Here is a 72,089-nt window from a genome sequence, read left to right as displayed (position 1 = left end):
AACATCATATGGCGGCTTAAGAGACCACTCCATATATCGTATTTGAGCTGCATTTTCAGTTTCTGTTTCTCAAATCGTTCACGAACTTTATTACGTCACACCAATAAAGTTTAAAATCTGATTACAGGCTTCACATATTTGAAAATATACCTATACAAATATACATATACACGGAATAACACAAACCTTGCACCCACATAAATCTCAGCACACTTTTAGAAAATAGATATAGATAAGATCTGGGACATATCTAGACCCTTCCCAGATCTGTAATGCTATCTGCATCAGAAATATCAAAATCACAAAAACTTTTCCATTAGCTTGCTAATTATATTTGTGCCAAAGATGTGGCTGACAGTTCATCAGAGATATGAGTTATATGACGAAGATAATAGATAGTTTGGGAGAAGGTTGATCAGAGCTATGGTGAAGATGATATTCACAGGTGTGGTTATTCACAATGATATTCATGGAGTAGTCATCGAAGATAAAAGATGGATTGGGAGAAGGTTGTGAGCTCCAGGAGAATCTAAGAATATAATAAGGGTTTTCAGCCTCTGAATGCCAGAGGAAGGAGCTACACGTTGGGAGTTAGGGGCATAATTGTCACTCTTAACTATATGGAATGCATTGTCTGCAACCCCTTTAATAGGATCTAAGTTAAAACATGAAGGGCACAAAGGAGTTATTGACAACATTAAACAAAAATATGACATTGGCTACTATAAGGACTGAATAGCATCTCACAAAATTAGGAATAGCATTTGGCACAAATTTTTTGCTGCAATTTTACTTTCAATATAAGGACTGAATTTAATGCAAGAGATAATACGGCTTAGACTTGGGGATTTCAATTCATTCCATGAGAAAGCCAATGTCTAATGCTAACAGGTGTAATTAAAATTGGACTCCTTACATTTTTTATAAAACTAATTCAAACAGTCAAGTTTTGTAATTCTCAATCCCTCCTATGATGCTAAACACATGGCATATATGGAACTATGGAACTATACCCAACAGAAATTTTCTTAAATTCTGTTCACAGCAAAAATCAACAAATCATAGTAACTAAAATTTCTGTTCATAGCAATCCAAAACAGAAAATATCACAACAAATCCAACAACAAAAAACACAACCAAAATCTGTGAACAGTAAAAATCACATCAACACAAAACTGAGGAAAAATCCAACAACAAAGAACACATCAAAAATCAGTTGACAGCAACAAACCACAGCAAAGATCATCAAATCACAGCAGTTAAAATTTAAGTTCGCAACAACCAGAAACAACAAATCCAACAACAAAAAATACACAGCAAACATCTGTTAACAGCAACAAAATACAGCAAAAATCACATACCTCTGAGATCTGAATATGTTGGAGCAGCCAATAATTGCTAAGCAATGGCCGCAGCACAAACGCCGGATCGGGAACGCTGTGGCACCGGCGAGCAGCAGCAAAAAAGACGGAGATGCTGTGACGCCGGAGATGACAGGGCGAAGAGAGCGAGGAAAACGAAACAGTGGCTTCAGCACCTTCTCGATCAGGGTCTGCGACGACAGACGATGGATGCCGGAGATAAGCGAGACGAGGAACGCCGGAGATGACGGACAGGAGCCCCAACTGGGAGGGAGGAGAAGAGAGATGATAAAGTGATGCCCCGATTGAGATTTTGGGTTAGGGATTTGGGCAGTAGGGCTGGAATTTTTTGATTTGTTAGAAGGTAGAATAGTAACTTTATAAATTAAAAGTTAATCCTCATAGGAAAAATTTTATTTACACCCATCTCTTTCCCTCTCTATAGTCACTTTTTACAATTACATAATTATTTTCTAAGAATATCCTTATACACAGCCATCCCACTTGCATCGCCAACCATCATCGCACTCGACCATCACCACTCATCATTGTCGGCGACTACGACGAACGCAGTCGCCATCTAGGGCTATAAATGAGTTGAACTGCTCGCGAGCGACTCAACGTTTGGCTTGAAAAAAGCTCGTTTGTGTTCGGCTAGATTCATAAACAAGTCAATCTTGAACCTGAATTTAAAGTTCGAAAAGTTAAACGGGCCGACCTTGAACAAACTAATACTTGACTCGTTAGCTCACGATTTGGCTCGTTTGTAAGCTCGCGAGCTAGCTCGACAAATGGGCTAATAAACAAAGCTCGTGAGCTGGTTCGATAGTAGGCTCGTGAGCTGGTTCGATAGTAGGCTCGTGAGCTGACTCGATAATTAGCTCGTGATCATGTTCGTGAATTGACTTGAAAATGAGCTCACAAGCTAGCTCGACTATGAGCTCATGAATAAAAGGAATTGAGTTAATAATTAGAGTTAATTATGTAAATTTAGCAATATGTCAATATATATATAATAAAAAATATAAAAAATAATGTTTTATTCCTTTAAATTAAATGACTGAATAATATCAATTTTATAAAAATTAATCTTATAAAAATATTAACATTATATTAAAAATAATCTTTTGACAGCCACATAAATTTATATATAATAAATTGAATATTAATATGAGCTCGAGTTTAAACTCGTTTATGAGCTCAAGTTTAAACTAATAATAAAATAAAACTCAAATTTAAATAAATTTTCATAGCATAACCATTAACCAAATTATGTAAAAAATACTACAAATATACCCAAATAAATAACAATTAATTCTGAAGTCCAAATAAATAACAAGTAAATCTGAAAGTACTTCGTAACACCAAATTGGACTTCTAACTGTTATAATAGTATAGTTGTTTGCATTGCAGCATTAAAAAATATTACAAGAAAATACACAAGACTTATAACAGGTTCTTAACACTCCCCCCCCCCAAAATAAAATTCTCAATACAAGTAAACTCCATGAATAACACAAGCAAGCTATAGATTTATACACAATCGTTCTGGATCCAAACATATTACAAGAAAATACACAAGACTTATAACAGGTTCTTGAAAAAATCATACAGAGCGCAAAAAAAAAAAGAACCTCATTTAAGCATTGCACCCACAATCCAGAACCAAGGCATTGTACAAAAAACACTCTCAGTGTCGGCACTAGCAACCTATTTATAAAGGCCGGCTATGGAGAGATAAATTGCGTCCAAATCTGAAATAAAATCTACTGAAAATCAAGCATAAATGCTACTTACGATTGAGATAACCAAAATAATTAGATAAGATAATAACAATTTAATAGATTAACCAACAAGATGGGAAGAGACACTAAAATTAGCCCAAACCTATCAAGACAAGACAAAATCAAATTGGAAAATTCCAGATTATAACCACTCATTTTAGCACAGCAAAAAAAAATGAAATCCCTTCAGCTTCAAACAACAGCAGCGGCGACGACGACCTGAGGTGCAACGAGTCGGGAAGAGAGGGGAAGAGAGAGAGAGAGAGAGAGAGAGAGAGAACCAGACCTTGTGGAGCGGCGACGACGACCGGAGGCGGATCTGGAGGCGGCGACGACGACCGGCGGCCGATCTGGAGGCGGCGATGACGACCGGCGGCAGATCTCGAGGCGGCGACAACGACCCGAGACGAAGGCGGAGGCAGAGGGGTCGACGGCGGCGATGACCAGAGACGGAGGCGGAGGGGTCGACGGCGGCGGCGGCGGGAGTTCACAGAGAGAGTGAGAGAGGGGGGGAGAATGTGGGTCAGTTAGGATTTTACATTTTGGAATAACATGACTGCTCAAATACTACTGTTTAAGTTCAGCGGTACCATTACTGTAGTTTTTTTTTTTTTTTTTTCCCAAAATGTGGATATAAAGAGCGAAAAGGTTGGTTGTATATAAAATTTTCCTAATTTTTATAATTATCCTAAGTTCCTATACTAAATTGCATTGTTAGGTACTAAAATACATTAGTTTCTTTTTATTGTTATTAAAATATAATAATAAATTTATTTAATTAAAAACATTATCATCAAATCACCTGAACCTATAAGAAATAAAACAATCAAATGATACAGGTAAATTCTCGTGCACACACTCTAATATTTAATTCAGATAATGAAAATAATAAAAATTATATTGAAATCAGTATTAAAAACTTATATTTGTTGAAATAAGTATTTACTTATTTATAAAAAGATATAGAATAATATAAAATAGTACAATATTAAGATTCTCACCTATATAATTTATCTTAACATTTCTTAATTTTGTTGAGATTAAAATTATTACATTTTTGAATCCGTTAAGATTATGATTCTTATGGAAGATATTTATTACAATATTTTGAAATATTTTTAGAATTATAATTATTTATGAATAATTACTTAACATTTTCTTAAAATATTTAAAGAAATTTTTAAATATTAAATTTATATAGTTTCCATGTTATGCGAATCTTCTAATTATGCGAAATTTACATATTTTAGTCAAAATTTTATTATGGGTTTTTGAATTTTTTTTATCTTTTATCCATGACAACACCTTTAATGATTTATTTTGTTTGGATTGTTGAAATGTTACCTATCTTAAAAATTACGAAATTAATTTTTAAATAATTACGAGGATCTAGTCATTTATCATTAGTCATGAAATGAAAAAAAAAAAAAAAAGCCAACAACAAAAGGAGAAAATGAAGTGTAATAACAACATAAATAAATAATAGAAGGATCATGCTACATGTACACTATTTTTGTACATCTTGGGCTACACAAGGGGTATTATGACCAAAATACCCTGCGCCTCTCCATGAGCCTCACGCGCCTCTATGCGCCTCATGAGGGGTTTTTTGTCATAATACCCCATTTTATAGCCCAAGGTGTACAAAATGGGTGTACCAATAGTATTTTCCATAATGCCCCTTGCCTCTGCATCATTCAATCCATCTCCATTTCGAATCATGCTATTTGTACATCACTTTTATACATTTTAAACTACATAAAGAGATATTATGACCAAAATATCCCTCGTCTCCATGCGCTTCATGAGGAATTTTTTTGTCATTGATACACCTTTATGTAGCTCAAGGAATACATAAAGATATATCAATAATATTTTTTTAAATAATAAGTTATTGCATAGTCACTCATTTCCTCTCTTTATGGCTTTCAATGCCTTGGAACCCGTTATGTTGATAATGATGATTTCATTTACAATGAGTTTTACTAATTACTAGATTAAATCACCGACAAAATTCATGTTTGTGTTTGTCAATTTATGTTATTTTTTTTCATTTTTTGCGTTTAGTTATTTTTCTCTCTCAACATTATTTATAAATCATACGTCATATTTAATAACGAACGAGAGTTATATATTAATACATTTAAAAATATAAAAATTTATACAATATAATAATATATAATTATAATAAATAAATATATTCATTAAATATAATTTAAATTATATAATACGTTATAATTTTTTTTATATAAAATATGTTTATTTATACCTATTTGTTATTGTTGGAACGTGACTCAATAATCAATTGGGTCAAATAATAAACTAAACTTCTTGAGCTTCGTTTTGATATATTACTTGAAATTTTTGGTTAAGTATTGAACTTGTAAGTGTCATATGAAATATCTACTCAAATCTGAAAATTATGTTTTCGTGTAATCTGTCATTGCTCCCATTTTTTGTCTATAACTCATAGTGATTATTTTTTATTCTAAATCTATTTATTGTTTTTGAAACTATAGGGTCCAGGGCTTCGATTTGGTTATATTATTCATAATATTTGACTAAGTTACGAGCCTAAAATAGGTCTCTGAAGTTGCAGTTGAAATCTAAAAATTTTAAGAATTTGTTGCGTTGCTACACTTCCTATGTTAATCTCATGCTTTTTGCCCATGAAAAACCCATATTTCACTAAATGGGTTGTATCTCCCTTGTGTTGCTAAGTTTTGAAATTTTCTTCTATTTTGTGGAGTCTTGTTGGAAGCCTCGATAGGGTTTTGTATCACCTTATATTTCATAAGGAATGACACATTTATTGATTAGGGTCTAGAGTCATGCAAGATTTGGTATTTCTTGTATGTATAAAATTTTGGTTTCTCGCAATTGTTGTTGGAGTAAAAATTTACTATGTGATCATAAGATAATGCACACCTTAACTTATGTAATTGTGCATAATAAGCATGATGTGGGATTTTTTTTAATCATTGAGGATTGACATGAAATTGGGATATGTATGTGTGATGCGTGATTATTATCTTTGCGCACCTATTATCTTACACGGCGATTATATCCGTGGGTGAGAAAATAATATCCTATCAACGCCTAACGCGGGTGAAGTGACCATCAACCTAGAAGGCGAGGCTCAAATTGTTATTGCTTGTTGATACATATTCATGTATGGATATATTGGTTGTGGGAACCTTGTGAATTATATGGAAAATTCCTTACTATTGGTGCATATGCATGAGCATGAAAATGACTACATGATATGTATAATAATCACAGCATGAAAAATTGACGTAAATGGAAAACTTATGAGTTGTGTTATACTAATATCTTCTCATAGAGTTGTTTACTCTATCTTGATTATACATGCCTTTGATTCTATATCTCTATGCTTTATAAATATACTTGTTGAGCCTTGTGGCCCACCTTGTTTACTCTCATGTTATTCCAGGTAAAGATAAAGTAGTGGTTAAGGGTGAGTCTAGTGAAACTAGAGTCCAAGGTTAGAGGTGTACAGAGACCTCCCAAATTAAACGGTTCATATTAGTGTTTGTGAAGAGAGCATGTGTGAGGAAATTTTATGTTGTAAAATTTGTTAGTACCCTTGTATTTCATTTTGTGTAGGCCATGATGCCAAGATGTTGTAAACTTTTATGTTGGCTTCCGCTAAATTTATCTAAAGATTATAATGTGGTGTTGTACGTTATTGTTCTATATCATTCTCGTGATGACCTTCTTTCAAATATCCTATACTAGCGAGACTATCCGGGAGTAGGCCACTACAGATTTCCATTGCCTAACTACCCTACTCCGCCTAATCAATAGTCATCTTTTATTATGGACTCCAAACCTCATCTTTTAAGCATAATCTCCCTACCCTCTAGCCTTGTAATTTTGTAGGTCATCGGTGACAATGTGGCAATGATGTGTTCAAATTGAAATTTCTAGAAATTATAGTTTAACCTCTCTTGTTTTCCTTAATTTCACTTTTGCCCTTGTATTTTAGTCTTCAATCTCTTCAAAAATTACATTTGGCTTCCTTATATTTTCTAAATTTCACTTACCCTTTAAATTCTTTTAGAAAACAATATTAGAACCCAAAATTGTAGGAAATTTTGCGTTATGCCGCAAAGTTCAAGGTTTTTCTTACCAATACCCCTATCTCTTTTTTTTTAAAAAAAAAATTCCAAATAATCTCTAATGGATTTTGTTTTCTTCAAATTTACTACATTACCCTCATTTCGAAAATAATATTCGAAATTGCTTCAAAATTTTGGGTTGTTCTTTCTTGACCAAAAGAGGACGATCAAAGTCAAGATCGCAACGGCAGGGCGTGGGCTCCGATAACGGGTCCGTCAGAGGGGTAGTTGGTACCTTGACTCTAAAGAGAGCTGGTTGATATAGGAGGAGGAGATGTTCTCATGCATGCGTCGTGTGTTTACAGGTAATGGGACTGAGTATTTGGCGTCAGTGAAGGTTCCCAAGTGACAGCATGGTGTGGAATTGACCCTCATTAATGTGGATGGGATCTGCCATTAATAAAGATGGGATCTGGGGCGGGCGTGTGGATGCCCAGTATAGGCTGCAAATGATGCTATTGTAAACTGGTGTTGGGCCAGGACTGGGGCCAAGATTGGCCCCGGACGATCCACAGCCCCCAGGTCGAATGCTCGAGAAGCAACTGTTCGAGCTAGAGAAAGGGAAGTCTGGACTATTTTTGCTGCATACGCCAGTTTTGGAGAGCTGGATGTCTGATACAACCTAATCTTACTCATTTTAATAAACACTATCTTATTTAGGATACTATTGAGGGTCCGTTTGGCTAAACGGTTTGACCGCTTATAAGCTATTAGTATAGCTTTTCAGCTATCAAGTTTCTTTAATTAAGCGTTTGGCAAACTTAAATAGCTTAAACGCTATTTGAATAACTTTTTCAAAAGTTCCTTCCCTTCAACTTTTGCAAATTGCTGTGGGATAAAAAGCTTCATTGACCATGGAAATTACTTATTTATCTTCAACCAAAACATCTATTTCCAACTAATATCCTTCATCTTCAACCCTCTGCAATCAATTTCCCATCGCTATTGTCGCCGGTTGCCATCCGCCTTACCATCGCCCCCACCGTCGCCTCCAGCTCCTTCGTCGTTGTCGCTAAGCTTGGCTGCCGTAAGCCGGCTCCTTCATGGCCATCGCAAACCCAGTTCGCCCGCCTTAGTCCTACTACCACCATCGCCGCTTCTACTTCCAGATCCATCGCCGTAAGCTGCCCAACGCCGTCGCGTCTCTGCAGCCTATTTCACCTCATCTCGTGATCGCCCCCTGTACCATCGTCGACCCCTCCTGTGCCGTCGCCCATCTCCTTCTCCGTTGTCGGCCTTCTTCTTCGTTCTTCACTGTGTATATATGTATACATATATATAACATGTAATACTATATATTTAGTTTGTATATAACATATATAGCACAATATATATGTTATATTATATATAACATATATACTAATTTTGTAACACCCCAAATTTCTTGAGCGTGTTATAATTTAGGATTTTGGGAATATAAAATTTTTCATATCTCAATAACTGTCATACATCACACAATATCCCAAAAACCCTAATTTACACCTCCTCAGCTTAACAAATCCAATATTAAATTGCTAAGACAGGTGTTAAAATTTCAGATGCCGAAGCTAGATCGAACCTGATATGGTTCACAACCATAACTCTTTATTTATCATACATAAAATCGTTCAAGATGTCTACAAAATATATTACATGAACATCATCTCTAGCAAGTGATAACTGAACATCTCAAACATATGCAAAATTACATAGATTCACACATAAATAAAAATATGCTAAACATGCTACAAGCAGTAATTTAAGCTAATTCTTCAGCTACCTCCTTTCCCTTATAGCCGCTCGTCGAACCTGGAACGTTTGAATATTCCAGGGACATAGTCCAATTAGAAGATGAATCTTCTAGTGAGAAACTCCAAAAACAATTTATATCGATGCATGATCAGGTATAAAATGTATGAGAAGACAACGAGAACTACTCTGAAGTGCCTCGTGAACACGTCAGCCTCCTTCAACGAGAGCTTTCTCAATGGCACACGCATAGCGCCTCTCGGGAGGTCCATAACCATGTCACTTCAGCCCAACTTCATAGAACTCATGCAAGCACTACATCCGTTGTGCCTTAGACTCAAAGTCTTCCCCACGAGAGCTTTCTCGATGGCGCACGCATAGCGCCTCTCGGGGGATATCCGACTTTTGCCCTCGGCCAACAACAAATAGGTACAACAGTATGGTCACACGAATTTTATAAATGCAACAGTCAAAAAACCAATAGCATATAATTTTCAGAAAAATACATTTCATATATGTATCATGATTTCACGTAAGAGAATAACAAGCGTTTATGTATAAGAACTTCACGAAACATGTCTCTTGCAATAATAAGTCTCTCATAAGAGAAAAAATAGGATTTGGAGTATAGGAGTCTCACGGAGTCTCACCTTGTTGAGTTATCTCTTCGACGATATAATTTTACAGCAAACGGCCTAGGTTTCTGCAGAAAATATGTGTTTTGGTAAATCTAACTTCAAATATTTTTACATAGAGTTGAAGGGTATTAAAGTAGGGGCATAACTAGAAAATTGCATGTAAAAAGAACCCCTCACGCGCCCCAAGAAGGCTGGCCACGCGCCCCCACGCGCAGCCATTATCCGGCGCGTGTAACTCACGCGCAGGCACCAGATTCCGAACAGCAACGCGTCGTTTTCGTATTTCGGCCATATCTCCCTTGTTTTAACTCCGATTCGACCCTTGTTTGAACCTACGCGACCCTCTCTTCCCCCTCTACAGGATTATCAAAAAAAAGGGACTTACCTCATTTTTTGGCTGACTGATTTTGGCGAACTCCGGCGAAGACTCGCAACTCCGATGAGGCTCGTTCTCCGCCGTTTCTCCGTCGCTTTCTTCCCGCCTTCTTGCCGAACCTCATTCTCTCTCTCTAGAGAAAACTCCTACTCTTAGAGTGCTTCACTCCTCAAATTTGTTTGGAATGGTTTGAGAGCAACTCAAGGTGCCTATTTATAGAATCCTTCAACCAATGGTGTCATGCCACTTGTCACAATCTTAGCCATGAACTCCAAAGACTCAAAGCCATAATTGAGTGGCTTTTGAAATCCAAAACTAGAATTAATCCATCTTTTGAAATCCAAGCTAAAACCCTAAACTTCTTTCAAATAACACTTTGGCCCATATTTCAAGTTTTCAACTTTAACATTTCACCACCTAAGCTCATAATTTCATCATTCTTTCATTTGGATAATTTCTCTAATTAGAATTATACCCTCAAACATCAAATTTATAGAGATACTTAAAATCTCAAAATTATTAACTCAAAATTACTCAATATATACGATTTTTCGAAAGCCCCTTACCATCATTCGGTATTTTTAGGTTATAACTTAGCTTAACCGAAAATCATTTCTAATTTGATTTCTTTCAGTGCAATAAGTCTCACCTCGAGACGCTCGTTAAAATTATACCTTTGTCCTTAGGTATCTAAGCTCTAGGGCACTCCCTGCGACTGATTCGGTCACTTGTTGCCATTTCAAACATATTTTTCGTATTTTAACTCACTTAAAATACGTGGCAATTTCACGAAAATATAGGGTGTTATAAATTTTATACATATAATATATATTAATTTTAATAAAATATATTTTTTAAGAATCTAATATAATATATATTTAGATTTTTATGAATTAAATCTAAATTTATACATAAACTTTAAAAATTATATATTTTTTATTATTTTTATAATTAATTAACTGTAAGTATTTTAGCTAGACATCAATTTATTTTTTTTAAAAAAAATTATATTTTCTAAATTTTATCTACATTATTTAATATCATGTCTATTTTAGTCTTTTTGTCAAATTCTAACAGCTTATCAGCTTTTACATACCAAACATCTAATTTTGCACTAATAACTTAAAAGCATATTTATCTAAATACGTTATCAGGTTAAACACTATCTAATTTAAACGCTATTATACAACTTAAACATTACCTAACTTTTCAGCTGCTAAAATAAAGCCTAGCCAAACTAAGCCTGACTCATAAAAACCCTAAGACCTTTACTCATTTAGTTGAGGTACCATTTATTGTATTGGGAAAGATTCTAGGCTCATAAAATTTTTCGTTGTTGAGTTCTAATAGGCTTTTCATTGATGACTCACACATATCTCAAAAAGAGGGATCCAACATATTATGGGGCAATATTTAATAAGGTCGATCAGTTTTAAGACTTACTAAAAGTGAGTTTTATAGTTGTGACTTATAAATTTAGAAAAAAAAATTGTTATTATTCAACAACCAATCAAAATAACTATTTATATTAATTTTTATAGTGACAACCTTTTTCGATTTTAATTGAAAATAATTTTATAGTGGTAATTTCTTTCGATTTTAGTTAAAGTACATAATAAGTTTAAAATTGAAAGTTGAGGGGGGAGGGGGGTAATAGACTATTGTTTAAGTTAAGGGGAAAAATAGTTAAATGGTAAAAGGTAAGGGGGCTGGGTATGGCTTTAGCCCCTATTTTAATTGAAAACAATTGATGTTTAGCAAGTTAAGAAAATGTTTTTTAAAATAAACAAAAGAAGAAAGAACAACAAAAGGAAGAACAAAACAACGAAGATTAAAAAAGAAAAGAATAAAAAAAGATGTAGGGGCAAAAATGGAAAAAGGAAAAGGTGGGGGGAGATGGGGTGGCGTGCGCAAGTCGGGAGGCATCAGATGCCCCTTGCCTCTGCATCATTCAATCCATCTCCATTTCCATTTACATTCCGTTCCTCCCATTCGGCCCCTTCCCTCCCACGTATATATATATACACATACACACATCACCTTGTAATTGCTCTGTCATAACCCCCAATCTCTCCGCTCTCTCTCTCCAACCTCAGATCTCTCTCTCTCTCTCTCCCCCCCTTTCTCCCTTCAGCTTGCCGTTTCGCCGACCTCCGTAATGGCCGATCAGCTCACTGACGATCAGATCTCCGAATTCAAGGAGGCCTTCAGCCTATTCGACAAGGACGGCGATGGTCAGATTTCTCTCCTTTCCGACCTCTCTCTATATATCTCGTACATGTGCACGTTTATTTGTTTGTAATTCATGAATATGATTTGCGGTTTTCAATTTTTCATCCTTCTTTCGCTTAGATCTGCCTGTTGAATGCTGTTATTTCGCTTCCTTGAACGCTATTTCTTTCACCTTAGGGCTTTCTGATTCTCGTATGTGGCAGTTCCTGCTTCTTGTTCGTTTTCGGATTGTTGCTGTCATCGTCGTCGGGTTTTGTTTGGCCCTTGATCGCTCGTTGTTTTCATCCTGAGTGATTGGTTGATTGTGTGGGACTGCTGCACGATCTGCTTGCCGACAAGTTCGGTTTTTCGTTTTGGTGTTGTGATTTCATTGCATAACGTTATGTTTATCCACAAATCTGTTCTGTTATAGAGCCGATTATCTGTTGATTGTTGTCGTCTCTTTACCCGACGCCGCCCTCTGAGCTTTTTGTCCATGTTTATTTTGCTGTTGAGAAGATGCCGTTTGTGTTTCCTAGTTCGATTGGTACTTGGATATGGGTACAGAGTGATTAATAATGATGATGATGTGGATATGGAACAGCTTTCTGGTCGTGCAAGTTATCTTATCTCTACACAAACGTCAGGCACTAGTTGCATCTGATCGTTTTATGAGAGGCATGGATCTTTCAGCAGTTGTTTTGTTGTCTTGTCTCTTCCAGTAGATCATTTGAAATTTGATTATAAGCTTCTAGCTTCATACCTAGTCTGAATTATCCTTCCTTTTTAGCATATGTTGTATGTTCTTCAAAATTGTGAGTTTGCTTGGTGATTGAAGCTTGGAAACTGACATATACGCGTTTTGTCATATTTTGTGGATTTGCATTGAAGCTGGGGAATTCAACCCAATGATTGATTTGTTGTTTTACGTGATTTTCCCCCCTCATCATTTAGGAACAATCCTTGAGCTTTTTGACAATCGTTAAGCTCAAGCGACCATGTTATTTGGTATTGGAGATCTTGGAACTGCATTTATTTTTTGTTGTAAGCCTGTATCACTTGCATTCCTTCATTTTGTAGTTTTTATGTCAAGTTCCTTTCACCCCCTCCCCTTTCTCTCTCTATATTTGCTCGATTTTCTAGGTCAATGGTTGGTTTGTGTTGCTGTTGCTCCTTGATGGAGTTGCTGACGTTCCCATGATTTTTGGTTCTAATTGTTTTCAAATATTGGTGCAGGTTGTATCACTACCAAGGAGCTGGGCACAGTGATGCGGTCTTTGGGACAGAACCCTACTGAAGCTGAGCTTCAGGACATGATCAATGAGGTTGATGCTGATGGAAATGGAACGATTGATTTCCCTGAGTTCCTCAACCTGATGGCTCGGAAGATGAAGGATACTGACTCTGAGGAGGAGCTCAAGGAAGCTTTCCGGGTTTTTGACAAGGACCAGAACGGCTTCATTTCTGCAGCTGAGCTTCGCCATGTTATGACAAATCTTGGGGAAAAGCTCACAGATGAGGAAGTTGATGAAATGATTCGTGAGGCTGATGTGGATGGAGATGGCCAGATCAACTACGAGGAATTCGTCAAGGTCATGATGGCCAAGTGAGGACCCAATCAACCCAACCCTAAAATTTAAGAAGTAAAAGATCAAAAAAATGGGAAACAGGGCAGATAAGTTAAATGAGATTTCTATTTCTGGTAGGACTTGTTCATTTGGTACTGCTAACTCTCCTTGGGTGCTTGTCTGCTTTTCTGTTTGCATTGTTTTGTAGTGCTGCTGCTCTTAAATATTTCTGCTTTGTTTGTCTGCCTCTTGCTTTTTTGTTTTGGATTGTTAGTGTCCTGTCCTCTTACAATTCGGTTGCATTATTCTCCTTACTTGATGGTATTATGAACTTAGAACAATTGGGATAATTTCTTTTCTCCTAATGGGTGCCTAATTTAGTCACCGATCTAAAATATCTAAAATTATATCAGTCCCGTCCCGTTTTCGTCTGCCTCACTTTACTGCTGTTTGTAACAGAAGTTTAAAGTTTGAAATGGTAATTTAGAATGGTGTCCATATTAGTTGAAATCCACAAGATTGGTCGGTCCGTGCTGTTGGAAAATGAATTTGAAACTTCTTGCAGGGCTCGCCAAGTCTGTTACCCTAGTTCGTCCCGGAGATCTCTCTCTCTCTCTCTCTTTCTCTCTCTGGCTGCTTGCTCCCTCGCTCTACACAAGCGCACACGCATATCCGTTGATAGCATAATTGGCCTGGTCTCATGTGCTGGACGCAGCCATCTAAATCCAATTGGGGGGGGGTTGAATTACCGGCGGCTGGCTCCTGAAAATTGATATTATAGACAAGTGGACGAGTGCTTGTTGGGCCGTGAGAAGTGGGGGGGCATCAGAGCCGCGCAAGGATATTATTACATGGTTATAATGATGTTGTAGCTGATCCAGTTGGTCGCAATATCTAGCGTCCTTGTTACATAATAGGTTGGGCCGTCCGGGCATTACATGTGACCTCTTGGGAGAGCGTCAGGAGTTGGGCAGGAAGAGAGGCTTTGTCGTCATGGGGTAGGGCTGTTGGGTCTCATCGTATTTAGAGTACATGGGGTAACAGTGATTACGACTGAAGGGATAAGGGAAGTAGTGTTCCATCGGTGAAACAATCTAGTGCGGGAGAATCTTTTGTTGGAAAACTTTTTTCTAGGAAAATTTTTCCCCAGATTTTTCATTGTTCTTTTTGCGCGGAAGGGCTATTGTTTCTTATTAAAAAAAAAAACTGAAAAAAATAATGTAACTAGGATAATTAAGAGAGTATGGCTTTGTTTGGGATTGAGGTGAGACAGTTTGATTATATTAAGTAGTTTGATAAATTAGTTAAGTTGAGTTTTAAGTATAATAATAATTATTTAATAAATTACAAGAACTTAACTCAATGCACTTTATGCATAAAAAAAATATTTAAATTGAATTAAAATGTATCAAATGTTTTATGTAATAACGTTTGACAATGAGGTTAACATAATGCAACTTCAAACTCAGGCAAAGGCAAAATGTGGCTGGGGTGGACTTAAATAGGAAAATTGTAGACTGATATATAAAAATATGTGAATACAATAATTTGCTTTTTGAAATTGCAAGTGATTAGTCTCTGTGGGGGAGAAAGAAAACGACAGATGATGACGACGATGTGTGTCCGCGCGCGCACACGCGCATAGGAAGAGAGAGATGGATAGATATGCAGCATCTGGAGGGAAGTGGGTTAGGTTTGAGCGGCTAGGATTCTATCTCATTTGGGCGGGCTGGAGGAGGTATTGGATTCTCTCTCTCTCTCTCTCATTTATATATATATATATATATAAACCTCCAATGTATATAAGTGTTGCTGCAGCCTTTTAAGGGTACCATTACATTCTTTTTTTGGGGGGGAGGGGGGGTATCTGATTCTATGTTTGGTTGGGTGGGGGCTGCATTTGGCATTGCATCTGCTTCCATAGTATGCTTCTCGTGGAAGGGTTTAGGTCTATTATTAAACACAACTATATAATAATGCAGAAAATATAATGCCCAATCCACCTGGAAAGGACACTTCCAAATTGATGCCCCCTATGTCAAAAGATTTTGTATTTCCCCTCTTCCTTGTCTTTTCTCCTTTTTATTTTTTTTATTGGTTTATTTTTCTTGTATCATACCTCACTTCACTTTAATAACCCATCAAAATGTCTTGTGAAAACGATTTATGTTAAAGTAACATTTGTTAAAATAAGTAAGATAAGATTTTATCAAGATAATTTATCTGTAAAATTTAAGATAAATTATTTAAAATGAGAGAAAAAATAAATTTATTTTAAAAGTTTAAAATAAAAAGTTATATGATTTATTTTTAAAAAATTTAACAAATAAAATGAAAAATATTTTTGTCTTGAATATTTTTTATATTTTATTTTTTTATTTATATCTTAGTTAACAAATGCTACTTAAATAAAAAAAATTCATAATAAAATAGACTCTTTTTTTTAATTATTAAAAAGTTTGTCGTGGTTTCGTGAAAGCACCAAATAAAAGAAACCCACCAAATAACTGGATAATGTATGAAATAATTGCAAAGGCGAAAGTCCCTAGAGCATGAGATGAAAGAGCAACGAAGTGCCATCTGTGGAGTGTCCCTACTTGCCGTCTTCTTTACCGGTATGTCTGTGACTGTACTCTATTTTTTCTCTTTCATGTTATTTCAACAAAAGTAAAGGCTCTTAACATTTTTCTTTTGATAAAATATTGTTTTTATTTTTCGATTTTTAGATTCAAAAAAATAGGGAATTTTTGTAAATATAAAAAATATTTTACACCAAAGATTTGGTAAATCATTTTTTTTATAAGTAACACTACACACAATAAATATTATTAATTTTTTTAATTTTAAATGCAAACCAAACACAAAAGGATAATTCTTGGTTTCAAACCCCATATTTTTTATTTTCAATCAATTTTTTCTTAAATGATCCCCTAAGATTTTTCTTTAAATCACCATTCTCCTAACGACGTAATATTAAAAAATTAAATAAAATTTATTAGTTTGAAAAATGTATTAAAAAATATGATTACATAATTAATTTTTAGATTTTTTATATTTTAACTACGTAATAGAAAAAAGTATAAAAAAATATAATATTTTATAATATTACCTGTCACGTTTTAAAATGGTCAAATGCATTACAACTGTTTTGGGTGCAAAGCCTATGTCCGAATATTTTAATTGACACCTCCACCCATTATCATTACATCTTGGCAAGATTGAAATTTTCATTGGAAACAAAAAAATTAAGAGCCATTTTTAGTTATGATTTATGTATTCTCTTTAATATGAATTACATTAGAGTTCATCCTATAGTAAAACTTTATAATAATTTTTCTTTTGTATATCTACTCGTTATTACGTGTGGTCATGCAACGAGTCTAGAAAATAATGACTCTTAATTAATCATTATGTATGTGTTTTCTTAAATTACGTTAAATTTGTGTTTTATATTTTTATTGAGTAATGTTAGAAGTCATCACAGATGACGGTGCTGTCAATCATGTATCATATTTTTATTGAGAGATGTGATAGGCACATTTTCATTAAGAGATGTGATAGGTAAATGAGACAACGACATATAGTCTGACTAACTTCTTCCAATAAGGAGACACCATATGAGTCATGACTCTAGTATTGTTTTTTTATTAAGTTTAGTACTTAAGATTTAAAAGACATTAAAGAAGATACATATAGCATTCTAAAATGGACCTTGTAATGTGATACATGTCTTTAAATTTGGTTTGTCCTTGCTTTGTGCAAATCAAATCTGTGCCTTCTATTTCTATGTTTAGTTCTTCTAGGTATTTAATTAAGCTCCATAACCCAACTTTTAGGATAATGTTTTACCAAAATTTCTTATGATTTAGGTCATTTTTAACCTATAGTTTATGGGGTTTGTGTTCAGTATATTGGGTTTCTATGATTTTTTATTCTTTTTATCAAAACAATTCTTCTATTGCATTAGAAAGATACAATAGATATGGAAACCCAAAATAATAATAGCAAACGACTGTAAGGTGTTTGTAAAAATGCCTAAACCAGTAAGACTAGTGTAGATGGAAGGAAGGAAGGAAACTCATGAAGTAATAATATGTTGTTGTAATTGTCGATTAGTTTATTATAATTTTAGTAAGCTGACTTGCAGTTCTAAATTCAGAAGAAGAGAAAAGATGGGAAAGGAGAAGTCGCGAAGGACTGGCAAGAGAGGAAAGCATCGAAGAGTTCCCAGTAAACATTGTTCCATCCTTTAACTAATTTGTTTTTTTATATATATGTCTCCTTGTGGTGTGATGATGGGTCTCCTGTTTGGGCCTTACCTCAAAACCAATTATATTACATGGTACTGTGTGATCACATTATGTATCAAACTCAGTCCAACAATGTGCCCAATTAGTGTTATTGGGCCATAAATGGGTATGTATTATTGTTGTTTCTTGGCTTTCAGGAGTAGTAAGGGTCGTCGTGATAGTTTTTTTAAATTAAGAACGGTTGTATGTAAATTAAAATGATTATATTTTCTTCTCTAGCGACTGAACTGTCACTATTGCCATCGACCATCATTGTTGTCACCCTTGCTTTCTTCAACATACTTTTTTTTTCCCTTCTTTGTCCTTTTTTTTTTCTTTTGACCCAACTATTTCCACCATGTAATGGCCACCAGCATCGTGATCACCACTTATTGCTTCTATTCTCATCTAGTGTGAGGTACCTCATTCTTCTTTTTGTTTTCTTACATTCTCTTTGTTTTCATGCATTCTCTCTATTTTCAGCCATTGAACCTTACTAGGGTTTGATTGAACCCTTTTTTACCTTGGGTTTGATATAAAGTTTATCTAGTATTAGGTTTGCAATTGAACCCAAATGAATTTTATCTAAGTTAGTGGAAGCAAATATGATATCTTTTTCTCCATTGAAGAACACAAAATTGATGATTTTTTTTTTTTTTCTCTCTGTCCTACTCCCATTTCTTTTTCTTATGTGCAGTTCGCAATAAAACCCAACAATCACAAGGGTTTCAACAACCATAGGTGGTGTCCTACTCCCATTTCTTTTTCTTATGTGCCGTTCGCGATGAAACCCAACAATTGTAAGGGTTTCAACAACCATAAGTGGTGGTCAGGCATGTCTAAATCATTACCATTACCGATGGTCTTTAATTTTTAGGCCAATCTTTGTATTAGGGATGCTTCTATAATTTCACCTCCCTCGTTACATTTGACTAAATGAAGGGATAGCCTTGCTATTTTCAAAACCTCATGCATCTTTACAATTAAAAGTAACTTTAGAGGTGATCTTTGTAAATTACTTAAAGAAAATGTCAAGTTGAGTGGTGAACTCACAATTAAGTGATAAGACATTTCGCATATAATACAATATATCCCGAAATATAGCATTTCCCTTCTTATACAATAAAAATGATTTCTTTTCAAAATATTCCTAATGTAACAATTTTAATCAATTGTACTACAAGGTGTAGCAATTAGAGTGGCATATATCTATTTTGGTATAAATCATACAAAACAAGAAACTCATTAATTATAACAATTAATAATTCACACTAATACTATAATCATTTCAACGACATTTTTCGTGTAATTTGTGAATCCACATTCACTAGGGTGTCATGGGATAAAGCCTAGGCCTACTACTAGTGGCACTTTAATCGTCCTAATATCTATTTCTTTGGGGTGCTAACAAAAATGCCCTATAATGATGCCTCAAAAGCTTTATAGGACATTTGTAATTGCTATATGAATTGAACTATTGGTCGCAAAATTGTCCCCTTATGTTGCATGAAATGACATTAAAAAATATCTCTAAAAATGTTCAAAATTTCATTTTTAAGCTATTGTGCATGTTATACACGTGTAAATAAGAAAATATAAAGATGTGTTTTCTTTATTTTTTAATTTTTAATTTTGAGTTTTGAATTAATTTTTAATTTTATATTTTGATAGTTTATTTTTAAAAAATTAAAAACGCGTTTTCTTTGTCATTTTGAAAAATTATTTCTCAAAACATAAAATTAGAAAATGCGTTCTTTTTAAAATTTTAAAAATAATTTTTTAATGATATTTTATTTAATAAATTTGATTATTCAGTAAATTATAAATATTTAATATTAATATATTATTAAAAATATATATACATTTTAAAGTCAATGAATTTTTTAATATTTTTTCCATTATAATAATAAAATATGAATAAATAAATAAATAAATAAATGTGTTTTGAGTTTGTTTTGGATGAAAACACTCAAAAACAATTTTTTTGTTGTTTTGAGTTTTCTTTACAATTTTATTTTTTCAAAAATACATTTTTAAAAACAATAAAGAAAACGCGTTTTTATTATTTTAGAAAATCAAAAACTAAAAATGACTTGAAAATAATAAAGAGAACGCAACCTAAAATTTTAAATAAAAACACACTTCCAGGAGGTGTCACTTGTTCGTTGTAAGTTAGTTTTCATTTTTTAAAATAAATCTTAATTGATAATTTGCAAGTTGGCAATTGCTTAAATTTTCAAATACAAGTGTTAGTTTTTTGTTTAAATTTTATACATTACAATTGGAAAGTTGAGGTTGCTAGAGACCAAAATGAGTGTTTGGTTAAATAATAAAGAGTAGTGTTGTTTGTACAGAAGGAGTCTTGCAGAAGTTTTATAGAAGAAGATGAAATGACCAGTTTGGCCCTCTAATAAATGACTAGTTTAGCCTTCTAATAAATGACCCAATGAAATCCTAATCTCTTTCCCTCTCCCTCTTATAGACGGTGTCGCCTCTTCGTCTCCCAACAACATCGGCCCACCGCCATCTCTCTTTCTGTGTCATGCTCACGATGGGTTTTTGTTAATGCTAGGAAGATGTATATAATTAAGAGATGAAAATTTAGGAGAAGTATGTGAGTGTTCCAACAACCTTCCAGCATGATGTATATTGAATCTATGACCATTACCTATAGCAACCTATTCAAGATCATTGTAGACAGAAGAGATAGAGAGATTCTTATGATCTAGTGTAATACGATGACCATTGCCTAAATGCATTACATTCTTTAGTTACAATTTGCTATAGTTTGCTAAATATATCTTTCTTTGTTACAGTTTGCTACATGAAAGTTATTGATGTTTACATCCTTCTAGTAAAATCTATGTAACCAGAAATGTAATTTTTAATGAGATCGAGTTCCCTAATTTAGAATTATTTCCCACTTCTTCACCATGACATTCTTCAGTTACTGTTCCTTCTATCACTTGTACCTTTCCTTCAAAGTTTAAAGTTCATTAATTTTCTTCTAATCCTTCTATTTCAGTACCACTTTCTCAGTGGTTATTTCTCCTACCTTGAAAATTCTTTTCTTTGATGAACAGGGAATGAAGGAATTGGGTATTTGGTGTTTGGGTTTGATTTCCCTATTGTGCTTCCAAAAGCAATGATCAGAGGGAGGTAGATCTGAATCGTCAAGCACCAATGGCCTTGCGGTGTCGATCGAAAAAGGGCAGTGGCGACTCTTTTTCACGGGGAGCTTGAAAGCGGTGGCTATGGTGACTCTTTCACAGAGAGATAGAGAGGAAGAGGTCAGTGATGGAGACGACTGTTGCTTCTGCAGTGGCGACTCCTTCACGGGGAGCTTGAAGGCGGTGGCTATGGCAATATCAGGAGACGAACAGTGGCGCTACCTCTCGTTGTCGGTGAAGGGATTGTGGAGGAAGTAGCTTGAATGGTGGCTCGATTGAGAGATGAGGGGTTTGGAAAGAAGAAGGGTTTCCCTCTCTCTGTTTCCCTCTTTTCATTTAATCCAATTTATCATCAATATATCGCGATTCTGTTGCTTCAATTTATATCCGCTATACCTCCAAATTCTTGCAATATATCTCTTTTTTGTACAAACAACACTACTCAATAATAAAATAGATTAAGAGTGACAATATTAACACACCCCAAAATGATGCTAACACTTCAAAATTTTAAAAAACAAAAATTCTCAAATCCAAAATTAGTGGGGATGGTAACTATTGAAGCCAAGAATTTTTGAATTTGGATATTTTTGCACTCCCTACGCCTTTACATATCACATCATTAAATGTTGAGATGCCTAAAACTTGATTGGATCATTTTAAGTGGTTTTTATCAATTTGATTAACTTGTTTTTTTCAACCCAAAATTCTAAGTAATGGTAGCCTATTTACGGAAAAATTCTAACATTCTCTCACTTGGGCAACATTAATTGGGTTTTAATGTTAACGACCCGTTATTGGGTTTATGCTATTAATAATATTTATTTCATTTTGGTATATATATATAATGATATTATTTTGAAATTAAATAAAATGGGTTGAGAATTTAATAAAGTTAGGTTTTGGCTAATGTGAGAAAGCCCATTGCAAATGGTAGTTAGAATTTAAATGAAACTATTTTTAATGGATTGGGCCTAACTATGTGTAGATTGAGTCCATAATTGATTTTAAATGAAATGAGTTGGACCAAATGAAATGGGTTGAGCCTTTAGTGTTGGGCCAAGTTGAAAATAAGTCTTTTGGGTTTTATGAGATGGTGGGCCTAATTAAATGAGTTGGGCTTAAATTATATGTAAATGATGAATGGGTTTGGGCTTGAGCTCATTTACAAAAAGGATAATTTAAATTTAAAAGAAAATGAAATGAGTGGCAAATGTCTAAAATGGGCATGAACTTATTGAGGCTTGTGTGTTTGTGTAAAGGGCAAAATGGTCATTTTGACAAGGTGTTGACTTCCCTTTTCTCCTTCATCTTCTTGCCCAATGGTTTCTTGTTTCTTCATTTCTTCTCCAAGAGCTTTTTCTCCATTGATTTGAAGCATCAAAGGTTGGATCTTTGATTTTTGAAGGAAAAACTCATTCTCTTTGATTTTTCATTAATATTAAGGCAAGTTCTCTTGCATTTCCTTTTGTTATGCAAAATTTTATTTCTTCTTAAATTTATGTGTAGATCTACTTGATCTCTCTTCAATTTTGAGCATATCTTGCTTACTTCCATGGTTATAAACTATCTTTTGATAAAAATAAAGTTTTCTTTTTGGTTGTAAATTTTTTGTAAAAATCCTATAAAATCGATGGTCTTGTTAATGTGATCATTTGGGGCATAATTTACTCCAAAATCCTTCAAGGAATGGCATATTTTTGGTTAGATTAAAGCAAAACTATTAATTGTTGACCTTCGTAGCCTAAGAGTCGACTTTCATGTTTCCAAAAGTTGACCTTCCAATTTTTAAAGGTCGACCTTCCATTTGTTTTTTTTTTAGACTGTGTAGCTTATATTGTTTTGAGCATAATTTTTTGTGTAGATATCAAAATTGAGATATGTTTTTTGCATTGTAATCTATACTCAATGAGGTTCAATTTGATATAAGATTTGAACTATTTGGACAATTCTTGAGTTTGTAAGAACCCTTTGAAATACATGCTTAAATTGAAAATTTCTGTTTTCAAGGGTCAACTTTCACTGCTTTAAAAGTTGACTTTCCTATTTTCAAGAGTCGACTTTTGCCTATCCAAGAGTTGACTTTTACCACTTCAAAAGTCGACTTTTAGCTCTTCAAGAGTCAACTTTCCATCTTTCAAAAGTTGACTTTTAGTGTCCATGATGGGAGTTTTTGATCCAAATTTGTGGGAAAGTCATTTAAAAATAAATTCTATTGTAATAAGGGTGGTAATTCATATATTCATTACAACATGCATTTGTTGATTGCATAATCCAAAAATATGGGTGAAATAAGAAATGGTCCATAGTTATGAAATGGGCACGATTTACGATGTTGCATGATGATATAAATTGTGTATTGAAAATTCCTAAGTGTTGCATAATAATTATTTATGCACCTATTATTTTGCGCGGCGATTATGTCTGCGAGTGAGAAAATGATATCCTATGAGCACCCGACGCGAGTTAAGGTGGCCATAAGCTCAGTAGGCAAAGCTCAACTTTTATTTGATTGATGATTTATTTTCATGATGTATATTTACATGCATGATTATGGTGGCCTTTGGGAGACATATGGAACATGTGGAAATTTTTATTATTAATGCATATGCATGAGTATGGGGAATAAATACTTGGCATGTATGATCATCATGGCATGGGATGGTTATGAATGGAAATTATACATTGTGTATTATTTATTCATTTACATAGAGTTATCATTACTTTATCTTGGTTATCTATGCCTTTGATTCTATATTTGCACCTTTTATATATATATTTGTTGAGCCTTATAGTTACTATTCTCATGTCATTCTAGGTAAAGAAAATACAATTGATGAGGGTGAGCCCAACGGGGCTAGAGCCTAAGTTTAGATGTGTATAGAGACACCCTCAACTAAGAGATCCATGTTGGGAGTTTGATGAGGGCACTTGGGAAGAGATTTTATTTTAATGATTGCATAGTGCATTTGTTAAGTTTACATTCTGCATAGGCCATGGTGCCAAGATGTTGTAAAACTTATATATATATATATTGTGACTTCAGTTGAAAATGTCTAAATTTGGAATTATGATGTTAAGTTATATTGTTCTATATCATTTTTGTGATGACTTTCTTTCAGATATCCTATGCTAGCGGGTATATCCGGGAGTGGGCCACTACAAATATTATATTAAAAAACTTTATTTAATAAAACGACTCCCAATTTGAATAAACTTTAATGACAATATATTTAAAACATCTCAATCTAGAACCTCTTTTAAAAAAATAGTTAACATTGAATCATGACAATCATCACACCATTAGGTAGTGTAAGACTCCCATGATCACAATATCAAAGTCTCAATAACATAGGTTTTAAGTGTGATAAAATGTAGGGTGACATTGGTTCATGTATCCACAATTTATGTATGAAGAAATTACATTTAGTCTAGTGTATGACCAAAATTTTGACCCTTTATGGTAATGCTTCTAAACTGAGGAAACATTGTCAATAAAAAATATAATTGCATATCTAAAGAATCATTTTCAAAAGCTAAAAGCTTCAAAATAAGCAAAAACATAGATGAAAGCTTCGAAATATATCATAGTAGGTTTCAAAACATACTTGACAGAAAGTTTGGTTTCGAAACATACTTACTTATATTTCGAAACATACTTATTTATTTTGAAACATATTTCCTCATGTTTCGAAACATAGTGTCCTGCATGTTATAAGTTTATAATCTATCGAAAATATACCCAAATCCCAATTCATCCCCCTCTTGGGATATATTTGCCATTATATAGAACTAACAAAAAGTAGTCTTAATGTCTAATTGCTCTAGTTCTAAGTCATTTAGGGCTACTACAGCCAAGACCAATCTTATGGATGTGTGCTTTACCATAGGAGAAAACACTTCATGGTAGTCTATGCCCTTTCTTTGGGAATACCCTTTAACAACTACCCTTGCTTTAAACCTAGCTGGGTCTACTCCTAGTATACATGGCTTTCTCTTATAAATCCACTTGCAGCCTATAAATTTCTGGTCTTTAGGTTTATCTACAAGTGTCTAGGTATTATTCTTTTTCAGAGATTCCATCTCTTCCTTCATTGCCTTTAACCGATTAGTTTTATACTTACTAAAGCAAGCTTCTTGAGAACTGACAGGTTCATCATGCTCGATTGAATCGCTAATGTTAAGAGCATAAGTGATAACATCTTCATAGGTATACCTTGTAGGTGGTTTTATCTCTCTCCTTACCCTATCCCTAGATAGGATATAATCACCCAAATTAGGAAGAGATTTAGTTGAATCCTCATTTTCTTTAATTTCTATTTCAGATTCAGCTCTTTCAGGAGAACTAGTGGGTTGAGGACTTTCTAGGTTAGACTCCACTGACTTATCACTAGGGTTGTCCCTTTCCACCTCAAACTGAAAATTCTTAGTTTGATCTGTCTTAGTATTTTCCACCTTATTTGGCATATAGTATTTTGATTCCTTGAATACTACATCCTGGCTGATGACTATCTTCTTATTATCAATCAGCCATAACTTATATCCTTTTACCCCTTGAGGATATCCTAAAAATACTGCCTTTTTGGCTCGAGGGTCTAACTTCCATTCGTTCTTATGAACATATCCTATACATCCAAAAGGTTTAAGGTGGTTTAAAGAAGGAAATTTCCCACTCCATAGCTATTCTGGAGTCCTAAAGTTTAAGGCAAATGAAAGGGATCTATTTATTTGGTAACAAGCAGTTGACACTGTTTCAGCCCAAAATTTCTTAGGTAAGTTAGAGTCTTTTAATAGACATCTTACCTTATTTAGAATTATTCTATTCACTCTCTCTGCAATACCATTTTGCTGAGGTGTGTCACTGTAAGTTTTATGCCTTGCAATACCTACTTATTTACAAAAGTTTGTGAATTCCAACCCATTATTTGTTCTTAATGTCTTTATTTTCTTCCCAATTTGATGTTCTACATAGGTCTTCCATTCCTTAAATTTTGCAAAGGGTTCATTTTTGTGCTTAAGGAAGTAAATCCATACCTTCCTACAATAGTCATCTATTAGAGAAATGAAATATTGGGCTTTTGATAAGGAATTAGGAACTTGAGGAGAACCCCAAAGATCAGGATGAATGTACTTTAGGACACCCCTAGAATTATGTGTTGCAGGTGCAAACTACAATCTGTGAGACTTACCCATGGCACATGTCTCATAGAAATTTAGATCATTAATCCTCTTAGGATCTAGGATGCCTTGTTTACTTAGTTCTTGTAAACCTTTCATTCCTATGTGACCTAGCCTCTTATGCCATAATACAGTGTCATCATTTTTTGTAGTTGAAACTGTAACACTTCTAGAGATAGTCTCTCCTTGCAAAACATATAGCCCTTGCTTAAGGATTCCTTTAAGAACTATCATGGATCCTTTCATAACCCTAAGGATACCATTTTCAGATACCCTCAATTTGAATTTAACATGCCTAGGGAAATTAGATTTCTTCTCAGATTAGGCACAAACCTCACATTATCTAAAGTCTTAAAAGTTCCATCCCACATCTTAAATCTAACTGGCCTTATTCTAGTTATGTTACATGATTGGTTATTACCCATAAGGACTTTACCACCCTCAATATGCTGAAAATTAAGCAACTAGTTTTTCCTAGGTGTCATGTGAAAAGTGCAATCCGAATCTAATATCCACTCATTTCCTGAGGCATGTTCAGAGAGTATTAAACCCCTTCCACTATCATACCCATCAGATAGGCTTGCTGTTTCTTGATTATTTTTGTTATTTTCCATGTCTTTCTTCCTTTGAAAGCAATTCTTTCTTAAATGCCCATTTTTCTTACAATACTAGCAAGCCATTGTTTTTGAGGATCCTCTACTTGTTCCTCTTGATTTAGAATTAGACCTCGTTGTACTTCTTCCACTAGAATTATTTTTGCCTTTAGGCTTTGATTTATGTTCCCACTTTCCCTTTACACTTAAGCCTTCTATATTATTTACCTTCCTCTCTGTCTTATCCTCCTCAAGATCTCTTGATCATAGGGCGAACACAACATCCTCTAATGACAGGGAGGTTATGCTATATTGCATTGTTGTCCTTAGATCTCAATAGGATTCATGCAAAGAATTTAAAAGAATAACATTTTGGTTTTCTTCTGAAATACTCTTATCAATATTCTCTAAGCCAATTGCGATAACATTAAAGTCATCTAAGTTCTCTTCTAAAGATTTTGAGGTATTCATTTTAAAACCAAATAGTTTTTCTTTTAAATAAATTTTACTCGTTAAAGACCTAGTCATGTAAAGGGATTCTAATTTAGTCCAAACCTTTAAAGCAGTGTTTTCTTTATTTACTTATCTAAGGACTTTATTTGACAAATTTAAAATGATAAGGCTATAAGCCAACTTGTCCAACTCATGCCTTTCTAGGGTAGTTAAGGATTCTAATTTATCCTTTTCAGTTTTAGGTGGTGCAACCTACAATGCCTGAGAGCACCGATTTTGAACCAAAATAGCTCTCATTTTCTAATTTAAAATCACCACTACCATCAAAATTCTCTATTTCTAATTTAGTTGGGGCCATTTGATTATGATCCCTAAGACAGAATATAATTCACAGATGACAATGTGATTAATTGTGACAACTGTTTTAAAAGAAATTTCAAAACAGAATAAGAACAGTTTATTGGAAAATTTAAATAAGATACAAATCTTATTATAGATTCTTGTATACCAGGTAAAAGATTATTCAAACCCTAATTAGGTCTCAAACTGACCAAGAACTCGATGCAATATTAGGGCTAATAGTATGAATAATCATATTAGATCTAATCCAAGATCAAGAACTCAAGAAAAAATTAGGGCAAGCAGCAAATATTAGATAGTTGAAGGCAGACAGTTGTATACACAACAAAAATTAGGGCAAAATATTACCGAAAGAAAAACTTACTCGACCGAAGATCAAACTCAATCTTTGATTTACCTTTTGAATCGGAGACGTCTTGATCGGGATCTTGGATCCCTCGTGGCTTTGATACCATTTGTTGGTTTCTTACACAATCTAAATCTCGGCCAAACCAAATAATCAAGCGTAAATAGTGAGAGATAAATCAGAATATAAAGAACACAAGAACACGAGATTTATGTGTTCGGATCCGAAAAAAATCCTACTCATGGCAGAGGCTCCGCTTCTAGTCAATCCACTAAATACTTTTCGATTACAATAGTTTACATCGACTTATAACAAGATAACAAGAAATACAGTATTGCGAAGAAAAACTAAAGAACTAAAATACAAGTACAAATCATTTAATAGCCAAGAACTACTTGTACAAATAGTCTCTTTACCTCAACCTCTCATGTCTCAGGCGTATTTACCACAAAGATTAAACAATATAAGTAGATCTTACCAAAACAAGTTGATTGATCGAAGAAAGGGATTCACGAGAGTGTATCTCTTCATGCACAGAAAATAGGGTTTTCAAAAATAAGGAAATGAGCAATCTATCAATTAGGGCATCAAAGAGCCCTTATATAGTAGTGAGAAATCGAGCTGGGCCAAAGGGAAACACGCATGGGCTACATGGATTTTTGACTTTAGCATGTAACAGATCTCGGCCCAATGGATCTTGGCCCACAATATTAAACAACAAATTATATATACACATTTAAATTTCATTTAAATGTAAGTAAAATGAAAACCCAATTTTCACATAAGAAGGAATGCAAACAGAATGAACATGAAAAATATAAATGACAAAAATCATTCCAATACATTTTGAATCATCTTATTTAACAAACATGAGCATTCAATGCTTCCAAGGACTCACAAATGATTAACACTTGTCTTTTTTCCATTCCATGCTTCTTGAGGAGTTTGACACCTCACATTCTTTGTTAGAGATAGGTTGGATAGATAAATTATATATGCATTAAGCTTTGCCCAAAAATCCTTAGGCATATTCGTAGCCTCCATCATGCATCTAGCAATGTCAAGAATTGTTCTATTTTGATAGATTGACACAATTATATCACCACATGCCCAAGAGATGAGGTGAATTGAGTGATTTAAAAATTGGTGGATTTTTAAAACTTTTTCTATGAAGTAGGGCAAGAGTGTCAATTTCTGGAAGTTTTGGGGCGTTGCAGCAATTTCGGAGAAAGGGTCGCAGGTCACTTTAAAAGAAATCACGTGCCCATTATGGTTAAAGGACGCGTATGACATGGGCAGTCGCACGCGAGGATGGTTAGGGAAGAAACGAGGGATTGATTTCGCGTGTGCGTGAGGGAGGAGGAGGTTGGCTTATTTTCTAGGGCAAGGATGCCCAAAACGGCGTCGTTTTGGGCTGAAGAGGGTGGCAGCACAGCAAGTGCAGAACGCACCACGTGGCGCACCCTGAGCCGCTTATTCGCCTTGGCCGCCAAGCTCCCTTCGCTGTGTCATTTTTAAGGCCAATTTGGCCATTCCAGAAGCCCAATTCGGGTAAAATGAAGGCAGAAAACATACAGGAAAAGGAAGAGGAATGAGGGAAATAAAGGAGAAGAAAGAAAAGGTGCATGACAGTTGAGGAATGGGAGGAAAATAGAAGAAAAGTGAGGAAATTAAGGGTTTTTCGAGGCTATTCGATTTTTAAAATATCCCGGTAAGTGGGTTAAATTACTGGAGGTGTTATATATTTAAATTACAATTTTTTCATGGTTAGATTATGTAGATTATGCGGTTAGATTTAATTAATTTGAATCGTTATCTTGTTACTTCCTATAGAACATTTTACTTTGCATCGGGAGCACAAAAGAGGCAAGAACTAACCAAATAAGGACAAACTCCTAACCCTCTTCTCATGTTCTTTAATTCCTGTGAAAGTCTTCGTGATTTCTTGTATTCTATTCCCTCTCTCACTGTGACTTGATTCCACGCATTAATAATGATAATCCGCGTGACAACCATTCCATGACTTATATGTTATAATGGGCTTATTGGAGATAAAATAAGTTAAGTAAATGATGTTTTGGTGTCATTCATTCCGTTTTGTTATCGAACTTTGTATTGCTTCGCTTTATTTGGGAATGATATCGAACTTGTTGGGGCTAGGTTCTTAAAAGAGTTAATTATGGATTAATGGGGCTATGTTAAGAATCTTAATGAGAAAAGTGTGGTGATCGGTAAAATGTGTACTGAGACAGTTTTCTATGTTGAGAAGAGGCGAGAATGAGAATGGTATCATAATGTCTATGTGACTATGTACATGAAGAGTTATGAAGAAATGTTACGTAATGTTAAGTCTAGAAGATATACAGTTAATGGTGTTTATGTGTGTCTAAGGGTATGGGGTACAAACCCACTAACTGTCGACCGTGGGTCGTGGCAGTTGATGACTGGATGTATGGGCACCAGTCATAGGCTGTTACGATAAGCGCTAGACGGGCCAAAAGAGCTAGTACTGCTAGATTCCTGCCTTGACTTTGTGCATATCATGATGTGTATGCTGCATAGGGTTAGGTTGCATTCATTGGAGGAAACATGTTTTGTGTGTGATGGGGATGTGTGAGCATTTGCATGACTCGGTTGATCTAAGAGCCAACTTGGGTTCCTTAGGTGAGCCGGTGCATTTAGAAACATTTCACATGTGTGTATTCTTATATGGGCGTAACATGGCCTGATGTTTAGTTTATGGGGGCCTTGATATCACGTTTATGTTACAAATTCCATTACATTTCTTATGTGTTGCATGGCATGGTGAGGATAGTGATTTTGATGATGGCACGGACCCGATAGGTTAACCGGGAAGTATGGCATGGACCCAGTAGTTTAGCCGGGGAGTGCAAGGTTATGATAAGGGTGGATTGCGAGGCACGAACTTGGTAGTTTAGTTGGGGAGTGCGAGTTCTGAACCTAAGGTTGAATGGTCTCATGTTATATACATGTTATGAAGGATGGGAAATGGCATGTCATGAATGATGATATGATAGCCTATATGGGGCTGCAACAGGTCTGTATGTGGGACTTGGGCGCTAATGTGTGTCCTATGTGGGCCCCAAGGATCGTTGGTGTGCAAAGTTACTTTATGTTATGCATTCAAGGTAAAAGCACGTATGGTTCATGGCAGGGTATGTTGTTGCGTTGGCATAAATTGCATGGGGTGTTATAGGAATAGTTCTGTTTTTAACCTGCAGCCTTTCTTTCTAGAGCTTGCTGAGTCTTGCGACTCATGTTTGCTTTCCATCATTCCATGTCAGGGTTTTATCTAAGTTGTTAGATTCGCTCAGTGGGGTTTGGGTCTAGAGGATAGTAAGTGCAGAGTTCTCCCAAAACTAGGTCCTAGGTGTCGTGTGGTTGGTCAGAGTAATGCTTTCATGTTCACGAGTTAAGTGTATGTTATGTAAGCCCAGGTGAGCTCGTACTGTGAATGGTTATGTAAGGATGATTATGAAATGTTATGAGATAAAAGCGTATGGTTCTATCAAGAGGTATGTGTATGAGTTTTAGTTGTGTTATTGTTTTATATCATTCAAGTAATGACCCTCTCACGGATCCTCTATGCGTGGTAGAGGCTCCGGGAGGTGGGCCGTTACAAGCAAACCCACCTACATCCACTCCCTCAACTACCCATTGAATATTTTGAAAATTCACTAAAACCTTCTACTTGAAAACAAGTAGGCTCTCTAGCAATCAATTAGGAAAATATGACCTTCTACTTATAAACTAGTAGGCCCTTTAGCAAACCACTAGAAAATACAACAAAATTTACAATTGAGAAGATCTAAGAATTGAACCTCTTAGTTATAATGTCTCTCTAAAAATTACAATAAGGCTTTAACAAGAAGTTACAAATGATATATAACCTTGTTTGAGATAAAGATTGAGCACTTTAAAAAAGGATGAGAACACTTGAAACTTTTTATCACTTCGTAACCTTTTTTAGTGCGTCATTGGGCTGGTATTTATAGGTTTCTCCCACGCTTTGAATTAATTAGCCATTTCAAAAGCCGTTGGGACGCATTTAATGCTTGCAAAAACTAGCCATTTAAACATGTCAGTGAAGAAATTGTTGATAGTTTTTTAACCTGGCCAATTGTTTCCATCAAGAAATTTGAAAACTACTCATGACTTTAGGCAAACATTCGACTTTTTTTTTTTAAAAGAGGTAGACTTTCTTAAAACACCAATCGATTGTTTTGACAAGACATCGACAGTTTTGACAAACTTTCGACATTATACAGTGACGATCGACTCTTTTTGAATTTTCGTAAAAGAAGTATAGAAAGCAAGAATTTGCCTTGTCGATAGTTCACAAGAATGGTTGAATCTTTTGTATTTAGGTAAAAAACAATCGATTCTTTTGGCAAAAAGGTTGATCATTTTTTCTTTGTTTCATCAACTCATTTCCAAAGACATAAAATGGCCAACTCCTTGCAAAGAAATGTTGACAATTTGCCATGGTGATTTCAAAAAGAGTGTTTTATCTTTTTCAAAATATTTTGACATATATATACTCTAATTCATTTAACTTCAAAAAATGATTCTTGAAGAGCACAATATTATTTTTCAATTTAAATTTCATGCACATTTATTAGGAAACAATTTACCATACAAATTAATTAAAAAATTAAACTTAAATTTTGATCAAAATTCTAATAGAAGTTCTATCATTACTAGCGGTATTAGGGAAAAAAACTCAAAATTTAATAAAGATATTATGGTCATGTAAAGTGTTCATTATACATGTAATATTTATACTGAGCAGTGGTCCTCTAAAGATTTTGTTGGTAATTATGTCTTTTAATTTTAAATGTTTATAATTTATTCATATATTCATGGAAAATTATGAAAAAAATTGAATTTTATATATAATTCCTATGCATTATATAGAGCATTTATGAAAAATTGATTATTACAAATTTTATATCTTACATTCATTTGATGAGTTACATATAAATTTAAATTTTTATTTTTAGATTCTTGTAACCATTATATATAAGAATGTAAAATCTTTATTTTTTATTAATTTCTTATTTAATCTTAAAAATGGTCAGAAGAGCCTATAATTAAATAGAACTTACAAGTTTGTTTTTGATTTATAAGTTTCTATCTACTTAGTGCAAGAGTTTACTAATTAATTTGACAAAGGTGTTTTTTTGGTGGAGCCTTAGATTCAAAGCTCTTGTGCTGAGAGTTGCTTTAGTCATATGATAATGTGGTTGAGTTGTTATATTCTAGCAAAGACAAGTTAAAAGAAGTTTTATTACATTGGTTAGAGAGGAAATTCTACTATAAAGTACTTGAATCTTTTTAAAAAAAAGGGGATACTTGTGCCTTAGCTCAAATTATTTTTTTTTGTATTTTTCTTATGTATATTCTCCATATTACGTATTTTTTTACTAACAAATTTAAAACATAAAATTCTTTTTTTTTTGGGTGAAATTTAATTTTCTGTAATACACCTGTAATTAATATTAAAATAAGATTAAGATAAACATGTATCAAGAGTAAGACAAAATTGTCCCCAGTAGCATAGCCTAGCGATTGGGACCGTGCACGCGTTGGTTCTAAAGAGTTCTGAATTTAGCTACTATATAGCTGGTGTAGTTCCCGTGTTTGAATTTCACTGTTGAATTTCATGATTTAACCCCTGCAGAAATTTTGGGATTGAGTTGTGGGGGTTTTAGGACGAGGAATTTCACCTTTTAATCCCAAAGAATAAGACAAAATTTACATGGTAATGATGATAATATAATAAATAATTGATTCTTCTATATTCTAGACAGTTGCAATGCCTTTTCCTAATGTTATTTCCTAGAAACTGATTGAAAGGTAGGATTTAATGCTTTCTAAATGTATTACAAAATGCCTTGTCTATTCTTCTATTTTATTACATGGAGTTTGTATCTTTAACCGTGCACTTAACTTTAACATATTATTTATTCATTAAATTAAGATTATATAATTTTATAAAATAAAATATATAATAATTCATTAAAATTAAAAGTATAAACAACATTTAATTTTTATTATATAAACAAAAACCTAAATAGGTGTTTCTCTTAATTTAGTGATTTTTTAGTACCCTTGAAATCTATTTATAGAAAGAAGAAAAAAATATCTAATCGTTTTTTTGGCTATTACTTATGACTTCCGAATTATAATTTAAAATTATAATTTAAACAAGAGCAATCTTATAATTTTTACTATTATATCAATACTTATCTTCATTTAAAATTGACCTAAAAAAGAATAAAACTAAACTCTAACCTCTAAACACAATTCATCGAAGATAAGTGATTTTTCATTTAAAATTTCTTATTCTTTTTATTTAAAGGGGCATAACTAGACCATTACCACGTGATTTTCTGATAAAATAAATACCCATGTCCACATGCACACAAACAAATGGACATATTCCAGGCTAAAAGTAAATTCCAACAACAGTTTGTACAAAGATGGGAACATAGAACATGGCTAAAGAGAGTTGAAACATTGAGAGCTGACTGCTGAGCAGTTCTATTCACAGTTACACTGAAAGCCAGACCAGAAGGTTTTGTTATTTACAGGTCTTCTTAGCATTAGGAATTAGACAAAGGTTCAGTTCTTGAATGGCTTGTAGACGACTACTGTCACATACTTGGACCGGTACCTGTGGGTTAAACCAAGAGCAACCACAGACGGAGATGACTTTCCTTTCTCTATGAAAAGGTGGTTCAGCATCACATGTTGGGGAGACGGCGTTAAAGAAGATGAAGCATTGTCGCCTAAATTTTCTGCACCGAAGACAGATTGATGGAGTTGGGGTGGAACTGAAACAGGCTCCTTCGCGAAATCTTCCTCCCCTGGAAAGCTTACACCATAGCTGGACGTGGGAGATGGCGGGGCTTCAAACTCTGCAGCATTTTCAGGGTTCTCCGGCACATAATCCTAGAAGGATAACTAACATTAGGCTATGGGAGATATAAACCTCCAACAAAAGTAGCAATGGTGGAATGGGGGAAGAAAGAAGGTTAGAGAAAGAAACGAAGATGGGTAGCAAGTTTCTCTCTTCACAAGCTATATATGCTTGCATATTTGTTTATATGCAAAAACTGCAAGTAACATGTAACAGCAAACGTGCAAACTACATGTATAAAAGATTATATGATATGGTTGCCATATGCCACAAGAAGAAAGGTTGAAATTCATAACATTTACACACTTGAAAGATCCACAATAACAAAATCGTTATGATGGGAAATAAAACCTGACATGGTTCTATATATCCTTAATAGCAAAAAATAAACCACCAGAAAACTAATTCAGGAATAAAATAAAGAGACCCCATGGTTTTCTACCATAAGCTACTGCAACAAGCAGGCTTTCCACAATAAATTGCACTCTGTAAAATAAAACCTCTTGAAGCAGATTTTTGCATAAGATATGTGTAGACAAAGGCAAGGGGTAGCAGATCAAATATAGAGGATCAGAATATAAAGGCTTCATTGTCTGTGTTAAGAGCACCTGAGCATGAAAATGTCTTCCTGGGATCAACTTCATTACAAGGAGACAAGTAAATTTGAAGGCCCACGGTCCACGTTACTGGGTTCATGATAATTGCTACAATCGATTAAAGATAATAAATAAGGACATCGAACAATTCTTGATCATCTCCTAGAAACTAAAAAACAATTCTTGATCATCTGCTGATTTGTTTCTGAGAAGTATGACGGTATAATGTTCAAATTGGAACTAGTAAAACTGTATTTACTTATATGTATAGTATTCTTGTTTTATGGATTGTCAAACTGGTAAATATTGTTTTTTTCTTTTTCTTGAAAAGTGTTAATCATATTCTTACTCAATCTAGATAATTAATCCTACGTTTTCCCTTTAATTTTGTTTTCCTAACATAGCATAAGCTATTCAGTTTTATTATTATTTTATTATTATTATTATTTTTTGCTGGGGAGGAGGAGGAAGCAGAAGGAATTGTCGGTTCATGTCCAACAGAAACTGAGAATGTGTAGATTCATTGGGCTTGCTCAGGCAGTCACCTTTTCACCAAGAGTACATACTAATTGATAACGAGCGTGGTAGCTTAAGCCCAAAGTTACTGTGAGAATGAGAAGGTGGCTGTGAACAGTAATTAAAATCCATTTGGTGAAATGTGAAAGAAAGGACGTCCGTCCCTCCTCCCTCCCTCTCTCTGGTCCATTCTTATGCTAAATATGCACAGTGAATCATATGCAGAAAAAAAGGCCAGATTAAAGCAAGGAATTTTGTTGTTTACCACTATTCTGCAGCATTGACAGGTTGACAATGTATGTTCTAAGTTCTAACAATGACCATGAGAGATCAAGCTCCACAATATTATGAGATGCCATAAATACCATCGACACTTATGAGGTGACAAGGCTAGAATTTCTGTTTCACTACGAAGATGAATTTATTAAAAAAGGATATCAAGAAGTAGAATATGGATGTTTATGGTAAGGAAAATAATTTCCTTCCAGAGGATGTTAAAAGTTCAGATGAGAAAGCTGGTATAACTTCTTTATTGCTGCAGCAGTTTGACCCTGATCTATCAGAGTTGTACAAGAATCAGGAGGATCTTCATACAACAGCAGTGAGTTCTTCTCACTCTGAATTAGTGCCTAATAATAGGATTCAAGTACCAATCGCCCACATGGCAAGCAATGACAGAAGGCCATCCAACCACATTTCTTGGTTGGGTGATTGAGCAGTGAAATTCCATAAAACTCGTGGCTGGGTTTTTCCCCAGAGCAAAGGATATTGATAAGAAATTTTGAATTATTTTAACTTCTAGTACTAAAATTTAGATTTTTTTAATTTATATTTAATAGTTTTTATGATAAGATTTTAGCAGATTTTGTTTGGATATTGTAATTTCGAATTTTGTGAAAGACACTAGACTCCAGGTAGGTATTTGTAATGTAAAAATTGTCAAATGGTTGTGGGATTAAATTGTTTGTAATGACCCTACTTTCACAAGATTGTTCAGAAAGAACCGCATGATATAAAATTTAACAGAAAACCAGCCTAAGGCATTGTTCTGTTTACGGCACTCAGAACAGCTCAAAAAAGGTATCAAAATCTCATCCTTTTTCTAGCCCATACAGACCTAATGATTCTATATTAACCACTTCTTCCACAATATAAACAACTTTTTAGAGCCATCAGCTTCTCACACAATCATGATTTATATTAGGCATAATTTTCCCAGAACCAGAACACCAGTTCGACCATAAGTTCCTAGAAAGAAAAGCAAATGCAAAAATGGAATTGGTAGTGTTAGCACGAAAGTATTTTGTGGAAACAATAAAGTTAGGAGCAACTCTAAGCAAATATTTATCAACAACAAAAGGTCATTTGTGTTTAAGAAGTCGGCCCATGGTAAAATCCAGGTTGCCAGCAGGAAAGAACAAGAAAGCAAGTCCAAGAGGAACCAATTTCCATGGACGATAGAGGAAATATGTCTGAATTAACTTTCCTATTGCCTTGATCAACAAGGTCTATCAGGTGGTAATGCCTTCGTTTTCTTCTTTAAGCTAACAAAGTTTGCAATTAGCTGCAGTTTGGAGCTGCATGCAATTGTAATCTTGTTCTTAACTTGTGGAGTGGAGTTTCAACTTTTCAGTGGCTGCAAATTCAAGTGCTTAGTTAAGTTCATATAAGAAAAATTCACAAAACGACACCAGATTCCACATCTAGCCAGTAACTTCATGGATTAGTTTGGACTTCACTCCTGGTTTGGACCCAGCCTTCACCTACCAATTCCTAACTATTACCTTGAAATAATAACATCTGCGATTTCCATTATCAGGTTTAGGCAGGTCGATGGAACAGAAAAACCCTATTTCATGCATGCATATGATGATCATAAACAGATCTACAACATAGCAACAGGCTAGAAAGAGAGCCACAAGGGAAGATCCAGGAAATATAGACAGAAAGCAATGACCAAATTGCTAGATGTACTCTAAGCTTTTAAGGCATAGCAGTACATGGAACAATTAAAGAAATATAAGGTTACAAGCTAACACTCTGTCATGAGACAGATGGAATGGAAGGTAACAAATGGCAAAGAGATTAATACCATTTGGTACAGAGAGAACAAAATTCACTCTACTGGGCTGCCAAAGTCTATTCAGAATATTCTACCAGATTAGCATTTGATAACAGGCAACCAGAATATACAAGGTAAGAGTCAGAAGCAACACTTGTACCAGAGCAAAAAATAATAATAGAAAAGGAAAAAGCTCTTCTATGTCCATTATTAGGAAATTTTTAATATTCTTAACATTCATTTTATTAATATGTCATCTATCTATTATTACCAAGATTTGGGTTTTTGGGCCGCGGGGGTGGGGATCCTACATGGCTAAGCATTAGTTGATAAATCTATCTATTAAAGTAGAACTTATGATCAATATTGCTGAATAGCCATCCTTCTTTTCTGTTGACTAATGGAAATTGTACAAGGTCGTGCACCAACTTACATGGACATCAAGAACATTGCAAACATGGCCCATCTCATCGGCCACAAAAGGAAGATCTGGAATATATCGCTGTTGACCATCTACAATGAACTTGTAATGGTATATACCTGACGGCAGGACCATAAGAATGCAGTGATCCTTACCTGACCTTTGCAGTGTTTTCCTGTGAGTATATGCAAATGTTATTTCATAATTTCAGTATATAATGTAGTATCAGCCACATGATATATGTAAGACTGAATTCACATAATTATTCATCTATAATGAAGTGGAACACTGAAATTGTGACTGAGGCTTACCTTGATGTCCAACTGTCCCAAGATCCTTCCACAGAAACATCATTACCACCAAAGTTCCACGCTATCAGAGTAGGTATGCCGTGCTCATGAGGAAGTTCAGCCCCCAGAGATTCATTTTGCCACATTTGATTGAAAGGAGGATGGCCATCATTCCTTTGAAGAGGAGCTACAGGAATCTAAAAAAGAGCCAAAAACATACATGGTATCAGGTTTTTTTTTTTTTTTAAGTAACATACATGGTATCAGTTACAGAATACCAAATGGGAGCTACAACTTCTAAAATATAAGTGTCATTCAAGTGATAGGTTTTAAACAATTCATAATCATTACAGATGAGACACAGCTTAATAGTTGAACCCATCCAAGTTGTGTCACATTTGCATAATATTGCAAACAGCATAAACAAAAAGAAGTGTAGATTGGAATATTATCCAGATCTTGACATAGTTTAAGTTATATAACAATGTAGGAACTACCACGAGAATTATATCTCCTCAAAGCTGAATAACGGTCAGATCTGTCTTTCAACTATGAAGATGTTTCCAACTGGAACCAAGGGAAGAGGGCTGAAATTCAAAGTTTTATCTAATATAACAAAGTCCATACACTATAGTTTTTATGCAACATTTATGAGTATTCTTTTAACAACTAAATGATAGTTTAAACTTGGTTGATCAGTGACCAATGACCATGAAACACTCAATTGAAAACAAAAGAATCAATTCAGATCAGGTTAACCTAGACAACAAGCCGAACACATAGGATAAAATTAAAAAATTAGGTTCATTTTTGGTTAAATTATTATGAAAACACTCTTATCTTTCAAATTGGCCTAGTTGATAACTGCATAATTCAGTAAGCTACTCCATCCAAATAATGATGTGAGAACAAAGGTTGAAAAACAGCTTTATCATTACTCCTAGAGGGGCACCACTAACCATTCTACACTATTGGCATTTAGGTCTTCAGCATTCCATTTCGGAAAGGAGTTAAGTCTGACCTTCCATTTGACCATCTATAAACCAAAAACAATTTGTTGGGTTGGGGGGGGGGAGGAGAGAGGAGAAATATCAATAATTGTTGCTCTCCAGAAATGAAATTTACCCCTGAGCAGGTTTCAAATTCATTATGAAAACTATTCCAGAAGTAGAACTAGAAAATCTCAAGGACCCCAAGAATTTTCTTTTTAAATACTACAATTTAAAAACTTATTTAACAAAATAATATGGTTCCGGAACTATTTAGAAAAATGTTTAACACTTCCATCCATGCTGAAAGCTATGCAATGTGGAGATTCTACACTGGATAAAACTCGTCACTGGAACCAATGAGTTCCTTAGAAACTCGTTGGTCCCAGTGGCGAGTAGAAACTCGCTGCTCCTAGTGGCGAGTTATTATAAGGGGAAAAAAATAAGAGAACAGTTTAAAAATTAAATACCCACCAGTACCACAAGTGATTTTGCAAGACTGTTTCACTGATTTGTTAGGAAGTGTTTTATTTTGCTAAATAGTTTGAAAACTGTACTATTTTTAAATAAGTTTTTAAAATTTAGCGTTTAAAAAAAATAAATAAATCAACCCCAACAAGGTTGGTTTCTTTCATTGGAAAACGAAAAAGTACTGAATTAAAAAATATTGAAAAAATAAAAGATAATTAACAAAATTTAACAGATGATGTAATGGAAATACAACCTTACATATGTATCATGTTGAAAAGGAAGAACATTGTTTCATGGCCCCTTATTTCAGCATCCATTTTAGTTTTCCTCAAATTTAATTAATATTTCTAACTTATTCTACATTCTATTACATTATTGCTTCTATATAGATGAAATTTCAAATTTGGGCATTTTACATTCTTGCAAATTCAAAGAAATGAACCGTTTACTTGGAAGAGGTTCTGTTACAAGAAAGAAAAGTAGGGGAGCTACAAAAAAAGTAAACAGAGATAAGCAAGCTTTGAAAATAAAATACAATAGAGAAGTTAGGAGAGAGAAAATAGCTCATGGAAGAGGGGGGAACAATTTGAGAAACTTTAAAAATTAAGATAAAAATACAGAAAATGCATATTTTGTGGGACAACCTCCAAGTCTACAGTGTGAGCAGATGCATATACCTTTATGTTTATTAATGTAAGAATTTGTTAGAGAAGTCATTATGTTCCATATGCCTCAATTTAGGAGAAAATTTTGCCTTCTACTTAAAGAATCAAACTTCTAGAAGTCTCTAGAAAATGTCTTGAAATGGCAAGATCCTTCCCTTCAAAACCTTTGACCCTGGCTACAAATCACAAGACCCCATAAATTATGAGTTTTTGTGGCAACCCAACCATTGCACCTTGGCCTAGAATACTTGCTGGAAGTACAAATCGAACAACTGATCATTTATAGTGTGGGATGTTTAAGACCTCATTAATCAATCTTCTATTTTTGTTCAGCATGAATGATGGGAAACCAAGAAAAATGGGGCCATACCTAAGTTCTTGACTTCCAACAGAGAACCAAGAGGAAACCTTGTTGCATCTGTTTTAGGTCTTGAACAGTAGAACACACAGAGCACTCTTATTCCAAGGTTTGGAAGTTATTTGGTAAAACCAGAACGATGTCCCATATTTAGTGACACATGGTTCTTACAGTGACTTGTAATGATGCGGCCAGGACACATGATGGGCACATGGCTTCTTACACCTAGAACTTTGTCAATGCTCTCTAAAGCACTGCAACTTTCACCACGTCCTGCTTAATCTGCCACCAATATCCTCCTCTGTTTACCTCCCATTTGCATCATCAATTCAAGATTTATGAGATGACTCATATGTACAACCACGCTATCAAGATTTATAAGGTGATTCACATCATTTTTGAGTTTTAGTTTGACTAAAAGCCTCTCTCTCTCTCTCTCTCTCTCTCACACACACACACACATGCACGCACGCACGCACGCGCACGCACACGCAAATTTAAGGCTACTCTTATTTTTTTTCTGTCAACATCTTTGCACAACATATGAAGGAAGGCTATTAATGAGCTGGTAATGATACACAGGCTGCTACAAGTATGGAACCTGTTTTGTTCTTTTTCTTTCTTTTTTTGTCCCTTCATAATTTACTTGAGTTTCTCTTTTTCTCTATGTAAGACATTAGAAATAATACAAGTCAAATATGAAATATCTAAATATATTGAATTCTATCAGTTGGGTTAATTATTATCTCACTAAATCAATCAGCTTTACAATTCACTCAAAGGGAAGTTAATATAAGAACTCATAAAAACAATGAACTTTCTTCTTAAGTTATTCAACTATTAATTCAAATGTTTTACATCCAAAATTTTATTACAATTCTACATATAAGTATTTTGTATCTTGTGGTTAAAGAATTGAGCTTGTTTTCATTATAATCTTTTTTTTTTTGCAGTATTAGTTTGAAATCTATTTAAGTTTTTATCTCTATATAAAAATATAAATTACGTTATTATTGGTGATTTAGTTTAAACCAAAAAACCTATAGTCTTAATAGGAATGTTGATAGTCAATTGAATATCATCATAACAAATGTGGTCGAATTAAATTTAGAGAGAAATTGTTGAATCTTGGACTGATTTCCTCACAATAATAGACACTCTCTCACACCCAACCCTCACCCGATAGCAATAGAAATAGAAAGAAATGTAAACAGAACAAATAACAAGCAATAACAAAAATAAGAGCAAGAAGACTTATCCTGGTTCGGGCATGAATTTTCTCTACATCCAGATTGCCAGAAGCTGTCGACAGAATCCACTAGAGAAGAATCCGGAATACAACACTCCCTCTCTGTTCTTACTCGCACACACTTAGACTAAGAATCAATAGTCTCTCTCCCGAGAATACAAGGACCGCGCATTTGCTCTCTCTCAATTCTCTAACTCTCGTGTGTGAATACAAAGAATAAAATGAATGCTGAGTCCATGAGCAGAACCTATCCACCTCTATTAGAATAAAATGAATGCTGAGTACATGAGCAGAACCTATCTGCCTCTATTTATAAATAATAGAGGCGGTTACAGACCAGGAACTAAAAGACAAATAAGAAGAAAGAGAAGGACTTCCAGAACTAATTCCAAGCATATTAGTTCCGTTACATTTTAACTCATTAAAACATAGAATACAATCATATTTCTAACTCTTATTTAAAAACCTTTACTGAGACTGAAGCTAACTAATGCAAATCTTAACAGAAATTAATGGGGAATTATGAAGACAATAAACTATTATTGTTAGTTTTTTTTTCTTTTTCTTACTAGGTATATTATAATTAGTTATTCAAACAGTATAAAGGTTATACCAAGAGAGGCAAGATAGCCTACTGCGCTAGATCTGGTAATTGACTGATAACTATCAAAAAATAAGAGTGAAATTTTGGAAGGGGATAAATATTATTGTTAAAAGATCAAATATCACAACAAGGGATGTGGGACATAGATTAGAAGACGGAACAAATGTAAAATGGAATAAGATTAGCAAATATGTTGAAGGATAGTTATATGTAGGGGGGTCAAGGGGAAAGGTTCATTTTGTAAGGATATTTGGTAATGGAATCAGGAGTTTCAAAATGTAGTGAAACTAGATGGACTTGCTATAGAACTTGGCAATAATAAAAATTATGAAATTATTGAAAGAGATAAATGTGAAAGCATATTAATTGATGAGGTGACAAGAGATGTCGAGCATTGATGATCTTCATGAGATCTGAGGAACTATTTTACATAGGAAGCTAACTTTACAGAGAGGATAACTAATTACACTAAATGCATCAAGAATGAAGAATCATATTAGTGCAAGATTAGGGAATCAAAGAGGCATGGAGAAACTATTCCAAGAAGTTACTGAATGAAATTATTTTGACAAACTTACTTATAGAAAATGTAGATAAATGGTAGAGAGGTTACATGGATTTGATGTTTTTGTAATTAGAGTATTGAAAGTGAACTCCTTCCTCTATTCGGCTGGATGTAATATCTGAAGTGAGTCCCCTTGAATTCTCCATTGATAATGGAGGAAGTAAACTGACCACGTTGTGTGAGCGCTATGGATGTCACAGATCTGTCTCGATTTTGATCTCAATCTTTGCTTGAAAGTTGTATGGATCGCCAAAAATGGCAATCCAATTTGCGACCTAAAGCAACTTGGGTCATTTTCAACCAATGAACTGGGACATTTGATCCAATTTGGGGTTCCAAGAGTTGTACCATGACCCTAGCGTCTACGGACAGGAGTGTGATGGCAAGGATATTGCATGCTCTAGGAGACGGAAATTGTCCTCCTGAACTACAAGCCTAGGGGAATAGGCTTCATCATGGGTATGGGCAAGTGTCCTATCCCATCTGCCTTTTGATGGCTAGACATCACATCGAAGTGACAAAGTTGTGTCCATCATGATCACTCCTTCAATATACCACTTCATGTTAGAGACGGGCCTATCTCCCTCTACCACTTGGGCTAGGGCCAGAATTGCCTAGTGGAACCCCGAGTTTCATTCTTTGGAGCCACATCCTCTTGAAGTCCCAAGGGAAACTTCTGAGCTCTTGTAAAGACCTAGGGCGAGCTGCAATAAAGAAAGCAATGTTTCAAGCAAAGGCATATGGTCTAATCTGGAAGGGAGGGGAGATTGCTATGTGGTGACTAGGGAGAACTGTACCACACCTAAACTAACCTGTGTCAATATTAATGCTTGACTATTAGAATTACTCTCATAGTCCTATGAAAGAATTCTTTATGATCACCTTTTCCCAGAACTACACTATAATTAAATTGGTATCATCCTATAATTACCTAACAATCCTCATAACAAAAAAGAAAAAAAGAAAGAAAACCAAAAATAATCAAAAAAGGAAAGGCCACCAGGTAGAGGGGTTCCAAAATCAAGTTTCATTTCCACATACAATTTTTCTTAGCGAAAGAAAAAGGAAATAATTCACAATTAGAACTAGTAGTTTTATACAAGCCAACAATTTATTGCTTGAACATGTTTGAGGTAACTACAAGTACTTAAAGGGCAAAAATGTAGAAAGACAAGAGGAAGAGGAGAACAGGGGTTCACATAGCAAGACGCTTAGCCCCAAGCCTCCAACTATATGTGCTCTCTTTGTCCTTTTCCTCTTCACCTCTCCTCCTATTCTCTTCTTCCCCAAAATTGATGGCTTCTTTTTCTTTATTTAGGAAACTCAGGAAACAAAAATAAACTGGATGTCTACTTTTTCTATTCCACTATTAAACACCAATAACCTTATATTTTGCGTGCATGGGAGGATGGATGGAGCATAGAGAGATAGAGAGAGAGAGAGGTGGAACTGTTCATTAGGATGATGATTGGATAAGAAAGAAGACTGCTGTGGAAGAGGTGGGGAAAACAGAGAATAAAATATGGAAACTGTGACAATGTTGATTCATATTGACTATAGGAATCAATTAAGATCAATTATGTAGACTCAAAAGGCCAAGAGTGAATGAAGGAAATTGTGATAATCTTGATTCATGTTGAAAGTATAGTGGGACCTTGGTAGTATAACCCCATGAAGGGGAATGACAACTATTTCCTTCCTTTTAGATGAGTCCCTTTGGTACTAATAATATCATAATCAACCATGCACGCGACTGTTTGGGCTAATGGCAATATAACACGAGATCAATTATTTGTTGTGCAACAAACAAATGTGCAATCAATCACAGATCAACTATGGGCCCTTAAAAAACACAAAGGACTAGACAGGAGAGATCCTAACAACCTAACCCAATTTTATCTATTGAGTCCCCATAAAGAGTTAGTAAGGGAACCCCTAGGTATATGCAAAGGAGCAATAAATTCAGGTGATCAACTCTTTGACAGCCCAATTGAGTTACTTTGATTGTTGACATAACATGCCTAACTATCATTTAAAACTAACCACATCTCAATTAGTACCAAAATGTACTTCTCCAATCACTATTTTTGCTCCTTTACTATTCTTGTCCTTTGTTACAATCCCCCAAAAAATTGATACTAAGATTTTGAGTTTTTGTTAACCTATAGACCAACGAGGCAGATAACTCTTACTGAGAAGTAGGGGAGAAGTAGGGCCTTGTCAGATCCACGATCTGACAAGGAGAATTCTCTCTGATTGAAAGAGAGAATTACGCGGGAATGTGGGAGGGAGAGTAGAATTAGAGAATTGAGGGAGAGAAGTCTGAGAGAGGGAGAGAAAACAAGAGAACTAAGAAGGAAATGACTGATTCAATTATCAATTCGTAAAGTTCAAATGAGCTGGGTCAGTCCTCTTATACTGCCTCAGCTTGGGGTTGGCGCCAAAACGCTTGCCAAGCCCCTTCTAGAATCAGTTCAACTTGTCTAACTACTTGCATACAACTAGCATTGCTGGAACATTCTACCAGCAAGCTAATTCCCTCCAAAATTACAATTATAGCTACGAATTACAAACACCTCAACAAAATAAAAGGTCAGCAGCCTAGGTACGTGACAGCTACGCCCTCCTTCAATCATTTCTTGTCCTCTAGAAATGTGCAGTAGGCTGGCCGAATTAGGAAATTGCCTCAATAGATCAAGCAAATATTCTCAGGTGTGAGGACCACTTGACCAACACCTGAGTAATTGGTGCCCCTTGTCTGTAGATGATTCTTCTGTCTAATATTGTTGTAGGAACAACAGGTTCTGCTTCCTCCCTGATGCTAGGAGGAAGTGCGGGGCTGGGGCACTCTGGTAGCTGTAGGCAGTAGGCCACTGGTCCTACCCTTGCAAGCACTAGGTAGGGACCATAAAACCTGGGACTCAATTTAGATACCGGTTGCTTGGTCAGGGTCTTGAGGTGTTGGTGGCTTAGCTTCAGGTACACCTCCTCTCCTTCTGCAAATTCCCTTTCACTCCTCCTCCGGTCAGCCATTTGTTTCATTCGATTTTGAGCCTTTGCTAGCTCAGTCTTCAATAACCTTAAGACCTCCTACCTTTGCTACATGTAAGCCCCCACTTCTGCCACTGTCGTTGGCTCCCCTACGACCAGTAGTAACGTTAGTTTATAACCATATAAAGCCTCGAAGGGAGTCATGTTTATGGAACTGTGGTGACATGAGTTATACCACCACTGGGCCATTGATAACCATTTGTGCCACCCTCTTGGCTGCATAAAACATAAACACCTTAGGTAGGATTCCAGGTACTGATTAACCCTCTCCGACTACCCATCTGTTTGTGGATGATAGGCAATAGACATATGTAACTTGGTGCCAAGGGACCTTAGCAATTCCTTCCAAAACGAGCTGGTAAAGACCTTATCCCTGTTTGACACGATCAATTGTGGTACCCCATGCATCTTTACTACATTATCCAAGAAAACCCTCGCAACATCCTGAGCTATGAAAGGGTGGGATAGGCCTATAAAGTGGCTGAATTTAGTGAATCAGTCCACTACTACTAGGATGCAATCCTTTCCCTCGGACCTCACTAACACCTCAATGAAATCCATGGTCACATTGGTCCAGGCCTCTTCTGGAATGGACAGTGGATGTAGTAAGCCCGATTGAGCCACGGTCTCATGTTTGCATCTCTTGCACACGTCATTACAAATTCTATTACAAATTTCTTGAGCTGTGGCCAATAAAAAATTTGTCTCACCCTCCTATATGTGTTCCGAATCCCCAAATGACCCCCTAATGAGGAGTTGTGGAGTGACTAAAGGATTTGATTCCTCAGTGCCATACTTTCCCCAATCACCAACCTTCCTTTGTATCTGATCAATCCATTTGTTAGGGCATAGCCTAGCCTATAATTCCCATTCTAGCTTAGCTGTTCTAATAACTCTCTGGCCCATGCTCCTTGCTGATAACTCTCAATTACCTCCTAGAACCAATCTGGTACCACTAATGTGATAGTAGCCAATGCCTTTCCTTCCTAGCAGCAAGATAAAGCATCCACAACCACATTCTCCTTTCTCCTTCTAAACTATATCACATAATCTAGTCCCATCAACTTTGCCATACCCTTCTTTTGGAGATGAGAGTGTAGTTTCTATTGTAAAATAAACTTGAGACTCTCGTGGTCAATTTTAATGATGAACCTACCCCCCTCTAAATAATGTCTTCACTTTTCCACTGCAATCAACACTGTCAAGAGCTCCTTGTCATAGATATTGAGCCCTAGATGCCTAGGGCTCAAGGCTTGGTTAAGAAAAGCCAAAGGCCTACTCTCCTAAGATAGGACTGCCCCTATGCCTACCCCATTAGCATCAGTCTCTAGGGTGAAAGGCTTGCTGAAATCTAATAGCCCTAGCACTGCTACCTCACTCATGGCCCTCTTAAGTTGCTCAAATGCTGCCTCTATTGAGATTGAATAGCTATGGCACCAAAACTCAAGAGGGGGGTGAATTGGAAAATTGACAAATTTAAAATTTCTTCGGAGGTTTTGAAGAATGATTTACAAAAAGTGAAATGAAAGCATAAACACAATTAAAATGAATGCAAGAGGGACACAAGATTTATAATGGTTCAGCCAAATGGCCTACATCCACTCCCTTAGCTCCTCACTAAGGATTTTCAAACAATCCACTAAACCTCCTACTTGATCCCAAGTAGGCCCTCTAGCACACTTGCTAGGAAATTACAACCCCCTATTATCAAAGTAGGCTCTCTAGCAACACAAGTTAGGAAATACAAGAAATGATACAATTGGAGATAATTTGAGAGATGAGTCTCTCAGTTACAAATGTCTCTCAACAAAAATACAAAGGTTTGAATAAAATGAAACAAATAAAGTTCAAAGCCTTTTTGAGACAAAAATGAAAGCCCAAGTACTATGAATTCAAATGTAAGCTCAAATGAATTTATTCTTCTTCATTAGCCTTCTCAAGAGCATCCTTTTGCTATATTTATAGGCATCCAAAAAGCTTTGAAACCAACTAGTCGTTTGTGACCGTTGGAGCCTGCAAAACTAACTGTTAGAGAGACCTGTGACAAAAACGGTCAACAGGTTCAAAGAAAACGATTGACTAGTTAAATAAAAGCATTCTGTCGATCAACAGTTCATAGCAGAACGATCGACAGATTCGAGGCAAATTTCAAGACATTAAGAACAAGCATTCTGCTAGTCAACAACCCTAAGGCAAACAGTCGATAGCCAGAAGCCTTTCAACAAGAACGGTCGACAGTCTCTTCCAATCTATTGATAGTTTGGGCCAAATTTGCAAAATGGTTAACAAGTTTCCATAACCGGTCGACAGATGGCCCTTTTTCCTTTGAAAAGTTTTGCTTCATCTTAATCCATTTTGTCCAACGGTTCAAAGCAAACTTTTGAAAATCATTTAGGGGATTTATCATAAGACTTATATTTGCAAATTTCCATGTATAAGAATATAGTTTGTTTGATGATCATGTTGGCAAAGTGTATGAAACCGATTTTCCATTGTAATGATGTATGTGAAATTGATTTTTGACATTGGATTGCATGATGAAATTAATTTTCATTTTGGTGCTTAATAGAACATATAAAAGTAATTTGGAGCACCAAGCTAATAACTATTAACAAGATAATTTTATCATCAAAACCATATCAAAGGCAAAACATCATCCTCAACCCTTTGGTCCCATTTAAATCCTTCCTTCCTCAATTGGTCAATTAATGGTTCGTTGATGTTGTTCTTCACAAACTTTCTACAATACCTGTAAGCCCCAAGAACCCCCTCAATGCTCGGATATTAGTAGGCTTAGGACAGGCAGTGATGGCCTCAATCTTCTTAGGGTCAGTTCCAACACCTTCTTTAGATATAATGTCCCAAATACTCAATTTGTACTTGTGCAAAAGCACACTTAGACATTTTGAGGTACAACCGATTGAATCACAAGACCTGAAAAGTAGTCCTAAGGTGCTCTAGATGTTTGTCAAAGGAAGAACTATATATCAACATATCATCAAAGAATACCAAGACAAACTTTTTGAGATAGGGTTCAAAAATTTGGCTCACTAGTGCTTGGAAGGTGGTAGGGGTGTTAATGAGGCCAAATGGCATTATAGTGAACTCAAAGTGGCCATGGTGTGTCCTGAAAGCAGTTTTGGAATATCAGATGGGTTCATTCTTATTTGAAGGTAACTTGAGCATAGGTCAAGTTTGGGAAAGATTGAGACGTGTTTGAGCTCATCAAGCAGGTCTTCAATGATAGGTATTGGGAATTTTCCCTTAACGGTAATGGCGTTTAGTTGTCTGTAATCAACACAAAAATGTTATGTCCCATCTTCTTTTTTTTTTTACTAAAAATGACAAAAGAGGCAAAAGGACTACGACTTGGCTTGATAATTGATTTGGAAAGCATGTCCCTAATCAATCTTTCAATTTATGTTTTCAATTTAGGAGGGTATCAATAGGACCTTATGTTGACAGGTTCAATGTTTGGTCGAAGGGGAATAGAATGGTCTAAGGGTTGCTCAGGTGGTAAAGACTTAGGTTTGACAAATAAGTCGTGATATTCAACCAATAACAACTCAAGTAAGGTCAAATCAGATACCTACCATATTGCTTGTGGCTGATTCTGGCTAGTTCTTGAGTAATTCCCTTCTGTTTCCTCACTACTCCCCCATTCTTCCTTGGCCTCAATTGAAAACAACTGAGCCACTTAGGACATTTTCTTCCAGAGAAACTAATGCAACTTCTTCCCCTTGATCAATTTACATGACCATGTTTCCATATTCCCTTGGAGGATCACCCTCCTCCCTTCCTTCTCTAGGGACAATTCCATTTTATTGAAATCAAAACTGACTAGACTCACCCCCTTCATCCAATCGACCCCCAACACTATGTGACACCCTCCCAGCTTCAACAATCTCATATTAGCTTCAAACACTTCACCCTGCATCTCCCAGCAAAATCCTAAGCAAGCTGACTTGCTTATCACCCTATTCCAGTTGGCCACAATCACTGAAAGTGGTTGTGTACTAACCAATGGACACTTCATTTTCTTTGCAGTACTTTCATTAATAAAACTGTGGGTACTCCCACTGTCGATCAATACCATAAGGGTGCCTTCTTGGACTCTTCCCTCAACTTTAATTATTTTGCTACTAGCCACCCCTTTAATGGCATGTAGAGAAATGGCTCCATTATCCTCTTCCCTCATATCTTCTATCATCGGTAAGTCTTCCTCCTCTTCCTCTTCTTCTCTTTCTAATAACAACAGTTGCTTCCTACACTGATACCCTGGGGAGTATCCCCACACTTGAAGCATAGCCTTGCTTGCCTCCTCTATTCAATAAGTTTGTCCCTAGATTGTAGACTTGGCCTTGCTGGTGGTAATGCTTGATACTAGACCTATGTTCCTTGTCTTCAAGGGTTCCCTCCCGGCTAATTTACCCCCATACTACATCACTCATTGCACCCCTCCTCTGTTCTGCCCCCTTTGCTTCCTCATTAGTTCCTCAAATGTCATCTCCTGTAAAGAGGCTCCTCCTACTGCCTATTGTACTGTTTTGGGCTTCAATACCTTCACGGCCAATCTCAATTCATCGTTCAAACCTCCCACGAAACTAGACACAAAAATACTCCTCTGTCATGTAGGGGTTTCTGCTTAGCATTTGGGACTTCACCTCCTCGAATTTCATCTAGTATTCTATTACTGTTCCTTCCTACCTTAAGCAATTGAATTCCTCTACTACATCCATCATGCCTCTGTCCCTGAACCTCTCACACAATCCTTTAGAGAATTCATCCCAATTATAGGTCTCCCTAACCTTGGATCACCCCTGGAACCATATGTCCCTCGCATCATTTAGGTAGGTCAAAGCCAAGGCCACCCTCTAGTTCTCTACTACCTGGTGGATTCCAAACATTTTCTCGCATCGCCTGATCCACCATCAAGGTTTTTGTCCCTTGAACTCTGGTAGCTCCAGCTTAGGCACCGAAAATCCAAAATGGTGTGGAGAAAGAGGCCCTTCTTGCCTTCTCTCCAATACATTCTCCTCCACCATGGCCGAATCCACTTCAAACACCGATGATCTAGCATTCTAATTACTAGTACCAATTCCCAGTAGAATTGGCTCCGAACGTTCCTTAGGGGGAAAATCAGGTGAGATCCTTACCTGATGTTGGACGAAGAACATGATCATGAATTTCTGCAATTGGTCGCGCAACACATTGCCTTGATCACACATCTCCCGCATTTCTTCCCTGATCTGATCTCACATGTCTCCCTTGAACTTCTCTGTAATCACCTCCAATTTCTAGTCCACCGTCGACCAATCTTCTCCTCCATCGTTTCCACCCAAGTTTGAATCTCCGCCACTGAAGCAATCACTTGCTATATCTGCACCTCCATTTGCCTCATCCTTGTACTGTCAACCATTGTCTAATCTCTTCGTGAACATTGGCTAGGAACTTGTTCTGATACCAAGATGTCAGATCCATGATCTAACAAGGAGAATTCTCTTTGATTGAAAGAGAGAATTACACAAGAATGTGGGAGGGAGAGTGGAATTAGAGAATCAAGGGAGAGAAAACGAGAGAATTGAGAGGGAAATGACTGATTCAATTATCAATTCATAAAGTTCAAATGAGCTGGGCCAGTCCTCTCATACTGTCTCAGCTTGGGCATGGCACCAAAACGGTTGCCAAGCCCCTTCTAGAATCAGTTCAACTTGTCTAACTACTTGCATACAACTCACATTGCTGGAACATTCTACCAGCAAGCTAATTCCCTCCAAAATTACAATTACAGCTATGAATTACAAACACAGCAACAAAATAAAAGGTCAGCAGCCTAGGTACGTGACAGGCCTGCTCTTATCACCACATGCCCCTTCGGTGACCTATTTAATGTCTTCCATTAAAGGTTTCAGCAGCAGTGAATGACCAATTAACTATAAAGACCAATTCTTAGATTGTGGAAATGGAGCCATGGAATAAAGGATAAATAGGTTAATTAATCAGCATCCGTTCAAAAGCTTCCAAGGGAAAGAAGTTTAGTCCCATGGTGGGACGTAGCTGACATACCTAGCGTCTGTTTATATCACATTGCTGACATACCTGAAGTAACGAGTTTCTGTTCATATCATTGTGTATACTATCTCATGCATTCATCGAAATGAGAAAATACATAACAGGTTACTGATGTAGATGGACCACTAAGCTAAATTTGTCCTTTCAATATTAGGATCCCCAAAACCAGAAATGCATTTTATGATACATTCATTCTAGACAAATGCAACATTCTGAACTAGGATCAGAAGCAGAAATGTTCTACCACAGAAGGCAAAAGTTATTTCTCTGATCAGCTTATTTCCTTATGATATTTTCCCTTTCAAAAGGTTCATTAAAGAAAATTAGGTGACAATGTATGTCCCAAGAAACCCATTCACATCATTAAATTCTAAACCACTCCCATTCTATCTTCAATCAAAGGACCAGAACAGAGAACTTCATAACCTCCACTCTTTAGAGAAGACAACCAAATGAACTTTAATGCAGTGTTACGCTAATCAAAAGTGACATGTGCCATTGGTTCTAACGTCTTGCTGACAGAAAGAAGCATTCCGATACTTCATGTAGCAGCAGGGTGCTAGAGTTGACGAGCTACTCCAAGCAAAAACAATATGCAACAGCTGCCAGTCCCCCGTAAAAGCAATCAGATCATTCCATAAAAGATAAGGAAACAGATTCTTGAACAAAAGAATGATAGCGCCATTGGATGAAATGACCTTCATTTGTTCAATCATTTACATACTCGGATGAAGAAGAAGTAAATCCACAGAAATCTAATTTAACCCAGCAAATATATTCTTGATTAAAATATAAATGTATAAAAATAACGGAAAAGTCTTTGAAAGACTAGGAAGGGACAAGTAAATCATCCATGAGCATGAGAATTTCGAGACTTTGAGGCATTTGGAATTTGCGATTTCGAACTGTAATTTGACAAAAGATATTGTGGAATAAAAGAGAAACTCTAGATCAATGCAAAGCAACGAAGGAAGGAAGGGGAAACCTGAGGTGCGAAGTTGAGAGGGGATCGCGAGAGGGGGGGGCTCCCCGGCGGCGAATTGGCCATCGAATGGGAAGAAACCGCGCGAACCGGAGGAGGAGGACGCGAGTTGTTGAGCAAATCACCGTTGGATCTCCTGGTTTCGGAAGGATCACCGCTTTCATGGAGGGGGCCGCCATTGGCTCCATCCTCTCTTCCGTTCGCATTGCCCATATCTGCTCGCCCTGCCCCAAATGCCAAAGACAAGGCGTACGAGAGTCTCTATATATGTATATGTATACAGAGAGAGACAGAGAGAGTTAAGAAGGAAGCGGTGGCGGTGGCGGTTACGGCTTGGAGCGGAGGAAGCGGTTGCTGAACGGTGGTTTTTGCAAACCCGGCCAAGAAGTCTCGCACGTAGAAACTGGGAAAAGTCGCAAAAAAACACATGGGGAGAGAGAGAGAGTGAGAGAGAGAGGGGGATAGAGACTACTGAACTGAGGATAATGTTGCGATTTTAGAATTAGAAGCACTTCGCTTCGCTCCCCCCACCCCCACGCGCCCTTCCCCCCCACGCCACCTTCCAGTTTGTTTTATTCATGACTCATGGAGTTTGATACGGAAGTATATAGGACGATATATTATAATATTATATTATTAAAATATCACAATATATTATAATTTTTGTGTACTCTCTTCTCTTTCTCTCCTTTTCTCTCCATTGCAATCGACCACCCGTCGTTGCCCCTCTCACTGCCATTCTTCATCTCAACCACCTTGCCGCCTCGCCTTCTCTCATTGCTACAACCTCGTCGTCGTCTTGCGGCTACCATTTCCAACAACTGGCTCACCAGATGTAGCAATAAGGTGACGGTGAGAGACGAGCTGGTTATTGAAGGCGACAATGCTTGGACTTGGTTTGCCGAATTCAATTCTTTCTTAAGATAAGCTTGCCATTGAGTTCTTATTGTTACTTAAACAAATACCGCCCATCCATCTTATTCGTTTGTTGAATCAATCTTTGTCGGCACATTGTTGTACTCATTATTATATATAGTTTATGCAAAAGAAACATTGTTTAAAGGACACATACTTTACCTTCGAATTAAATGTCTATTTTAAAGATGACAAGGCTAGTGATCTTATGAATAGACATTCTAGTATTGGTTTTTGTTTCTTTCTTAAAGGCTCTCGAGTTTTCTAGCGTAGCAAGAAGTAAATTGTCAATACTTGCTCTAATAGTGAGGTAAAATATTATGCTTTTATTGATATTAGATTTGAACTTCTTTGACTTTTATGACTTTTGGAGGATAATCTCACTTGATCATATCATATCTCCCGTGACAATCAAAATGTTATTCAAATTTTTCATGATGACTTATTTTTTAAATGTTAAAATTTTATATGACTTCATTCCGTGATACTCTTCTATCTTCTTTTTTTTCCTTCATATCTTCATTAAGACACATTTTACCGTCATGATCTTGTTAACAAATTTATCATCTCTTGGACTAACTTGAGTTTTAAGGGGAATATTAATATAATATTATGGATTAAGATTTTTTTAGTTTGATTTTGATTATAGAGTATAAAAAAAGTTGTCAATTCTTAATATCAATAAAATTGTGCATTTTAATTCTAGAAACTATAAAGTTAAAGGTAATTATCCTATAACTAAATATAGGTAAATTTAGTCTCGTGTAGTTTTTTCCATTTGTTAAGAGACTCTATTATTTAATCTCTTGTAATCTTTTTTTAGTCTCTTGTAATCTTTTTTTTTTTTTTTTTTTTTTGCACAAGCCCCTAAGACTTAAGGTAATAGTAGGGTTGCAATCAGTTAACATGAACTGAGCTCAGACTTAGTTTGTTAATTCAATTGACGAATCGAGCTCAGGCTCACCACCACTAAAAGAAGATGAGGTTGTGTGGTGGCAACACTCAAGAGGAAGGGTATGCAACGACAACAATAAGCAATGGAGATGGATGATGCAACGACGATTGACAATGAGAGGCAAGGTGAGGCGGCAACGAGAGGCGAGGCAACGACGAGAGGAAGGAGGTGAAAGGAAGAGGAACAAGAAAATGAATCGTTGCATAAGAAGAGCAACAAGAAAAGAAGGGAAAAGAAATAAAAGAGAGAAAAAGGAAAAGGGTTTCTTGAGAAGAGAGATAGAACATAGAGCATGGGTTTCTTGGGGGGAGAGGAAGAGTGATAATATGATATGTATATAATAATATATATGTATGTTAAATAATATATTTATAAAATATATATCTAATATATTATAAGTACATATATTATTATATCTAATCGCGATTTTCTATTCGGGCCTACTCACGAGCCTCTAATTGAGTGTGCTCATGAGCTAACGAATCGAGTTTTACTGAGTTCAAGATCTTCAAAGTTATGCTTAAGCTCGGCTCGTTTATTTTTACAAACAAATTCGAACGAATTTTTTTCAAACTGAACACCAAACCGAGCCCGAACGACTCGCTTATTTGCAAGTTTAGGTAATAGTCTAAATAAATTGTTTTTTTTAAATTAAAGTAAATCATAAGAAGTCTTTGTTAGCACCATTGATAACTTTGGAGTCCAATGTTGTTCTAATGCTTAGGGAAGTGTTATTTTGGACCTTTGGGAATGAGGCTGATCAATGTTGATTTTAAAGACTTAATCTTACTCTTGCATGTAGTTGTATAGTTTTATTTTGCATTATATTTTTGAAGGATTTCTTTGTTAGAGTGTTTAGTTTTTTTTTTTTGTGTTTTTTTACATTGCGATGCTCAAGATATGTCTTAATATAAACCCGTAGATGCTTTTGCGATTTTCTCGTTTAATCCAATGAGATATTTTGACTTGACAGAGGGGGTTTTTGTAAAAAGAAAAGGGAAAAAAAATCAGAAAGACTTTCAAAGATATTTTTAAAATATTAAGGATTTTCTTACAAATAACCTAAATTACAAGGCCTAGTTACAATTTAGCCTTCTATTTCATGTGGGCTAATACAAGTAGGAGTAATGGAGGGCAACTTCCGGTTTACATGGCAATTGCGGTGCTCACGTTGGCCCCACTCGAGAAAGCCGCTATTTGGTTGTGATGAGCAGACTAACACGTGACATTTGAAAATAGAAGTGGATAACTTCTATGGTAGTGTTTCCCTACATCTTGCTACTCGAATAAAATTTACAACCGACCAATCATAACTCGCCACCCGTACTTGAATTTCCTTAAACCTAAAATTACATAAAGGACCTAGAAAGAAAAATTTTGAAGGGAGATGGCAGGCGTTATGATAGCTTATAATTAGTCTAAATAAATGTTAATCCTAGCTAGGGAAGTCCCAAGCTAGACTAATTATAAGTTAATTTTTAAGATAATTTTTAATTTCAAACTAGATATGTTGTTTAATAAAATAATTATTTTTGTGTTAATCCTTTTTATTTGGGAGTCGTTATGGCGTCCACATTTAGGGGTGAAATGGACATTTTGCCCCTCAATTTAGACGCGATGGATTTTTTTTTTCATTTTGTAATTTTTCTAACTTCATTTATGGTCGATTAGTTTTTTACACATTGACAACTCTTATAAGTCTTTTGAATTTGTCTAACTCCAAAAACTTTTGTCAATAGTGTGTCTAATTCAAACAAACCTAGTCTATATAATGTACCATTAAATTTTTTATCGTTAAATAACAATTTTTATTTTTATTAAAATCTTTAAAATACACCTCCAAAAGTCTCTCCAATATAATTATACAAAAATTAAAAAAAAATTGTGGTCAACCAATGGGTTCTTCTAGAAAATCCATCGTCGACGATGACATTTATTTAAAAGAGAGAGAGATAAAGAAATAATTCATTTCTCTATAAATCGAGAAAAAATGAGAGAGACGTTTTTGTGTGAGTGACAGGATTTCATTTGAAACCCCATTAATCATGATTAGAAACTCTATTAGATAGATGGAGTTTTCAATAAAACTCTTATCAATTGCAAAAATTACTATATATAGAGAGAGAGAAAGAAATATTTATTGTTAAAATTGAGAACTTGTCGCCATCTCCACCATCAACTCACGAATTGACAATAGGGTTTATCTATGTGTGAATGTGTTTAATTTTGAAAAGAAAATTAAACCTTTTTTGTTCAATTTCAAATTATCAAAAACCTTCTCTTTGAAGAACAATGGGTTTCTCTAGAAACCTATTCATTGTGATGGGGATTCGGGTGGAGAGAAATAGAGAGAGAAAAGGGAGAGATCACTTGATAGTTGCTAATTGACGGCCAGAAAAGAAGAATGGAGTAGATGACTTGAGGGTCGCCAGAAAAAAAAAAAGAAAAATAATGAAAAATGAAAGAGAAATATGCGAGGAAAAAAAAAAGAAAAAGAAAAAAGAAAGAATAAATTGTTCAAACATATAATGAAAAAATAGGGATGATCCGTGACTTTTCACTAAAATTCAAGGGTGATGTGTAAAATTTATCTTAAAAATTTACTAACATAAAAGTGGAAGATGAAAACTGATTCAAAGAAGCCCTTAGCAAATAATAATTATTTTGCAAAATTTACGACCACATATTTTGTTTTATTATATCTCATAATTATTTACTATTTAAAAGTCACGAATTCAAATTTTGTTATTATAGTTAATTTTATTTCTTTAAACAATATACATAAAGGGTATCTTAGGAAAATATTTTATTAACAAAATTTCATGTATAATTTGTTTAAGATTATCTGTATGTATTATATGTTATTTTTATAAGATTGTGATAAATATATTATATTTTAAAAATATTTTATCAATTAATAAAAGTATTTAAATAATATAAAAAAAGTGAATGTACTAAATTAGCCTTGGGGAAGTTAGGGCGGACGGACACGTGGGATGCAGATAAGCATGCATGTCGTTGTTTATTTGTTGACCAAAAAGCCAGGAAGGTGACAAATGATGCGTGCGAAAGCTTGGTTGAGCTTATCCGTTTGATTTTCCCTTTCAAAATTTAATTTTAGGTAAATTACACTAATTACCTCTAAAATTTAGTATAATTATAGGCACTTCCTCTCTAATTTAAGAAATTACAAGAATTTCCTTTCTCATGAAAAATAGATGTAAAATTATTATTTATGTTTACAAATTTCTATCTCTTCTCCATTTCCTAGATTTATCAATAATCTCTGCTTTAAAATTTAAAAAAAGAAAAGAAAAAAGAAAGTACCATTAATGGTTAGAGTTCAATAATGAAAGACCAAAAATAAGGTTTTTGAAATTAAAGAACCTAGAATTTTTCAAATTGAAAAAAGAAATAAGAGAAAATGAGCAATGAGAGAGAAACAAAATACAATATATTAAAAAAACGATATTGTCGAAAAAGAACCCTAGAACAATTTGAGGGTTCATCGAGAACGCCGAGATCATTTTGAATTATTCTAAGGTTTGTCTTGAACCTCGAATTGCTTCTAGGATTCATTTCAAATCCCTAAATTTAAATTTTATGATGAATCTAATGATTGATTTTAGGGTTTGTGAATCATAAAATCAACTCAAAAAACAAAGCAAAAAAAGAAAAGAAGAGAACATCGTTAGAGAATGAGATAAAAGAGATAAAGGGGAAAAAGATTGAAAGAAAGATTTAAATAGGTCATTTTTATCGTTTTAGAATACTTAATTGTCATTTTTTAAGTAACGAGGGTGTTGGAGATAACTATAATTTCTCAAACTAGAGGAGAGAGTTTGTAATGAATAGTCAACGAAATAGTTTTGAACGAAAAGGAATCGACTAATGATTTTCTAATTTTTCTATAGTAGTGATGAGATTATTAAAGTTTATATTGGTGGTCTCAAAGTGAGTTTACTTCACTTGTATTAATTAATAAAAAAATTGCCGTGGACCAATAGTTCTATCTTGATTAAGAATTCAAAGTAGAATTTTGAAAAATTTGTGAAAGTGACAAATATTATATGTCAAATAAACATATATAAAAATATGATTTTATCTTATGTTTGTATAAAATATTTATGTAAGAAAATCATATAATAGAAAATTTGACTATGTTCTTCTATTCATACGTGTGTGTGAGTTTTTAATAAAAGTATAGAGCTTTGTTAGTGAATGTTTAACATTTTGAGGAAAAACATTTTTATTTAAAAAATATTGTTTTCTTTTTCATTTTTTGACACCCAAACAACTATTGCTAACTGAAGACTTTTTCATATAAATATCTTATTTTCAATATAATACATGTAATTTTTTTTAAAAAATATTAATTTTGGAAAAAATATCTTAAATTTGTCACTTTTTTCTTTCATTTTTTTTTATTTTTCATAGAATTTAATTATACCAAACTAAGAGCTAATTCTATCTAAGCAATTTATTATTTGATAGTAATATATTACATGAAAATGTGAATCGAACACTTTTGAGGATAATTTTATAGCAATTGATGACAAGTTATTATATTCAAGGTATGAAATGAGAAATGCTATACATTTGAAGATAGGTTGTGAGCTCTGAGAGCACACACGTGGTGTTGAAAACTATCAAGAGTGGATTATTGGACCAAACTTGCCTTGTAAGGTAGGTTGAAGGAAGATAGACCACATAGGACTGATGGATGATAAAGATAGTTATGGAATACGGAAGAGGTATTAAGACACTTGATGATCTAACGACTCTAAAGTGTATTTAGATGTTTTAATACTTAACGTTAGTTTAATGGCATTTTAAATGTGAATCTAAGTATTTTAATATTTAATGATAAATTTTTTTGAGGGCGTAAAAATAATTTTAGATTAACAATTTTATTTTATGGTTCATGTGATCGGGAAATAAGTGTAAGGGTCTAAATTTTTAAGGAATTTAGAAATAATGTAATAGGCCACAATTAAATTAGTTAATGAGTTCATGAGTTTATCAGGTGGGTTATATAATTTTTGGGTTGGGCTTAAGCCCAAGGGAAATTTGCAAAAATAGGACGACCGATAAAGAACTTTGCAAAAATAGCACTCTTAATTTTTTTTTTGCAAAACTAGGACTTTTGAGAGTTGAATTGACTAAAATGCCCCCGATTTAAATCAACCTACGATCCCCTTCGTCTTCTTCTTTTTCAATAGATCTTTTTCCTTCTCTCTCTATTACTCTATATATAAGGTACATATATATATATATTCATCTATCATTTTTTTGTTCTTTTACCATTCTCTGTAACTTAAATATATGTGTATATATTATTTATGATTCAAGAGATGTGGGTCTCTCTCATTCTCTCTCTATTATGTATCATATATTATACATGTACTGTGTGTATTTGCGTTGATGGGAGAGGAAAGAGACAAATGGCGGCCATGTACAAGAAAATGAGAAAAACGATTGCAGTAGGGCCATGACATCGTTGATTGTGGTCGTGACTGATATATTCACTACAACTGTTTTAGTTTCTTGTCGTGGTCATGACAGATATCTTTAACAGATAAGTGTTAAGGATATCTGATATTTGTTAAGGATATCTGTTAAGGATATCGGTAACAGATACTGATATCGGTAACCGATAGCTGTTAAGGATATCTTTAACAGATATCGGTAACAGATATCGATTACCGATATCGGTATTTGTTAATCGATATCTTTAACAAATATCAGATATTCTTAAATTACCTACAATGGCTTTGAAGGCGAAGACCGACGAAGAAGCAGCAACCTTAGATGCTTAGAACAGAGGACAAGCGAGATAGATGTTCTGATCGGCGGGGAGATTGGGGATGTGCGTGCGAGAGGAAGAAGACGAAGGGGATCGTAAGCTTATTTAAATCGGGGGCATTTTAGTCCATTCAACTCTCAAAAGTCTTAGTTTTGCAAAAAAAAATTAAGAGTCCTATTTTTACAAAGTTCTTCGCCGGCAGTCCTATTTTTGCAAATTTCCCTAGGCCCAAAGGTAATGGGATTTATTATTTTTTTTGTGAGAATAAAAAGAAAAAGAAAAAAAAAGAAATAATAATAAAAAATTGAAATGGGTAGCTAGAGTGTTGTTTGTTGCGTGAGCAAGGGCGAATTGGTCTTTTCGCGCGAATAGGCATGCAAACCCTGCAACCACTTTCCCCCTGATCCTTTGGTACACCTATCCTCTTATTATGTTCCCTTTTTGTAGTGATTTGCTTTCTTGATTCTATTTTCATCGCTTTCATTCTTCTTCTCCAATTGCTACATAGCCTCCTCATTCTCCGTGTTCTTATTCTATTTTACCACTTTCTTTTTCTTCATCTGTTTTGCTGTTGGCGACTGGAGCTCATCGAGGGAGTTTCAAATTCTTCTGTTGGAACATCTTCAAGCAAGTTCTCTTACCCGTTTTTATTCAAATACAAGTTTCTTACTCAACCTTTGTTACATTCTGCAAGTTTTTAGCCCAGCCTCTTTAGCATGCTGTAAGCTCTCTGTTAGTAAATTACATATACATAATTTTTATTGAGTTTGCAGTGGGGACTCGGATTGCCCCTATTTCTTTCTAGTGAATGGCATCTTGGTAGGTAAGGATGCAAACCTTCGTTCATTGTATCCGTAGCAACTAAGTTATATATATAGGTGGGTCGCTCAGCTCCATTACTGTTCTAGCCGAGCGACTCACCTATATATATATATATATATACAATCAGCTTCATTGTTGTTCCAATCGAGTGACCTACATATATATTTATATATATATACATACCCGATCAGCTTCCTTCGAATGCCCTGTTTCTGTTCAGCTGACCCACTTACATACATACACACACACATATATATATACCTATATGTATAAACGATTAACAAAACTCTTTCTCTCCCTCGCTGTTGTTCGAATTCCTCATGCCTTATGCGAATCTTATATATATATAGCACCCTGTTTCGAATGCCCAGATTCTTCTCGGTTGACCCACTTATATAACTGTACACACATATATATATTTATATATACGTAGCAGAGGGGCTTCGAATGGGAGCCTTCTCTCGCTGTTTTAAAAAGGGCCTTTCGGTCAAGGCTGGGAGCCATTGAAGGCCTGTTCGACCCACACACACACATATTCTCTCTATCTTTCTCTCTCTTAATCGCTGTTATCCCGTATGAAACCCCCCTGATCGAGCAGTGTATATGTTTATTACATGTACAATGTTTGATTTTAATAATCTTTAAATAATATAAATCCTCTTGCACCGAATGACTCTGTATAAGCCTTTGTTTTGTTTTAATGGCCTTATATGCTAATAAGTATGTAGACCCATTGTAAATTAAAGGCACCCAAATAATATATATATATACACATGTTAAGCACACACACACCCATTGTATATTGTCACGGGCATAATTTATCTATTTAAATGATTTTCAAATATGTTCGAATTTATGAGAATTCATATCAAAATTTTCTTTGCATTTTCTTCTAAATAGTCATTAGAATATGGCCAGTAAATTAAATACCACTGTGTGTAAATATTGATAGAGCTAATGTGCTTGATGTGCATGGTCCTTTTAGTTGCATGGGAACTCTAATAACAAATTTGAGACTTTTTGTAGAGATGTCCTTGTCATCAACATGTGATATTAAACCATGTGGATACTTATTTATGCATTTGAGAGCACAGCATCAAGGTTGGTAACCTTGTGTGATTTCATAAATGGCATGTCAAAATATGATATATATACCATTATTATTAAATTTTGCGTACCTATTATTTTGCGCAGAGGGAAAATGGTACCCTAGATCACCTAGCACGGGATGAGGTGGTCATAGCCCAACAGGTTGGCCTCATATTATTTGTGAGTTTTTATTAACATGATACACTTTGGCATGTGTTGATTGATGGTTTGCGAGCCTACGAGATTTGATACTGACATTAAAATTTATATGCATAATTGCATGGTGATATTTGTGGCATAATGCACTTGACTTGGAGTTGATCAAGTCATAAGTTACGAATCTTGTAAATAACTGTTGAGTCCTTGATTACTCTGTTTGGTGTCACTATGTTTCATGGATCCTATACATTGTTTTTTATTTCTCGAACTTGCTGAGTCTTGTGGCTCACTTGATCTTCTTTGCCATTCCAGGTAAAGGGAAAACTATTATTGGGGGTGAGTTTAGTGGGACTAAGGCCCATGGATAATGGTGTACGGAGACGCATCCTAACTTAAAGATCTTGATTTGTAGTTGGAGAGGCTTGTAATGAAATGAATTTATTTTGTTAGTTAACATTAGAGTCTCTTATCTATTTTGTATGGCCATCGAGCACGAACTCTTGAGCTATTGGAAGTGTAATTGAACTTTAATTTAGTTTCCACTGCTAGTAATGATATGAGTTGTCTGTTTATTTATGGTTTGTTCTATATCATCTCTGTGATGATCTCCTTTTGAATATTCTATGTTAGTGAAAATATTCGAGAGTGAGCCCTTACAGATAGAGATATAAGTATTATGAAAAGAATAGTTGAAGGCATGTGGTGAATGTAATGTGTCGCACACGAATGAAGTATAGGAAAGAAATTGAATGCGTTCTTGAAGTGTAGCTCACGATGGGCGTGAGATGTAACTAAAGATGAATGTATAAATTGAAATTTTGATAATTTATAATACAACTTACCTTGAATTTTGAGAACAAAACTTTTTAAGAGGGAGGGGGGGGGGGGGAAGGATGTAATGACTAGTAATTTTATTTTCCATAATGAGAATAATTAAATAAATTTGGATAATTTTTGGGTTAGAATAAAATGTGAAAAATATATGTAAAAAGAAAAGTCTTACAATGAGTAAACCAATCAATTGGATGGTTAGGGATCATTGGTACGCCATGGTTTGCTAAGGTCAAAGGAAGAAAGAGGAAAGGGAGGACAAAGAGAAGGGATGTATCAATCATCAAGTCGGTAGTTGTCTGTTGAGCCTAATGAATATTTTCATTAAACCAAACTTGGGGGTTTGTTTTGTTATTTTTGATAATGAGATTAAATATGTGATATTAACATGTTGTTGAACAAGAAATATATACTTACCATTAGTGGTTAATAATTATTTTGAGGATCAAATAAATAAACTAATGGTTGGAGAATGTATTCATAAAAGAGAAAAACAAGGGAAATGAATTTTTTTAAGTACGAGAGACTTAGTAGGGGTATTGTTAGAATTGTGGTTATATTGCAATAAATTTCTTAGTGATAAGATAAGTAGTTAGAATTTGAATTCTAACTTTGATTCAAATTCAACTACATTTGAATTTTAATAAGATGATCAGATAAGTGATTGAAATTAATTCAAATTCCTACACGTTTGAATTTTAAAGAGATATGTCTATACATATTTATATCTTTGTAATATCTATAAATAGACATAAAACCCAATAAGGATATACAAGAATCAGAATCAGTTTCTGATTGCTCATATATTGCCTTCGGTATCACCATTCGTGTCTCAAATATGAAGAATTTACAATATATGCTTAAGATATTTGTAATTAAAATTAAAACATCCAAAAATTTAATATTGTGAAATTAAAATTTTAAATGTATTTTGATCATTTACAAGTTTAATAACTTATTTATAAGTTAAAATATAAATACTAACATGAAATGCTAATATATATATATATATATATATGTTTGGCTTTCGGAACTAGGTTGTGGTTTGAGTTCAAGGCAGTGAGTGATATCCCCACCCTTGTCTCAAACCTAGTTTTTGCATTTTAGGTTTTCCTTGAACCCAAAATAAAACCTAAATTGATTGAGGAAAATCTACTTTAACTGGGGTGGGTTCAAGCAAGGACCCACAAAGTTAGTACAATTTGCCATCCCTAATAATTGACTTTGAACTCTAAACCAAAACTTATAGTTCATGAAGCCTAAAAATCTTTCCATATTATTACCAACAAGAAATAATAATAATCCAAAGTCTTATAGAAGAAATAAACAAAATAAAACCACTAGCATCCTCAAAGTTTATATAATCGAATAACTAACAATAACTGAAAACTAAACTATCCCAATTGAGTCTACTAGAAATCCCAAAATTGAGTCCACATCTAGCCTTATTAATCCTACTCGCCTAAAAAATGTCAAAGAGAGAGGTGAGCGTAAAGTTAGTGAAAGTTACTTGTATAGTAGATATGTAACATCTCGTTTTCCAATAGCGATATATCATCAGGAATTTGAAATTTTTAATAATTACACTTTGACCTAAAAGTTTTCCAAAATTTCTTTTTTACTTGTTTAACATTACACAATAAAAAAAAAATTAAGACAGGTAATCAGAGTTTAATACATAACACAATCTAGGTCGAATCTAAGTTAAAATAAAATTACCACAAATAATGTAACGACCTGTTAGTGGGCTTAGATGTTATGGGCATTTTATTTTCAAGCATTGGAAATTTTTTCCTATTAGAATAAATGTGAAAAATATTTTTATGTGGCAAATTTATGTTAGTAAATTTTGTGGATAAATTATAAGTGTTATTATTATATATGGGTAGCTAAAATAAGCCCATCTCTAAGAATTGGGGTTTTGAAATTGGGTTAAGCCCATGTGTTTAAAATGGTATGCATTAATGAGTGAAATGAAATAAATGAAAAAAGAGAAAGAAATAAAATAGTGCAAAATGTCTAAAGTGGGCTTATGTATTATATATTGTGTAAGAAAAAGAAAAGGGTAAAATGGTAATTGGCATATTGGGTTGAATAAAGAAAAGAGAAGAAATGAAAATTAAGCAAAATGGCAAAATTGGGCTTGAGATATTTGTGTGTGTGTGTTGGGGAGGGCAAAAGGGTAATTTCCTAAGGGGAGAGTGGTTGGCAGACCACTCCATCCCCTCACCTCTCCATGCCTTGTCTAATTCTCCATTCCTCATTCCAAATTTCTCCTTCTCTCGTGACTCTCTTCCTCTTCTCCTTATTTTTTTTCCATCTTCTTCTTATTCTTCTTCTATTATGCTTAAATGAATTAAAGCTTCAAAGATGAAGGGATTTACAACTTGGAGGAAGAGGCTTCTTTTTCTCTTCAGTCTAAGCTTCAAAAGGCAAGTTCTACTTGCACTTAAATTTTATTTTGTGCAAGGTTCTTTTTCTCTTTTTGTCATTTGATGCAAGATTTTGTCTTTTCCTTTGTGTTGAAATCATTTTCGGTATAATGGCTTCTCTCAATTGGTTGTAAATATTGTATATTTATCCTCTTAACTTGTGGGTTTTCTATTTGAGATGGTTTCGGGTCTCTTTGAGAGTCTCCATGGGGTATATTTCATCTCATATTTCATTAATGAAATGACATTTGTGGGTTACGAAGCTAGAATGGGAGTTTTTGGGTGTTTGGTGTTCATTTTTTGCCTTTCTTCTTGGTTCTTGGCTAAGTCAACTCATCCAGGAGGTCAAGTTGACTCGAATTTGCCTCGAGTTGACTTGGCCGCGACTTGACTCCATTGTGTTTGTTTTGCTATTTTGCCCATAACTTTTGATGTAGAAGTTGGAATTGAAATTCGTTTGAAGATTCATAAATTAGACTTTGAGGGTTTCGATTTGATATATAATATAATATATTTTGGTTATGATTTGAGTTGGTTAAGGATTTTCTTAATCCAAATCAAGTAAGATGGTTAAAGTAAAGTGTTTTTAAATACTTCCTTTGATATCTCTCAATCCTCTAAAATGATAAGATGTGGTTGAAGGAATATATATGTATATACATGGGGTTCATGAGATAAAAATGTAATTGAGTTGCATGAGGAAACATGATAATAATCATTTGGGAAGTTAAGAAGAAATTATCTTGGTTGGCATGTTCATGGTAATTCATGCGCGATGCATGACTAACATTATATGAATAATTGCCTTTAATTGATGTGGTAAAATCTAATCAATGTGAATTGTGTGGAACAGTCAAGAGCTTTAATGGGCAAAAATTGAGGATATGTGATTGTCACTTGTCATAGCATTGTTGTGGATGTGTTGCATGGCATTGTGTGCTATTTTATCTTGCATTATGATGATGGGTCATGGGTTGCATCCATTGGGGATCATGCTTTGTATGTGATGGGTACGTTAAGCATGGCATGGTAATTATTATTGGGCACTCATAGTTTAAAGAATGGAATGCATGTATTATGCATATAGCCATGGGTATACACTATGTGTAAAAGGCTTGTATGTACTATGGTGGTCATTCGTGATGTGACATGTACTTAAAATTCGTATATGCATGCTTGATATTATAATTTGCGCCACTATTATTATTTTGACGCAGCAGCTAAGTCTGCGTGTGTGGAAGAGGGTACCCTATAAGAGCTTGATGCGGGTGAGGTGGCCATAAACTCGGTAGGCGTTTCTTGAGCCAAGAGTGGCTATTGAAATTTTGGTATTTATGTGTGTATATATATACATCTGCATGGATGTGTTGACTATTTGAGCATATATACATCTGCATGAATGATTGGCTATTTGAGCTGTTATGATGCATGAGAAAGTCATTGCTTTGTAAATTAAGGCATGAGTTATGTAATGATTCTTTAAAGATATGGCATTCAGTTGAATGATGAGTATCTTTCATAATATATGCATGCATGCATAGTAGTGGCAGCCTTAGGGGCCACGTGGGTTTTTCTGTTATGGTTTCATGTGCATGATGATGGGAATAACGCATGGCATGTATGATATCCATGGCATGGGAAAAAGGAGCCTAGTACTCATGTGAAATGCATGTTATGATGCATATGGTTAGAGGAACCTTATATGCCATTTGTTGTGCATGTGTATGTATACCTTCTAAAAATTTAAAATGGGTTTTGTTAAAATATAAAGAAATGGTTGCTTCTGAGGGGGTTGTTGTTAAGTCTAGAAGACATGAACCCAATGGTTTTCTATATCACTACAAGAAGAAGGGATATTGCCGGCGAACTTTTCCTGGCGATTTGAATAAGTGTCGAGAAAACACCACAATTTTCGGTGGTTATCTAAACCGTCGGGGATTTAACACAATCTCAGGCGGTTTGTAAAACCGTCGGTGATGTTGACCCATCCCCAGCAGTTTTTAAAACTGCCAGTGATGTTAATCCATTACTGGCGATTTTATTGACCGTCGGTAATTTTGGCCCATCCCCGGCGGTTTTTAAAACCGCTTGGGATATGATTTATATACCCCGGCCACGGGCTTCCGCTCAAATTAATCTTCCCCTCACCTCATTCTCTTCCAAAATCCCCCTTGCAAACCCTAACCATCTCTCGCTCGCTCTCGCTGCTGAGTTGCTGCCTCCCTCGCCATCGCTCACCCTCGTTCGCTTGCCTCGCCCTCGCTCGCTCACTTATTCTCAATCGCTCTCGCCCTCGCTGCTAGCTCAGTCGCACTCGACATCACTGCCTGTAGACTGCCTCTCTTAGTCTGTGTCACTCTCGCCCTCGCCCTCTTAGAATCATCAGATAAGTCTCTGTCTCTCTCGCTCAGTCACTGCCTCTCTTAGAATCATCAAGTAATCACTTGATTCCCGTGGTTTGCGTTATTTTGAAATTGGGGAAAGAATAGAATGTGAATGTAACTGAATGGGCGTTTTCGTTTGTCTCGGATGTATGCTGGTTTTGTTTCCCAGGAAAGAAAAAGAATTGATAACGAGAGGGTAAGATGCTCTCTTTTTGTTTAGTTTCATGGGGAAGAGGAGGGCTAAGTGATTAGTGTGTGAATTTGCCTATTGCTCAGTGTGCCTCTTGTACACGTTCTACTTTAGGTTCAAATAACTATGTGAAAAAATGTTTCTCTGTTTGGTAGTTGACTGGTTGACCTCTTGTCTTGTATAAGTTGTTCGACACCTGATTCTCGCAGGACATGATGTTCACGTTTTATGCAGTGGAACTGGTTTTGGTTGAAGATTTTAGGGGGTTTCTTGGCGGTTTTGTTTATAGCATTCATATGAAGACTATATAAACAAGGATCATCATCATCTCTTAGCAATATATTTGGTGGTGGTGGTGGTTTCAGATTTGGGTGGAGATTATGGGGGAATAGTAAAGGTAGTATGCTGTTTTTGGTTGGGAAAGAAGTTCAAGAAGCCTTCTGTTTTGGGGGAATTAGTGGTTTTTGTGGCTCCTAGTTTTGGGGTTGAGTTGATTCTACAGATATGAGACTCTCTTCTATTGGTTTTACTCAGCAGGACTGCCTGAAGGTATGGTTTCTCTTTTCACTTTCTTTCTTGAATTTCTATCAATTTCCCCCATATTATGGTCTGGACCTCTTCTTAATTTCCAGATTAGCTACTAAGCATTGTTTTCTTAGCTTTTCTGCCCTGTACAGATTTCCTCAGATGGCATGTTTGCAAATGGTTTTTCTTTTTTTTTTTTTTTATAGGTTTTGTGGTTAATACTTTTCATTTAATGTGAACCCTTCTTGAATAATTTGATTTATGTGCAATGAAATCTGCAGGGGAGAAAAGATGTCTGAATTCTGAACTTTGGCATGCATGTGCTAGCCCTCTTGTTTCACTGCTTGCTATTGGAAGCCGTGTGGTCTATTTCCCGCAGGGTCACAGTGAGCAGGTTAATTCTTTTAGATTTTCTAGTTGATTCGAAACAAATAATGTTTTAATTGCGCCTGCTTATCTAAGCACATATCTTGTTAGTCTTTGTCCGAGACTGGTTGCTCTAAGCATTCTCCTTTTGAATTTTTGAAATAAAATGCCTAAATATAAGTTAAGCTTGGCCTAATCTCTTATTAGCCTTAGTCATATGAAAAGCTTGAATTATCTGCTATCCACTTTTAAGATCTTAATGTTTGGGCTGATCAATGGCTGGTTGCATATTTGAATTGGACTTCTTTTTCTTAATTTCTGTGCTTATGCTTTTGAAGTATTTGGCTAAAATGGTTGATGACCATTCATATATAGTTGTACTTCTATTTGTGAATTGGGACATTCTATTATAATGCTAGTTGGGCAGCTTGGTTGATTGCATTTCCACCTTCCTCTCTGCTGGGCTGTTTCTGGCTTTTTTTTTTTTTGGTTCATTTTTGATAAAAATCTAGTGATTTCTTCAAGTGTTATCACAAATATCTAATTTTTTTTTCTAGTTTAAGCTATTGAGTGTTTGTGTTTAGCCATTATAGTTTTATTGAAGTGGGGATTGGTGAAATAGAACTGTTCATAATGTCAAATAATCTAGGTTGCTGCATCAACCAACAAGGAAGTGGATGCGCATATGCCCAAATATCCAACCTTACCTCCACAACTCATTTGTCAGCTTCATGACGTGACCATGCATGTAAGGATTATTTATTTGTGTTTTCTGGTTCTGATTGTGCCTCAAGCTGGAATCGAGAAACTCATAATTGTGTACTTCAGGCGGATTTGGAGACAGATGAAGTATATGCTCAAGTGACCTTGCAGCCTCTGAGCCCAGTAAGCCCATGTATCCTAATTAATTTCTATTTTCTAGTTTCATGACTACATATTTGTTTGAATTTATGTCTTAAAAAATGTGTGAATTTATAAACTTTTTTGCAGCAAGAGCAAAAGGATGCCTCGTTCCTTCATGTAGATTTAGGGGTCCCCAGTAAACAACCAACAAATTACTTCTGCAAAACATTGATAGCCAGTGACACAAGTACTCATGGAGGCTTTTCAGTTCCTCGCCGAGCAGCTGAAAAAGTGTTTCCTCCATTGGTAAAATCAATTTTGTTGCTATAAAATAATGAATGTTATAAAATAATCAATTTTCGCTGAGCAGCTGAAAAAGGCTTTTCAGTGCACAGATTGGCCTTTTAAGCCAATTTGTCTAGTGACTATCAAACTCCAATAAAATAATGAATGCTATATTATAAACAATATATATAGGAGTATGGATCTAGAGAATATATTTAAAAAAAAAAGGTTGATCTTTGTTGGCGATTGTGAAAATCGCCTGCAATTTTATTACTTTGCCAGTGATTTTTTAACTACCGGCAATATTTTTCCCGGCGGTTTAAGAACCGCCGAGAAAAGTAAAAACTTTGCTGGCGATTTTTTAAAACTGCCGAAAAAGACTATTTACCGGCGGTTTAGAAATACCACTGATAAATAGTCTTTTCCGGCGGTTGAAGCTTTTCTGACTCAGGT

The 72,089-nt window shown here is 35.1% G+C and overlaps 4 protein-coding genes across 10 annotated transcripts in view; 2 read left to right on the top strand and 2 right to left on the bottom strand.

The window, feature by feature from the left end:
* Positions 1-3,628, bottom strand: part of LOC127811527 (dolichol-phosphate mannose synthase subunit 3-like) — an 8,419-nt gene extending 4,791 nt beyond the window's left edge. Inside the window, exons 1-2 of one of the 3 annotated variants that reach the window (XM_052351488.1) lie at positions 3,432-3,628; positions 1,362-1,625 (exon numbers count right to left, since the gene is read on the bottom strand). The gene's annotated coding sequence lies outside the window, so the exon portion shown is untranslated. Of the gene's footprint in view, positions 1-1,361; positions 1,626-3,431 lie in introns of those variants that run through there. The other 2 variants (XM_052351479.1, XM_052351470.1) reach the window with 2 other exon arrangements.
* An 8,350-nt stretch (positions 3,629-11,978) lies between these two features.
* Positions 11,979-21,275, top strand: LOC127808229 (calmodulin-7-like). 5 transcript variants are annotated; one of them, XR_008024891.1, is made up of 4 exons: positions 11,979-12,263; positions 13,477-13,846; positions 14,374-16,423; positions 17,968-18,249. XR_008024891.1 is itself a non-coding variant. In XM_052346685.1 (4 exons), exons 1-4 carry the CDS (start codon positions 12,188-12,190, stop codon positions 21,258-21,260), a joined length of 597 nt encoding a protein of 198 aa, XP_052202645.1. In that variant the 5' UTR covers positions 11,980-12,187; the 3' UTR covers positions 21,261-21,275. The 5 variants fall into 5 exon arrangements, 4 of the variants coding, with proteins under 4 accessions (XP_052202645.1, XP_052202637.1, XP_052202660.1 ...); XM_052346685.1 differs by lacking the exon at positions 14,374-16,423 and adding an exon at positions 21,181-21,275 and having other exon boundaries at positions 11,980-12,263; positions 17,968-18,038; XM_052346677.1 differs by lacking the exon at positions 14,374-16,423 and adding an exon at positions 21,181-21,275 and having other exon boundaries at positions 11,980-12,263; positions 17,956-18,038.
* Positions 21,276-34,667: 13,392 nt separating this feature from the next.
* Positions 34,668-54,520, bottom strand: LOC127810505 (SNF1-related protein kinase regulatory subunit beta-1-like). The gene is made up of 4 exons (XM_052350029.1): positions 54,038-54,520; positions 39,050-39,225; positions 38,751-38,913; positions 34,668-35,175 (listed from the first exon to the last, which is right to left on the bottom strand). Exons 1-4 carry the CDS (start codon positions 54,245-54,247, stop codon positions 34,846-34,848), a joined length of 879 nt encoding a protein of 292 aa, XP_052205989.1. The 5' UTR covers positions 54,248-54,520; the 3' UTR covers positions 34,668-34,845.
* Positions 54,521-70,121: 15,601 nt separating this feature from the next.
* On the top strand, positions 70,122-71,681 carry LOC127807310 (auxin response factor 8-like). The gene is made up of 6 exons (XM_052345068.1): positions 70,122-70,166; positions 70,295-70,322; positions 70,424-70,536; positions 71,158-71,256; positions 71,337-71,393; positions 71,499-71,681. The coding sequence occupies exons 1-6, from the start codon at positions 70,122-70,124 to the stop codon at positions 71,679-71,681; spliced, it is 525 nt and encodes a 174-aa protein (XP_052201028.1).
* The last annotated feature ends 408 nt before the right edge of the window (positions 71,682-72,089 follow it).

The sequence above is a fragment of the Diospyros lotus genome, chromosome 1, assembly GCF_014633365.1.
Source record: "Diospyros lotus cultivar Yz01 chromosome 1, ASM1463336v1, whole genome shotgun sequence".
NCBI lineage: Eukaryota > Viridiplantae > Streptophyta > Magnoliopsida > Ericales > Ebenaceae > Diospyros > Diospyros lotus.
Note: the sequence above shows the minus strand (reverse complement) of the source record. Positions and strands in the feature narration are given on the sequence as shown.

Bases quoted from the DNA above. Each gene is read 5' to 3' on its own strand.
- LOC127808229 (XM_052346677.1), top strand. From the start codon at position 12,188: ATGGCCGATCAGCTCACTGACGATCAGATCTCCGAATTCAAGGAGGCC. The intron at 12,264-13,476 runs GTCAGATTTCTC...ATATTGGTGCAG, and splicing joins ATTCGACAAGGACGGCGATG to GTTGTATCACTACCAAGGAG. The intron at 18,039-21,180 runs GTAAACATTGTT...TTTGATGAACAG, and splicing joins AAAGCATCGAAGAGTTCCCA to GGAATGAAGGAATTGGGTAT.
- LOC127810505 (XM_052350029.1), bottom strand. From the start codon at position 54,247: ATGGGCAATGCGAACGGAAGAGAGGATGGAGCCAATGGCGGCCCCCTC. The intron at 38,914-39,049 runs GTAAGCCTCAGT...ATATACTCACAG, and splicing joins TGGGACAGTTGGACATCAAG to GAAAACACTGCAAAGGTCAG. The intron at 35,176-38,750 runs GTAAGTTGGTGC...TTATCCTTCTAG, and splicing joins GCAATGTTCTTGATGTCCAT to GATTATGTGCCGGAGAACCC.
- LOC127807310 (XM_052345068.1), top strand. From the start codon at position 70,122: ATGAGACTCTCTTCTATTGGTTTTACTCAGCAGGACTGCCTGAAG. The intron at 70,323-70,423 runs GTTTTTCTTTTT...TGAAATCTGCAG, and splicing joins AGATGGCATGTTTGCAAATG to GGGAGAAAAGATGTCTGAAT. The intron at 71,257-71,336 runs GTAAGGATTATT...TGTGTACTTCAG, and splicing joins TTCATGACGTGACCATGCAT to GCGGATTTGGAGACAGATGA.